The sequence below is a fragment of the Calonectris borealis genome, chromosome 18, assembly GCF_964195595.1.
Source record: "Calonectris borealis chromosome 18, bCalBor7.hap1.2, whole genome shotgun sequence".
Lineage (NCBI taxonomy): Eukaryota > Metazoa > Chordata > Aves > Procellariiformes > Procellariidae > Calonectris > Calonectris borealis.
In genome coordinates, this window is record NC_134329.1 from 3,294,001 (window position 1) to 3,364,547 (window position 70,547).

Here is a 70,547-nt window from a genome sequence, read left to right on the forward strand (position 1 = left end):
TCTATATATCTCTGCACTCGTGCGTTTATGTTGCACGTTCAGTCTGAAGATATAAAATTTACTTAAACACTTGAGCAGGGAGAAGGCATCGTGTGTATGCGCGTTTGCAAACTGTGTGTGTGTCCAGACTCATATAGGCATGCACACCTATACTTACATATATATATACATCTGCGTACATACGTGTGCTAGCTTTCCTGCCGCTGCTCTTTCCCCCGTGCCGGGGTGTCTGGGGCCCCGCAGCAGCAGGACCCCGGCCGTTCTGGGCTGGGCTCGGGGGCAGAGCGAGCGGGGCCGGGGGAAGCGGTTCCCCGTCCCCCGGCTGGAGCCGCCTCGGGGGGACCTAAGGGGACACTGGGGGGGGGGGGGGGTCGGGTGCGGGGAGAGACTTTTATTTCTGATTTGGGGTAAGCCTTCAGCAGGAAGGGGCAGGCAGGGCCAGCCTGGCTCCCCGCAGGAGAAGGCGTTGCAAAGTGCACGATCATCCTCCCTGGAGTTTCCCCCCCCCATCCCGGTTATTTGGGGGGACCCTGAGCTGAGGAGCGCGGCTGGATCCAGCGGTGCACTGGGGCTAATCGGGGCAAGGTGCGGGGGGGGGCTTTTCCCCCCCATCCTTGCTGGTGTTTTTTGCTAAGGGCCTGGCTTCCCCTGGGCGCCTGCAGAGCTTGGCGGCGGTGGGGAGAGCTCAGCCTGGGGAAAGCGGGTAAATCCAGGCGGGATTTTGCCGGCCGGGAGGGGAATGCTGCCTTCAGCCCCCTTGGCCGGAGCGGGGCTGGGGTCCCTGCCTGGGAACACTCACCCTCTGCAGTGTCCAGCTTCTGCAGGAACTTCTCGCTCTTGCTTAGGTGTTGCTCTTTATTTTCTCTCTCCCTATTTCTCCTCCTCCTCCTCCTCTTCCTCCTCCTCTCTTTTTCTGTTGGAGGAAACAACGTTTTAGCATCGTTGTTTTGCGAAATCTGTCTGCGGCGGCCGCGGGTGCATCCCCAAATCCCTCCAGGTTCAGGGAGCGCTGGGAGAGAGGGGGGAAAGGCGCTGGGACGCGGGGAAGCGCCGGCGGCTCCTCCGCAGCCACTGCCTGCGCTTGGAGGGATTTGGGGAGTTTTGGGTGTGGGTTTTTTTTTCCCCTCGTCAACCTCATTTGGCAAATAATCGCCTCGATTTACTACTTTTTTTTTTTTTTTTTTTTTTTAATCAGAGCAAATAATTGGTTCCCGAAGCACACTTGAATCTGTGCAAATAACCAGGTTATCATTTACTATATATAGGCCGGTGTGCTCGCTTCCAGAGGCGCCGGAGCATTCATTTGACAAGTTTCCTGCTCACTCTAATAACATTGTTTAAAAAAAAAAAATAATAAGCTGAATAATGCCAATACCGTTGGATTAACTGGGCTGCTTCTGCTGAAGCGGGAGCTTTGCTACTGGTTTCGCCCTTTTAATTTCCAAGGAAGAGTGGGTTTTCCTGGAGTTTCCAGCGACTCCATGTCTGCTTGGGTGATGTACACTCATATATGATATATACCATCTCACACCCGCATATATACATGTGCGTTGTGTGTCTCGGCGTGTGAATATATATGTTTATGTGTATATACACACACGCCTCTATACACAGAGGTTGCACACACACAGCCTCGCTGTATTTTGCATTGCACCGAATGGATTTCTTTGGGAGAAAAAAAGCAGGAATCTCACTGATAGGGCTTTAAAAAGAGGAGAATAATACAAATTAACCTTCCATTACTGCTGCAGTCAACCATGACAGAATAGGCCAGTTGCGTGGTTGGTGACGTCTCCGTGTCCTATAGGAGCAAAGCTCGTGAGATAGCAGCTATCGCCTTGAACTCTCTTTATTTTATTGGAGTATGGCTGGTAATAAACAGTAATATTTAATTTGTCTGAGACCACAAATCGGCTTCTAGCTGGAAGGCTCCTTCGCCTTGACATTGCAGTCCTAGGGAGCCGGCACTCGCCGTCCTTTTCCCAGCTGGTTTTTTTTTTTTTCTCCCCTCCTTCTTCACCCCCCCCAACCTGCAGACGGAAATAAATTCGATTTATTTGCATCGTTTTCAACTTGTCTTCAAGGTGTTTGAGAGCTAGTTTGGCATTGGAGAGGTGAGTGCTTTCCCAGGCAGCGGCCGCGCTCGGGTTCGCTCTTCCAAACTTCAGAAATTTTCACTTTTGCCTTTCTTTCCGGCGAGGGGAGGGAAGCTGGTGTTCTCTCTCGCTAGCAGCTGCGAGAAACCTTTCTCCTCGCTGCTTTCATTTGGGTTTTTTTAAGAGAAAACCTCTTCTTTCGGGCGACCCGAAAGCCTTGGGGGATGCTCCCCGGCGCACGGGCGGTGCAGGGCGGCTGCAGCCCCGGCGGCCGCTCTCGGCGGTCCTTCCCCGGCTTTCCCGCAGCGCCCAGCCCGGTGACCGCCTGCGGTATTTCTCCCCCCCCGGCCCGATTTGCACCTTCCAGGGAAGGGCTCTGCAGGAGCCGCCCGCTGCCCGCTCGCCCCAAGGCCGGAGCCGGGGCTGCCGCCGCCGCCTTCCCGCGGGGGAAGAACCGCCGGTTTGCTCGCTCGTTTGTTTGTGTTTGGAAGGGCTCCACGGCTCCTTTCCCCTCTAAAAATAATGAAATATGGGACAAGCTTTGTTCTGTTTGTTTAAGTAGCGTTCTCTGGCTTATTCTCTGCGGCTACAAGTGCAGTTATTTTATTATTCTTATTTGCAACCGTTTACTGTTGGCTGTTTCTTCTCAAGTAGCTGTTTGAACTGGCGTGCACATGGAGAGGGTTTGGGAGATGCCAAACTACACCCACACAGGCACCCCCCTCCCCAATAGCCGCTCACCCCCAGGCTTTTCGCTTCCTCACCTCAAACTTTCAGAGGGCTCCGGTGTTATCACGCCCTGCGAGAGCTGGGAGCACGGGTGGATTTGCTGAAAACTTCCGCGAAATGCAAAAGAAACGAACGAGAGGGAGAAAAGAGCGAAGCATTTGGGGGGGGGGGAGCGGGACACGGACGAGAAGAGGGTGGGGGCAGGAGGAGGAGGAGGGTGGGCAGAGCAGATCTAAACCATGCCATTTATTCCGAGTCTTATCAAAAATCCGCCTCGCCAATCTGGTTCTCTTCAGCCTGCAGAATGCGACAGGGAGGCTGTTTACCCTGCGCTGACCTATTCAACTTTACCCTCCAAATAATACATTAAAAAAAGGGAGCGAGAGGGAGCGAAGGAAGATGCAGATAAACCCACATCCCCGCTCCTCGCTGACGGTTTGATTATTTGAGCTCGGCAAAGAGCTCCGGGGGGCTGCGGCCCTCGGCCGTGGCGGCGGGGCCACGGGGCAGCCGAGCCGCCGGCCGGGCAGCGCTGCGAGGGGTGAGGAAGAGGATGGGGAAGGGCAGGGGAAGGATCCTGGGTGCCTCCAGAAGCGGGGACAAGGGCCACAACCCCACGCGCACACCCCGGGGTCCACCTTCCCTGGGTTTCAGTCCCACTCCGCCGCATTTCATCCCTTTTTTTTCCAGGTTATACCCATTCGGCGAGTCCATTGGGGGGGGATTCCCCCCCACCCCCCCAATAAAAGGCCTCTGTGAGCACTAGCAAATGTAGAGCTGGGTTTAAATCCACACCTCTAGGCTGCCTTTGAGGGCGGGGGGGGCCCGGGGGTGGTGCGAGGTTAGCGGAGCCAGCGATTTATTTAAAGGGGTGAGGGAGGGGAGGGGTGGTGGGGGGATATTCCCAGGCGCTGAATTTTCTCTTTGGTTGGGAGAGATGGATGGAGGAGGGAGGGAGGGAGCGGGGAAGGAGGTGAGGGAGAGGGGGAGGGTTGCTGGGGAGTTTGATGATTGTCTTTGTGCCTTGTTCTTGTTTGCCGGCCAGAAAAATAGGCTGGAAAAGGAGGTTTGGGGGGGAGGGGGCGGGGGGGAGGGCTGTATGAGACTGAGTCTCTCCGGAGCAGGATCCCAGCTGGTTGGGCAGTGGGTCCCGGCACTTGGCGAACGGAGCTGGACGAGCCCACGTCACCTCCGCGCTCCGCTCCGCCGCTCTCCGCGCCCGGCTCCGCGCAGCCACGGCGGCAGCGTCGCAAACCTGCCCGGAGGAGCGTGGATTGCCAGCCCGCCCGAAACTTTTTTTTTCCCCTTCTTTTTTTTTCAAGGGGGTGCTGTTTTCTTTTTCCTCTCTTTCGCCCTCTCCCTCTTTTTTATTACTATTATTGTTATTTTTTTATTTTTAGGTGGGGAGTAGAAAGAGTGGGGTGGGGAAAACTGTATCTTCCAGATCAGGCTGAGAAAGGGGTGGGGGTGGGGGCTTTATCTTGGTCTCAGGATCCTTTCGAGTGCGTCTGACAACCTGGAAGTGTTTGGAGAGAGCAGGAGAGAGAGAGAGAGAGAGAGAAGCAGGCAAGCAGGCTTGCATTGGATAGATTTTTTTCTTCCAGGCTGGGTTTTCACATGCTGATCCGCAAATAAATAAATAAAAGGAAATATGCACACGAGAAGCCTGATCCCATTGTAATTTCCATTGCAAAGGGGGAAAATATACACATACATTATATATATGGAGATGCATTGATTGCATGGAATTCAACAAGCAAGGTAACAGCTCTTCCATTGCCATGTATGTCCGTCGGTGTCTGTAATCTGTGTGTGCGGGTGTGTGACCGAGGGAGAGCGAAAGTGGCTGGCTGGGGGCATTGTTAGACACAAATTGTCTTTGCCGAGGAGCTGCGAGGCCTCGGGAGACGTGGGGTGCAGGGGAAGGGGGGGGCTGCTCTCCCCAGGGCTCCCGCGGCGGTGTGTGGGGCTGGGGGGGCCGGGGCGAAGCTGGAACAAAAGCAGAGAGCGTGGGGGGGGTGGGGGGGTGGCTTTTTTTCCTTTCCCTTTTTTTTTTCCCCTCCCGCAAACCCACTTGGTGCTACTTTAGCAAGGCAAGATGCATTTTTCATACAGCCACCGCGGCCTGGTTCTGTCAAGCTCCATTTCTTCTCAGAAGCTCTTTAAAGGGGAAACAAAAAAATTAGAAGCCACGGATCGCCAATTGCTCTTAGTTGTTGTGTTATTTTTTGCCGTCATCCCCCCCCCCTTTTAAATTATCATTATTATTATTATTATTATTACATCTGCTTAATTATGTCTCGATGCGGAGAGCATCGGGGAGGCTGGAGCCGGGCTGCCCTGCGCTACCATGGCTGGGTCCCTCTTTGTTTTAATAAACATGCTTTATTTTTTTTATTCCCCCCCCTCGCCTTCCCCCTTAACTTTGCCAGCTCAGGGGGAATAATAGCTCCAAGCTGGAGGGAAATCGATCAAAAAATGGGTAACGGGCACTTCCCAAGCTGCAGCAAGGAAAAAAAAACCCCAACAGTCCAGGGGGAAAAAAAAAAAAAAAAAAGAGGAGGAGGGGAAGAGAAAAGCCTTAAATGGTCCCTGGAGCCGCGGCTCTGCCCCGCGGGCTGTGCCCGGGCCCGGGGCAGCGGCCCCCGCAGCGCCCCTCGGCCCCGCTCCCCTCCGCGCACTTTCCGCGCACTTTCCGCGCTCGTAGCGGTTTTGCTTCGCCCTTCAGCCTCCTCCTGCCCGGCGCCCGGCTGGTGTGCGGTGGGAAAGGAGCCTTTGGGGAGGGAGAGGGAGGGAGGGGGGCACGGGCCGTTTCTGTACATGATCTTCAGCTCCAGAGGTACGGACCTGGAGTCCCTTCGCTTTTTGTCCTTTTAAATTATATATACGTATATGTATGTATTACCCACCACTAGCAGGGAAGATCATTTTCTCCCCCCCCTCCTTTCCACTCCCAATTTTCCTCCGCATTTAAAGGAGAATTGCCTTTTTTTTCCTTTTTTTTTTTTTTAAACGGCTTTTAAATATTGTTGCAGGGAGAAGGAGAACTTATTTCAAAACATTTTCATGTACTTAAAAACAATATTGCCTCCATATGGTTGGCCTTTCAAAAATGAATACCCTTCTTTGAAACATGCAAGAGATTTTTTTTTTAAAGCTACTAAAACTCTAAACTCCTTCAGAACAAAAAACTAACAGATAATTCAATTGCTTTTATCTTTTTTTTTTGTGCCGCTTTGAAACTTTTACCATTCCTGATTGAGCCGTTAAAGCTACGTCAAAATACTGCTTTTAAAACTCACTGTGGTTACTCGCATCAGATGTAAACCGTGTATTTTTTAAGCTCGTTTTCTCTGCTGGTGCAGTTTTACTCTAAATGTTACGGCTTAGTTCACTTCAGCCCCAATTCCACCCCCCGTTCACCAGCCCGAGTGCGCGTTACCTTGCACAGTGTCTGGACTGATTGATTTATTTGCACTTTTATATTTTAATTATCTTGTCCATCCTTTGCTTTACTTGCAACTGTCCGGGGTGGGGGGAGAAAAGGCTTTTCTATATTTTTTCCTTAGGGGTGCGAGAAGTTGAATTTTCTTTGAAAATGGGGCTACATAAGGGGCCTCGCATGTCGGTGGCGTTTGCCTGGTCGAAACTGGAGTGGGGTTGAAAGCTCCCGCTTCCCTGGGAGGAAAGTGGGAGCTTTCAGCCCCCTCGGCCACAGAGAGCCTGGGGGAATCGGAGGTGTTCAAGGCTCGGGGGAGGCTCTCCCCCCCCCACCTCGGACCCCCAACCTCCAGAGTCACTTGTGTGATGAGTTGGCCGGTCCACGGCCCCCCAGTGCCTTGCTCCCCGTGTCCTGCCAGACAGACCTAAAATATGCTGTTTACCTTTTCCAAAAGATGCGTTTAATAATACCGCCTCCCCCTTCCCCTCCCTCCCTCCCCCCCCCCCCCAAATCCTATCATCCCTTGCGGGCTGCGATAATAAATAAAAGTCTTTATTTCTCCCTCTCCCAAAGTTAAAGGGCCTTGTTCCCTCCCCGGGCAGCTGGAAGTGAGTTGCGGGCAGCGCGGGTTTGTCGGGCAGCCCTGCCTAGCGCTCCGGCTCGCTCCCCATTGCATGGGTGTGTATATATATATATCTATTTTATTAAACGTCAGCATTGACTTATGCGTCTCTTATCTCTGCTCTCTCCCCGATGTGTGCCTGCAGTGGGGGATTCAGCGAAGGAAGCTCGTAACATGGCGGATAGCGAGGAAGGCTTTGGGCTCCCGACCACGCCGGCTGACTCAGAGGCCAAAGAGCTCCAGGCTGAAGCCAAGCAGGACACTCAGCTGGGGGCCACCAGCAAGTCCCCCACCTCGCCCCAGGCAGCCTTCACCCAGCAGGTAAGGACCCACACTCCCCTTTCTCTCCCTCTCTTTATTTTCCCTTTTCTCTGCGTTTCCCCCCCCAAATACCAGCTCAGCTGGGAGGCTGCTGCAGCTCTGGGCGCTGATGAGTCATTTTAGGCCCCACGGGAGTGAAAAGTCTCACCTGACGGTGGGCCTCATCTTGCTTTAGCGTTATTTGGGGTCGTGTTCAAGCGCTAAACCTGTGGGGAAGTGCATGCGTGAATATTGGGGTGCGTGGAGGGGCGCGCATGGAAAAGCACCCAAAATACCGGAGAGAGGCACCCGCTCATGCCGCGGCAGACGCACATCCACAGGCATGAGTGTACAAATGCACAAGCGAACACACACACAGGCAGCTGCGTCCATATCTATTTGCTATGCCCGTGCGCGTTTGTATAATATATAAACATATATATGTATGTGCGCACCCCTTGTACACCCGGGCGTATGCATGCACGCAGAGACTCAGCCGCATTCGTGCATACCCAGCTCTGCCCGCACCTACGCAACAGGCCCTGAGGGCAGGATGGGGGTGTCACGCGTGGGCACCCCCGTAGCGACCCGGGGCCCAGGCATACCCTGGGGTACCCCTCATACCCTCCATCAGCCCTCGCCCCCCGGGTGCCGCTTGTGGCCGGGACACGCGTGGGGTCCCACGCGGGATCCACCGGCCGCAGCTCCCGGCGGACCTCCGCGCTGCCGAGGAGAGCAGGCCGAGGCGGCAGCGGGCCAGGCCACCCCTGGGCTTCTCCTTCCCCGCCGCCGGGGCCTTCCCCGCCCGGGCCGGGCAGTGCTGGGAGCCGTCCCCCGGCGCTCGGCCCCAGCCGGCTCGGGGCAGCCCGGGGAGGGGGGGGGAGGCGGGGAGAGGGGCTTTTCCACTGAGATCGCCTCGCCTTCAGCGGCTGCGGAGCCCCTCCGGAGAGCCCCGCTTGTCCCCTGGCAGGTAAACCCACGGGGGGAAACCTCTGCCCGCTGCGGCTGCCGCCCACGGGGGTGCGGGTGGGGGGCACGGAGGGGCCGGCGCGGTACCGGTACCGGGCTTGTCCTGGGGCTCGGGGCCACCGTGTGCATTCGGAAACCGCCTCCCGGTGCGTTTGGCGGGGTGCTCCGGCACCATTTGCAGTGGGGGGGAATATATGCGTGGCTTGGGGTGGGGGTCCACTATGCCTCCCACCCCACGGTGGGGGGATGTATTGTCCCCGCGGTGGCATCTGCGGTGCCAAGCGTGGGGCTCGCAGGGCCCCGCTGCGAGCAGCCCTTGTGGGGTGCGGGCTGGGGGTGAATGAAATGAGCGGGTGGGGGGAGCAGGGATGACACCCCGCGCCGCCCCAGCCTGCAGAAGCGATGTAAATCCCTCGTCGGAGCGGTGTAAATCTCCTCCGGCTGGCTCTTGGAGAGCAGCCGGGCCGCAGCGCTGGGGTGTTGCTCCCAGCGGCGGCTGGGCCCGGAGGATGCGGGCTGGAGCCGGCTCCGGGGCCTCCCTGCCCTCCCCTCCCCTCCGCCGAGGCCCGCAGGATCCGGCCCCAGGCCCCCCCTGCCCAGCATCCCCGGGCTCCGGCCTGAAATCCCATTCTCCCCGGCTTTGCAAACACACAAGCGGCCGGATTTTCCCGGGAATGCCCCGAGCTCCGGCCCCCATCGCCCGGCCTTTTCCCTGCGAGTTTCCCGCCGGGGCCGTGCGGGGCCCCGCCGCCCCCTCCCTGGCTCCCCCCGCACCGCTCGGGGCTGACGCTTTGTGCCTTCCTCCCTCGCAGGGCATGGAGGGGATCAAAGTGTTTTTGCACGAACGGGAGCTGTGGCTGAAATTTCACGAAGTGGGGACGGAGATGATCATAACAAAGGCCGGGAGGTAAGAGGGGGGGGCCCGCGTCCCCCCGCGTGTCTGCGTGGCTGAATCTGCCTCGTTTTTGCTGTTTGCGGGGGGGAATTGCTTAGGGGAGGGGGGGCACGCGTGTTCGCACAGCCGCGTGGGTGGGGGTGCGTGTCGGCGGCCGCGGCCCCGCTCTCCCTGACATCGGTAGGGTCACGTCTCTCGTGTGCGAGATCCCCCCCCCTCCGCGTGTGTGTGCCATGGCCCCGGGAGCGGCCGCAGAGCCCTGCCCGGCGATGCCCCGGCGGGACGGGCGTGGGGAGAGCCCTCCCTGCGAGGATATATTCAGAAGAAATTGTTTCTTCTGGCTTCTTTCTTAACCAGAACAGTTGGATCGTTAATCCCAATTTCAGGCCTCTGGAAACTTTCCAGGCGAACGCGAGTTGCAACCACTTGGCCAAAAGCTAACCTTGTTTAGAGCAGCTCGCTGGGCGATTTCGTTATTATTATTATTTTTAATTAAAGGAGCAGCTCGGCCCTTCTGCGATTTTGCAATGCCTTACGCCGTTTACAGAAGTTTCTTATTTATTTTGCGCACACTGAGGCGAATATATCCCGAACACCCACGCCACCCCATTTAAAAGTATATGTGGTCTTGAGCTACTGTTTATATACTGATCGCAAAGCTGTTTAGATGCATAGATAGATGTGTCCGCAAATAAATAGCATGCGGATCTAACTGCGTCCAGATACACGCTTCTATATGTGTGTGTTTGTCTGCGTGGGTGTGTAGAAAAATATACAGCCTTGCAAATCCGACTTTATTGGGACTGCGCGTAATCGATTCCATGACCGGCGCAGTAAGCCGGATCCATAGATAGTTATATGCGTGCGCGTGTATATTTGAGGGCGTTTGAGGCGATTTAACATTATCTTTAATATTAATATGTCGGAGGACTGTTAAATTGAGGAGTGCCTCAGCCAGCGAGACCCAGTTAAATAGTCTCTCCAGTCCCATCAGCAAACTGGGGGCAGCCCGAGAGAGGCTGTTTTCGTTGTGATTTTAAATTAAAATCCTCGGAGGAAGGACGGGAAACGCGTAGAAATACTAGCTTTAGATTGCAAGGGCACGATAAACAACGCGAGTCAAACTTTCATTTTGCTCTGTCGTCTGGCATTTGTTGTGGTCTTCCAAAATTTGCCTGAAGAGGGAGGAAAAAAAAAATACCGAGCTGGTTGTCTAAAGTTTTAGCGAATAGATCTGTCTCACGGCTCGCCTTCCCCTTGGACCTCGCTGCTGCTGGAAAAATCGCTTTTAAAGAAGGGTCTTGTGCCCAAGGGGAGTGGGGGGATGCACGGGGGAAGCTGCTGGGGGTCGGGGTCCTGCCGACCCCCGCAGCCCGGTGCCGGGTGCTCGGGGCTGGGGGAGCGGAGGGACCTCCCGAAAAACCCGAGTTCACGGGAAAAAAAGCCGTGCACGGAGGGAGACATAAACCACCTTGCAGAAATTTCAAACAAATATCGCAGTGGACAGAAATCTCGTCTGGAGAGCAATAAAACAGACATTTACAGAGCAGGGGCTTTAGGGGAGATGCGGGACAGGTTTCCTTATTTATATAATTCCCCGTGTTTATTGTTGGAGAAGTCCGCGTTCTTGCTGGTCAGGTGTTTTCGATGGAGTTACAGATCATCCTTCAGGTGGAACTGGGTTTCTTCTCCCTTAAAACCTTAAAGCTAAGCCCCCGCTTTCTTCCTTGGTAGCTTTTCCCCCCGCCTCCAGCTTTTTACAACTGAATTAAAGCCCAGCCCAGATGCCCTATCGCAGAGATAAGAGCCCGCGCCTCGGAGGGGAGCGCCGTGGTTTTGGAGGTGTGGGGTTCTTGTGTGTGCGTGTTTTAAGTCCGGGGATACATTTTCATCTGCTTTATTTTTAAATATTTGGAAAGCTCAAACTAAAATAACATCAGTGTTTTAAGTCGCTGCCTTGCAGTCATGGAAAATATTTCGAAAAGCCCCTGTCTTCAGTGTGTACCCGAGCGTTTCCAAGCATTTGTCAGGTGTGTTTCCTGATGGCTCCGAACGCGCGTGGGTCTGCACGCAGATCTGGTCTCACACCTGAGCGCGTGTAGGGTCCTTTTTATATCTGCACACAGAGCCGTTAATACACGTGGGGGTGGTTGAAATATATGTATTTTAAATATACATATTTATAGAAATATATATATTTTTACTTTTTTTTTTTTCCCTGGCACATCTCCCCTCCTGTTCCAGCGGTTTATGTATAGGGGGAAGTAACTTGCTTCCAGAAGTTCTCACGATCAGGTTTGTTCAAAGAAGGCAGAGTCGAACTCTTGGCGAAACAGATAATTAAGAAAAATATGAATAGACAAGCAGGCGCACGAGTAGGGGAATAAATAAACCCGCCAGCCTCGTTATTACGGTTCTGCCTTGATAAATCGCCTGTTTCGCCTCAGCTGGGACCCAGGGCGGTACCCAGCGGCACCCAAACATCTCCCACACCCCGGGGGAAGAATGCACCCATCCTCTGCCCGAGCCTTGCGGGAAGGTCCATCCGAGAGTGTGACGTGACCTTTTGTTAAATGACCCCCCACCGTGGCCTCCTCGCAAACACGCACGCGAAACTACCTTGGAAAACTTTCCTTTCTCCGCTTTTACATTTATTTTTATTTATTTTTATTTTTTTATTAGGCGTATGTTCCCCAGTTACAAAGTGAAGGTCACTGGACTCAATCCAAAAACTAAATACATACTGCTGATGGATATCGTACCAGCGGATGACCACAGATACAAATTCGCAGATAATAAATGGTATGCACGCGTGGGGGAACGAGGCGGGAGGGGAGCTCTGCGTCGGGCTTTCTGGGCCGGCCAAACCTGGGCAGCACAGGTCGGGGCTCAGCGGCTCATCCTTCTTTTTCCCCTGCAAAGGAGAGATGTTGGGCTGCAGGGGCTTCACCTGAGCCCCTCGGGATGCTCCCACGGTCCTCGGGAGAGAAATGCATCAAAAAAGGAGAAAAGTCTGTCGCAATTAGCTAACGATAACTGTAGTCCTGTTTGACGATGAGATTATTGGCTATCGTGGAGCCGACAGTTTAATTATGTTAAGGAAGAGAATATCTCCGGACAGGAAAATCTTTAAGGATTGGTGCACGGTCCGTCCTCTGCTCCCGGCTTGGGTGCAGGGAATTAGGGAGGGGGGGAAGGATGGGGTTAAACGGGGAAGCAGCGAGAGCCGTCGCCGACGGGAAAGGTGCCACCGAGTTCAATTAATTCCCCGAGCAGTATTTGTATATGCCTTTTCTCCCCAAGCGCGGCGTGACCGGCTGGCACCGCGCTGCCTCCGCGCACGGGGATACCTGAGCGGGAGGGACCCCACCGCGGGGGATGGATGGGGAGCAGGAGTCTAAGGGAGAGACCCCACGGGGGGGGATGATGGAGAGCAGGACCCCACGGGAGAGGCCCCACGGGGGGGGATGGATGGGGAGCAGGAGCCCAGGGGAGAGGCCCCACGGGGGGGGATGGATGGGGAGCAGGAGCCCACGGAAGGGACACCACCGGAGGGGATGGAAGGGGTGCAGGAGCCCACGGGAGCCCCCGCCGCGCCCGGAGCTCAATGCCTGTGTCCCCACGCAGGTCGGTGACGGGGAAGGCAGAGCCGGCCATGCCAGGGCGGCTGTACGTGCACCCCGACTCCCCGGCCACGGGCGCCCACTGGATGAGGCAGCTGGTTTCCTTCCAGAAGCTCAAACTCACCAACAACCACCTCGACCCCTTCGGACATGTAAGTACCGGGGGCGGGAGAAGGGCACAGCGCCCGCGGAGGGCTCCCGGGGCCCCCATGCGTGCTCCCGGCCCTCTCCCACGGCGTGTCCCTCACCCACGCGTGGCCTCCCCCACCGCTGCCAGCGCCACCGAGGTCATGGCAATGTCACCCATCCCCAAATCTGTTGTGTGGGTGGGGTGTTATTTTCTTCCCTGAGAGGGTGGGATGAACCCCAGTGAAGGACCCCCCCCAAATGGAAGCATAAACCTTACAAATGGGCTATTTCGCAGCACTGCGTGGGAATTGATTACAGACCCCCAGGGCCTGGAGTCCGCGAGTGGGCGAAACGCGCCTGGCTTAATTGAGTATTTAGCTACCTGGTTTTAACCTCATGGAGAGTCTTGGAGTGTTAAAATCTGCTCGTTGCCTCCGTGAATTTGGCTAACAGGTAAAATCAATCAGGCATAATTATTCGAGGAAATAGGACCTAAACCCGTGTGGATCCCGTGATCCAAAAAAAAAAAAGCAACAATAATTAAAGACAATAAAAAAAAAATTGAAATCCCGCTGGAGCTTCTTGGGCATAAAAAGGTCTTTGCTAGACTCGTGGGGCCGTGAAAGCTTGTGTGAATTCTGCAGCCAGAAACAGCCCTCCTTCGAAGGTCTCCAAAGATGTGTGTTCCTCTGAGCAAATATATATGTGCATGTATGAATAATATATATATCTATAAAAATATATATATATAATTACTTAAGCGGGTATGCGAATCCAGATCCCGCTATCCCTTTCCAAGAGCGTATTTTTCTCCAGTCTCATTTCAACACTTCAGTTTCATTTTTTTTCCAAGTTCTTTTTTTTTTTCCTCTTCGCTTTTTAATGATAAATCTTGTGCTATTAAATCCCTTCCCACATGGTCGCTAAGGAGCCGGGGGGGGCTGCAGGGCAGAGCGGCCAGACAAGCCCCCAGCCCACCCCAATGCTGAGCATCTTTTTACGAGCGCTCCTTTTCCGCTCCAGTTGGGGGGTTTTATAATTTTTATTTTATTTTAATTTTGCCTTGAGCTGGGGGCAAAGTGGTTTGCAAGCGCTGCTTTCCAGGGATCAGGACCTTCCCCACTCCCTCGGGAAGCGGGAGGGGAGAGCGGGGACTCGCAACAGCGCAGCTGGGGGGACCTCTCCCACCCCCCGGGCTGGTTTTGGGGAGCAGTCCCGGGGCGGGGGGATCCGGGCCGGGGCCGGGCATCCCCCGCTGCGAACAGGCGGCTCTGGGGAAAAGTCCCTCTAAACAAACCGAAGGCGCTGAGGGGACAATAAGGGACTTCAGAGGAGGAGCTGCACCAGGAGTCTCTCAATTAGAGTCGCTGTAATGAAATTAAAAACCATTAGATCGTTCACCGTTGATGTCTACGACTTTCCTGGATGTCAAAGCAATTTGCTTAAACCCCCGGGACGGGGGAGGCGGCGGCGGGGCGCGCTGCGTCTCGCTGTCGCCAGGATCCGGCAATCATTATCGTGACCGAGCGGCCCCCCGCCGCCCCCCCCCGCCACCTTCCCCCAGATTAACCCGGTACCGAGCAGGGACCGCTTTTTATCTTGAACACAGCGTGTCCCCCCCCACCCCTGCCACCCTCGTCTCCCATCCTTTGCGGGGGGGGGGAACTAAATCCCTCCAGTCCTCTGCTTCCATCCTCTCTTCTTGCCTCTTTGCCCTCCTGGGGGGGCTTGAGATGCCCGGACCATGGTGGTGGTGAGCTGAGAGGTTCTGGGAGCTGTGAAGGGCCTGGGAAGGCGGGGAGCCCCCACCAGCAGCAGGTTCAGAATGCCAACACGTGTTGGGGGAGCAGCTCCGGCCGCCCCGGGCCGTGGGGGGCACAGCCCGGGGCTGGCGGGAGGGGGCAGCGAGTAAGGAGCCACCTTTCACAGCATCACCCGGCCTTTGGTTGGGGAGGTGAGGGATTTTCCTGAGAGATATGTCCCCCCACCCCAGCACCTAAATCAGCCCTTCTGGGGGAGCCCTGAAGAGGGCGAAGATTTTGGGGAAGGGGATGCGAGGACCTGCGGGCCCCTCTCCTCCTCCTCCTCCTCTTCCTCCTCTCCCCATGCCCGGGCAGCGGGGCGTGCGCCGCGCTGTGCCCCCTCCATTCCCACGGGGTGTCCTCTCCTTCTCCCCTTGCCCAGATCATCCTGAACTCCATGCACAAGTACCAGCCCCGGCTCCACATCGTGAAAGCGGACGAGAACAACGGCTTCGGCTCCAAGAACACCGCCTTCTGCACCCACGTCTTCCCGGAGACCGCCTTCATCGCCGTCACCTCCTACCAAAACCACAAGGTGAGGGGCTGGGCCGGCCCCCGCACCGGCAGACCGCGTCCCCTCTCCTGCCCTCCTCCCGCTGCTCCTCCCGAGGGCCTCGGCTCCCCTCTCCCCTTCTCCCCCCCCTTCTTCTTTTCTCCCCCCCTTCTTCTTTTCTCCCCCCCTTCTTCTTTTCTCCCCCCCTTCTTCTTTTCTCCCCCCCTTCTTCTTTTCTCCCCCCCTTCTTCTTTTCTCCCCCCCTTCTTCTTTTCTCCCCCCCTTCTTCTTTTCTCCCCCCTTCTTCTTTTCTCCCCCCTTCTTCTTTTCTCCCCCCTTCTTCTTTTCTCCCCCCTTCTTCTTTTCTCCCCCCTTCTTCTTTTCTCCCCCCTTCTTCTTTTCTCCCCCCTTCTTCTTTTCTCCCCCCTTCTTCTTTTCTCCCCCCTTCTTCTTTTCTCCCCCCTTCTTCTTTTCTTTCCCCCTTTCTTCTTTTCTTTCCCCCTTCTTCCCCCCTTTTCTCCCCTTCTTTCCCCCTTCCTTTCCCCCCCTTCTTTTTTCCCCTTCTTTCCCCCCTTCTTTTTTTCCTCCTTTCTCTCTCCTTCTTTCTTTTCCCCTTCTTTCTTTTCCCCTTCCTCTTTTCCTCTTCCTCCCCTTTCCTCTCACTACACACCCGTCCCATTCCCTCTGTTATTCCTGGTGACACAGACAAAGCGTCTAAAGTCGGGGTTTAGGGTGAGCCAAGGAGGGATTAGCTCAACAGGATGGTTTGCTCGTAGAGGAGACGACCAACCAAGGAAGTTGGCTTTATCTTCTTTCCCCCGCATCGGTCAAAGCCTTGTAATCTGGAGAAGGGAGCCCGACGCTCCCCTCGGCGGCCTGGGCGCCGATAACCCGGCCTGGCCGCGCTCCGGCCCTTTGTTTGGGGAAGGGCTCCTTCCCCGGCCGCTGCTCGGCGGCCCTGCAGGGAGGTGGGGTGGGGGCTGCGGGGTTGGAGGCCCTGGAAGGAAAGGGAGGCTCTGTGCCTGAAATCAGCTCCCCGCCTGCCCAAGCAAAACAAAGAAAAAAAAAAAAAAAAAGGTTTTCTTGGGGTGCCGCCGGGCGGACACGGGTGGGTTCCCGCTGCCGCCCCCCTCCGCCTGCCCGGCCGGGGGGACCCCCCCGTGGGGCTGCTGCCCCCTCTCCTTCCCCTGCTTGGCTTTCGGCTTCCCCACCCAGTGAGGAAGGAGGAGGAGGAAGGCTCAGGGCTGGGGAGGAAGGTTCAGGGCTGGCGTAGTTCTCAGTAGATGTATTTAGCGATGCCTTTCACTGACTGCCCCTCACCACTGCCCACAGACCCCGATAGCCCCTCTCTAGAGCAGAGTCCCATGAAAAGCCACTTTTCCTTTGGAAAAAAAGCAAATTCCTTCCCAAATTGCATAGGAAGCGATTACTGGTACTTACGGGCAGGTAGGATGGCTCCTCTGCGCCTGACAGAGTGAAATCATGCGCTTGTTTTTTCAAATGGAGAAAGGTCATTTAACACCCCGGATAGATCCCGGATGGTTTCCTGGAGATGTAAGTAGGAAGCTCCTAAACCTGCACGAAATGGTTGCGTTTCCTCCGTCCATCAGTTGGCAAGGGTGACGCGGAGAGCAGAGGTAGGCTGGAGAAGAAAGAGTGTTTCACTGTAACTAGGGAGAAAAGAAAATACTTCCCTGCCCTTTAAAATAGGAGCTGTTGGCACAACCAGGACAAGCAAACTGAATCCAAATTGAGTCCTCGCCAAATTGTGCCTTAAATTATAACTCCGCTGTGGATGCTATAAAATCAAGTTTAACTTCTGCTTGATGGATTCGGAGAAAGAATATAATATTAATAGAACTGGGAGTTAATAAAACAGGACATACTGCTCGCTTTAAAGGCATTTCCCTATGAGAAAACAGACCTGAATTTAACTGCTTTCCTTTGAAGAAAAATAGGACTGTTTTATAAAAAAAAAATTATCATGCAAATAAAACAAAAGCAAAGCAGAAACATGTAAGTACAGTAGTTTGGGAAAACTGCCATATTAGGAGGAGCAGGAATATTTGATTGTAAATCAACAACATCTGGTTGATAAGAAATGACATCTGCATATCCGTCTCCGTCAAAACATACGCACTGACAAACGCATGAATCCCTACAGACACACACGTGCTCGCATCCCAGCAGACACACGCACACGCACACAGACACCACTACATATTTTACACACCCCCCTACACATTTTACATACATTTACATCCCTCCCCCCAGCGCACGTATTCTACTTCTTGCTGCACTGAATCATTGGGGGAACAAAGAAAGCTGTAGCCCCAAGATAAAGACCCAATTGAGAAAGATAGAGCCATAAAAATAAACCAGGGAATGATCTACCCTAAATGGCATCTCCCTCCAGGGAAGGGAATAAAATTTGTAGCTTGCCCCAGTGCAGATGGAGAATAATACTGGGGCTGAGGCGGCGCGCAGCTGATGCTGTTGCAGATGCTGGCTGTGCGGAAGGGGTGACATCCTTCAGCGAAGCTGAGTGGCAAGTGGGGTCTTTGCCACAAGCAGAAACCCGTGTTCAGCTTTCACAGCTGAGATGTTGCTTGGCAAAACATATTTTCATGTTGCAATGCAGACTGCATTTCCCGTTGCCATAAACGATTGCAGTCCCACTGGTCTGCGCCTGTCTGCATCGAGCTCCCCAAGCGGGGTCTGCCTGTCCATCCCCACGTCTCTTTGTCAGTGCACTACCTATTTTTTCCCATTTGCAGCCATCTCTCTCTCACTTCCACCCATCACCTGTAGCGCATCCTTCACGCAAACTTTCCTCTCTGCACAATCACACACCGTTTGTATACACCGACGTATTTTACACACAGTTTTTATACACTCATGTATTTTACACAGACACACATATAAATATACACAAACAAATGTATATGTGCATGTGGTTTAGGCTTCAAGAGCTATGTTATAGCTGAATACTGTTACAGTATTAATTGTATGACTTGCCCATAAATGCATTTGAGTCTATGCTTACACAGCTTCTAGAAATACCTGCCTGATTTCAGATCCGTCAATTTATTTCAATAACACAGCTGCAATCCCGGTGTAGGGCTTGTGCTTATTTCCCCTGATATTTCAGACAGCTTAAAGATATTTAAGCACACTGGGATCTCCCCCTCCCCAGCCCTACTCCCCAAAAGGAAGCTTAAGCTACGAAGAAAGTCTTGGTAAAGTTTTCAGTGCGGTTGTCAGCAGCTTGGTCGACCACCTCCCCCCTCTCTGCAACCCTGAAAAAATACCCCAGAAATATTGAGGTGTTAAAATAGGTCACATGCACATTTCATTTCCTTGCCATTTACACAATGGGTGCTTGCAATCAGGTTGATTCCCAAATATTAACTTCCCCTGCAGTTAAGTACCATTTTGCTGTAGCTTAAATCATTGTGCTACTAGCTCATATTTATTAGGTACTAGCTCTCTGCTTAGGACCAGGAAATGAACCCTAATAGACAGAAATAATTAAGGTTCTGCCCTCATGAGGGTTCTTTCAAAAGCAAGAATTCACAACAATTATTCTCATTAATTTTTACAACCTACTTTCCCCGTTAGCTGGACTTGGGCTTTATATTGGCTTTCCCCCCTCAGGATATCCGGTTTTATGCTGATTCCCCCCCCCCCAAAGTTATTTAACATTCTTGGTAGCCCAAATTCTTTTAAGGTAACATTAGCCCCAGCTGGGATCTGTAGGCACCCAGAAATGCTATGTGCACCATAGCGATGAGGAGAACCAGGGAAGGGCCTGCCTGAAGACTAATCTGATGCGCTCCCAGATAGCCAGTGGGCGTGGAGAAACGTGCTGGTGGGCTTTCTGAATATATAGCCTGATTCCACCCCCAGAAAGACCCCTGTACTGAAATAGCGCTGTTAAGTTGGCCAAGCCAACTGGTGCTCCATCCTGCCCAATTTTGGAGAGCTGCCTGTGCGGCTCTCCTCTGAGCGCGCGGCCTTTTGCCACTCTGTCGAGGCATCTCGCAGGGCTCTGTAGGCGTAGCTGCTGCCAGAGGCGGGCAGGTCCTTGGGCTCGGGGTGTTTTGCCCTGAGAGCTCAGTTCTCCTTGTCTTTGATTGCAGGTAGCCACCTCCATCACTTCAGCAGAGGCCACCAATGCGGTGGCCTGGCTGGCATCCCATGGAGTGCCTCCGTGCAGAGACTGGACCTGGTCCAGTCCCCCAAAGCAGCCCTGTCCCCCAAACTCTCCCTGCCCAGCCTGGGGCTGTTGGCCCCGAGTCTTCCCACCTCCATAGCAAGAAGGGGCAGCCTCTCTCCTTACTCAGGGCAGGCTCCTCCCCGAAGGGGGGTCCCCCAAGCGCTGAGAGAGGCAGGGCTCCCTGGGGTTAAGCGAGGTGAGACCATGTATCTCCTCTTCATCGCCAGGACGGGTGGCTTCTGTGCAGCCCTCGGTCACTCGGGGACCGCAGTGAGCTCTTCTCTCCCTGACTCTCTCCAGGGCTCCTCACATCTCTACTCTCAAATGCTTAGTCCTGTTCCAGGCTTCGATGGGAGAGTGCTTCCTTCAAGAGGTCTTGTGCCCTTCACAACCTTGTCTGAACCAGTCCTGTCTCTCTCTGCCCCTTTGTCCTCAGTCTTGTCCCTGCCTCCCTGCCAGCCCCGGGTGCTCAGCCAGCCCCGAGCCCCCGGCCCCTTTCAGTCCTCAATCCAGACCCTCTCCCCAAGCTCTGCAAAGACACTCTATCTCTCTTCAGCCTTGCTCCCGCCCCACCTCCTTCCCCTCCACCCAACACTGTGCAAGGTCTGTCTCTTCTCATCCTCCCTTCTTGTCTCCCAGTTCAGCCAACAGCCTCCTCAATGAGCCCCTCTGTCTTGCACCACTACCTCCGACCAGCCACTGGCTCTCAGTCCCTCCCATTTCCTTCACTGGCTTCTGGGTTCGGCATCTTCTCCCCCCTGCCAGCAGCCCTCCCTTCCCCTGGCCTTTACCTTGGGCTCCGAGTCCCAGCTCCCCATCCAGCTCCTCTGTTTGGCCCAGCCAGATGTACGTAGTCTCAGCAGGCACCTTGTCTTCATCTATTTCTTTCCTTCCCTCCTCTGGTTTGGCTTCCTCCTCCACGCTGACTTGGTTTCCACCTGGGGTACGTGAGAGTGCAAAAGAAAAAGGCTCTGTGCTTTCAAGCCTGAAGCCCAGCCTCCCAGTTCCTCCCAGCACAGCCGGCTGCAGTGGTGGCAGGGATGGTCCTGGCCCCTCTCTGCCACGCTGAGCAGGACCATGGTCACCTGCAGGGCAGGGACAGCACGTATCCCCACAGCGTGGGGAGGTCCATGCATGTTCAGCTCAAGGGTAATCACCCCGATCTCTTCATCACTAAATGGGGTGACCTGAATGGTGATTTTTTTCTCACTCAGGCTTTTAAATTGTCAAGTGGGGCAGATTTTCACAAGAAGAGAGCTCAGAAACTAAGGATCCCCCCTTGCAGAATGTTAAGTCCCTTTTCCAAAACACCCAGCCTTTAGGACAGATTCAGAAAAGCCCAAGAGGGTCAGGGTGGTGTGTTTTCCCTTAGCTGAAGTGCTCAAAAAAAATGGGACTGATTGATAGTAAAATAAGTAAAAAAGGAACATTCTGTGGTGTGGAACATTTCAGCCCTAACAAAGTTTTGTGAAGTTAGAAGCAATTGAGAAAAATCTTATTATGGCAAGTGCTTGACAAAAAGTAATCCTAGTTTTGACCCTGGCCATAACAACATTCATGAGCCTGTAGACACACATACCCATATAAATACATGGCCGTGCAAAAAAAAAAGAAGAAAAGTAAAGCGTCTTTCCTCGACCTAACTAGATGCAAAGCTAAATTTTATCATACTGGAGCTAAAGATGCCGTCGGACATGTCTCAGCAGAAGTGCTTTGTGGTCAGTTAGCCCAGAGAGCGGAGTGCAGAGGAGCGGCGCTGAGATTTCATCGGGAATTGTCGCTTCCCGTTAAAGTGAAGATGAATCCATAGGTCAGACAAGCCCTGAAAAGTGTAAATCTGGGAGGCTTCAGCCTGGAAAGCTCTCGTCTCGGAAGGGTCTGCAGCAGCTTTAGAAATCAGAGGTCAGAAGCAAACTTTGCCATCAGTTTCTTTCAGTAACAAATACATAAACAAAGCCCTACAGTTTTATTGAATCTGTGCTATATAATTTAGCCCTGGGCACTCTGTCTTAATGACCTTGCAGGACGTTGTATTTTTTTTATTTTTCATGATGTAATTGTCATTTGACTTTCTGACAGCTTTTTCTTTTCCCCCCCAATGAGTTACAGTCAATTAAACAGAGTTTCGCTGTGGCAAAGTTGATCCAGAAGAAGGTTATTTCCACCCATTCGTTTGCTTTTCCACCTCTGAAATAGTTTGTAAGTCAGACAAAAACTGGCCAAACAAAATATCTTCCACAGGCTGTTTTCTAAAGCAGGGATTCACCAACTTTTTCTCTATTTTCTATTTTGTTGTGTACGGTTTTGTTAAATCTGGCTTGGACTCTCCTGGCTTAGTGCTAGGGCTGATACCGTGAGTTATCATCTAGGGAAACTTTGTTCTGAAAGCTCCTGCTGGAATCCATGTGAGGTACACCAAAGAGCTGAGACCTAATTTAAAACCTGCTGTAGGCCCTGGTTTCTAGATGCCTTCAATCGAGCAGATCTCTAATTTTAAGGAGGCTGAAGTGAGTTAGCTGTGCTTCACTTGGGGCTTTCTGCCACCAACACATACGTTAATACCTTTGCTTGTAAGAGTCTTCCCGATGAGGGTTAGGGGACTTCGCTACTCATACAGCAACGTATTGGCAAGATTGAGGTCCCACGCGATATTTTGTCCGACATTTTGTGGGTGATTAAAGGCTTGATTCATCAAACAGGGCATTCATCTGAGGTCCTTAAATTAGGGGCTAGCGTGTTGACGGCTCCTTCTCCAGTGAATGGAGAGCGTTGGGGACCTGTGAAGGCAATGCTACCCACCTCAGAGCCCCAATGCCCTCTGGCAGTCCCCATCTCCCTCCATTGATTCCAGCAGGAACGCCGGGAGACGAGGTTCCCAGTGCAGGCGCCTTGGTTAAAATGCCTTCGGTTAGGTTGGGATGAATCCGGCCCTTTGTACATTTGTGTGCTGGTGCCAATACTGTAAATCCTCGCTCAGTGAAGGACTTCACTTATGCAAGCAAATATTGCCATTGGGTTCGGCAAGTGAGGACAACTCGTACATTTAGCGTGCTTCAGAATGCAAATTGCATAGAAACATTCAAAAAGTTGAATAATGCCTATTATTCATTATAGAAGTGCCACCACCTCTCCGGTGGAAACCGATAGGCAGTTTCTTTGTAAAATACACAGCTGGTTGTCTAATTATTCAGGGCTTTTAATTATAAAATGCACCCCTGTTTTACTGCTAGAGAACGGCTCAAATTGGACCACATAGATTGTTTGTTCACCCTTCTCTTTGAAATCTGAAATGCGTGACAAAAAAGCGCAATGACCCGTTTATGTACTAAATTAGGTCCTGGTTTAACGGACCTAATGGGGTGATGGGGTCTTTGTGTGAGATTTGGAGCTGAATTAGGCAAAAATGGCGAATAAACAAATGGCCTTTGGAAAAAAATATGCTATAAGATGAGAAAATAGCAAAATAATCTGGTCATGCAGACACCTGGCGGGGTTTGCTATTGACACTAGCCGAGCCAGATTTTTCTCTTTGAATTTTGGCAAAGAGGTGGGTCCAGTTGTGTGTGCTTGACTTGGTGAACATGAACCTCTCTCTGTTCTCCCGCCCTTAATCTGGAGCTCTTTCCTTCCTGTTGGCCAACTTGCAATAGGAAGGAAGGACAGCGTTTCCATAAAATGCGGTGAGCACATGAAGTTCCTCCAATGGCAAACACAGGGTTGTCTCTCCTCCTGAGCAAGTGCAAGTGGCTCTCCCGACTCCTGGCTGAGGGCTCGGAATGCCAGGCAGCGATGGAGAGGAGAGAAGAAGGGGAACTGTTGCTTCTTCTGCCTGAATATTATGGCCTTGCAGCTAGATCACACCTGATGCAGACTCAGTCCTGCTCTGCAAAGACACCAAAACATTTGCATCAAATTTGGTGCGGCAGAGTTTGTGCAAGACCAGCGGGGCATTTGAGGGTGTTGCTGGTCCACAGTTAATATTTGCTTAAATGACAACCCCTGGCTTGAGAAAAACTATTCACCTACGCCCTCAGGAGAGGTTTGTGAAGGAGAGGATTGCACCTCTTCGAGCAGCACGGTTGCTTTGGATAAGGGTACGTTCTGTAGAGCAGCTGCTCTAAGTGTTTAATTTAGATGTTGTAAGAGGACCAAAGTTAGGAGTCTGAGGAGGATTCATCCCAGCAAACCTTAGATGCTGAAGGTAACCAACTAAGTGAGCAAACTAGTCTCTCTTAATTCCTTCTAAAATCAATGGGGAGACAAATATTCCTCCAGGGCACGACGGTCAGTGGTGGAGTTGCCCTCCAAGTACCTTAGGCAGTTAGTCCACGCAGTGCTTACAGGTGTGGGGCTGGTTGGGGAATCATGTCAGATGCAGAGCACCTGGAGTACATTTAGCTGGTCTGAAATACAGAAAGGGTGAGCCTTACCAGTCTGAGTGAGAGGAGCCAGGGTCTGAGAGGTAAGGTTTTGGTCATGGCTGCGCATTGATGAGAAAATACTTGTTGGTGTCAGTGGGATTTGTTCAGGCAATATGACTTTCATCCCTGGTCCTCTGGTCGGTGCAGCCCCTTCTGTCTCAACAGCAAAAAGAAAGTAAGTAACTCTAAGAAAGCAGATTTGCTCCAGTGAGAAATTTGTGTGTGTGCATTAGTTATGGGACAAGCCTGAGAGAAGCGAGAGGTTGTTGACAGGAGATATTTTTCCAGTGGAGAGATCTAGAGGAAGGCCCATCCGGAGTGGTCAATGCCTGAGCTGAGGGATGTCTTGAGTTCCTGAAAGCTGTGTTTTCCCCCACATCCCTATAGGCTTGAGTTTAATAAACAATATCCCCTCTCTCCCAGGCCATGCCTTGGACTTGTGATGAACCCGTTGCATTTCCTCCCTTTCAGATCACCCAGTTAAAGATTGAGAACAACCCTTTTGCAAAAGGCTTCCGCGGCAGCGACGACATGGAGCTCCACAGGATGTCCAGGATGCAGAGGTAACGCGTGCCTCCGTCGTGGGGACCCGCTCAGGACCTGAGAGCTGCCTGGCCTTTGCTTTGCATGTGACTTGTGGCTTGAGCTAAGCCAGGACTTAGTGGCAGTCCCTTCTCTGGCATCCGCATGTGCGTTTTACGTCAGCTGTTGAAATATCATCAGGTCGTGGGGCCAAAATCCAAGACTTCCCACTCCGAGGTGAATGCCTCAACTGCTGGGTTACAGAGGCAGGATCTCACTTGTGGGTTGTCTTCTTGGCCGCAGGGACCTTGTATTTCTTTCTGACATGTCCCCATCCAGAACAACCTCTAGCTTTGTGCTAAACAGATGTCTCTGCGGCTGCATGTGGGCTTAAACCTGTTTGAAGCCACAAGAGACTTGGACTAGCTCTGAGAAGCTCTGGTCACCAGGCTATTGCGGAATGGCTGTTGGGTATTTCTTTCCCCAGGTGGCAGTGCTTTAAAGACAAAGCTCACAGCCTTGTTCTGGGAGCAGGTTGGTTAAGGATGCTCCAGAAGCCTCTGGAGATCTCGGTGTAGAGACCTGTGCTGGTTTCTGGCTTTCAGAGGATCTTTGGCAGGAGGGGAGTGTTTGCCTGGTTGGTTCTGGATGTGCAGAGCAGGAGCGTAGGCATGGTGGTTTCAGGTAGAAGAAGGAAGGTATTAGAAAATGTTGGGATCTCCAGGGCCAGGTGGCTGAAGAGGTCTTTTTGAATCTCAGTTTTGGATGTAAGTACTTAAGCTGAAAATCAAGCCTAAATCCTGTTTAAAAATCCTGTTTAAAATCCTTTTCTAAATGTCAGTCCTGCCGGTAATTAACTTCATGCCTTTCACTTCACTTGGAACTTCGTCTATGTGTCAAGTTGCTTCCTGGTGCAAATGTTTTGCAGGAACCCTGCCATACCCATGATTACACCTAAGACAGATGTAGATGCTCAGTATAGCATTTTCCATCCAGGAGGGCAGGAGTGAGTCAGATCCTTTATTCTCCGGGACCAGCAGAGCTGGCTCGCAGAGGAGGGCTGTAGGGACCTGCGTTGTGACCTTCTGCTGGGAGGGCTCTCTCCACCGCCCGCCCGGGAGCCGGCTGTAGGTGGTCACTGCAGGCTGGAGTGAAGATGCCGGTGCAGATGCAGGAGCCTCTTCTGGTTGCCCTAGTCGGTGACCTGAGCATGGCTCTCCGTAGCCGTGCAAATCGCACTGGCGGGCAACAAATAATGCCTGTAATCCTGCAAATGCTTACACCGTAACCCTACTCAAATGGGCAATGTACTCCTGTGTACAAACATTTTCAGGCTCAGACCCAGAAAAGCCTATATATATATATATATATATAAAAGTATGTATAACACTTACTCAATCTAAATCATTTCTGTGGTCTTCTGAATGTGCCCTGTGTGTGTGTTCCCTGCCTGCCCTTTCCAACGACAGCACAGATCCTGGCATAATACGTCAATATTTATTTATTTATGGGTGCACTACCACTTGAAATAGCTTTTCCCCCCCTCCCTCCCGTGCCAGCCTCCCAAGCTCTACTGGAACTTGAGTAACGATGGCCCCCGCACATTTTTGCTGCTAAACTACCCTTTCATTACGGTCAATGGAAAGATTTGAAGGTTTGCATTCATCGTGGGGTTTTTTGGAGCGGGAGGGAGGAGGTAAAACAGTGAGGACTATTAGAAGGGCTTCATGCCATATGAAGAGCATGGCATCTAGCCATGCTGAGCTTGTGCTAAAAATTGCTTGGCATTTTTATGCAGGCCTGCGGTCACAGTCGATGATACAGTGAACAGAAACACTTGGAATATATAAATACGCCCGCTCAGACCTGGCAGAGTTGAAAGGGTTAAAATCCACAGCGCTGACTTTACAGGATAATTTCTGATGTTCACTTCCTTAATAACTTATCCTCTGTACCGATAGCATAGAAATGACTGTGTACCTTTACAAAGATGTCATTTTTTTTTAAGGGAGAGCAGGATAAGATTATTATAGTAAAATAAAGACCCATTCAAGGTTGAAAATATTAGACAAATATGTGCCCACCTTTGTGGTTTTTTATATATATCTGAATATATACAAAATATATATATAAATATGTGAAAACATATATAAAATAAATTATATATATAAAAAATAAATTGCATATATTAGATAAAGAACCATTCAGGGTTGCGCATGTTGGAGAGGTATGACCTACCTTTGTGGGTTTATATAGGTTTAACATATAAATATATATTAAAATATAATTAAATATATATAAAATATATTTTAATATATAAATGTGTGTGTGCGTATGTAGTGAAGTTGTTTCCCAGTGATGGACCCACTCCCCAGCTGGCAGGTATAAGTAAGTCTTTCGGGGAGTGATGTCTGTCTATGCCCTTGGAGAATATGGTGGGATGTATTTTTAATGCTATTCCTTCATTATAGAAAAAAAAGTAGGGGGAAAAACCCCATTTTTTTAAAACAGTGCACAGCCTTTTGTAGTGGAAACTGGTGACCTGCCATTCATCAGGTCACTGATCATCTCATTAAAGGGTATAGCCATGGAGGGAATGAATTCTTCATGCTGAGGAAAGCCTCGGCACCTCTGTTTTCTTTATTTGAATCTCAAATGCTTCTTAATTCCCTGCATGGGGCTGTTGCAGAGGGGCGTCTCCTAGCTGAAAGCAGCCCTGGGAGAAGCACGCCCCAGCAGACAAGGCTGAGAGGCAGCGCTGACCCAGCCGGCTGCTTGTGGCATCCCCTTTTTGGGGAGGGCTGGCCCCAGCTATGGCCAAAGCGTGTCCCTCTGCTCAGCCCCCTGCGCTCGCACGCCTCGGGGCAGCCTCGGAGGCCTGAGCCCTGGTGAAGATGTGCTTCCAGCACTAAACCTTCAGGTCCCAATGCGTTGCATGGGGCTTGGATCAGATGGGAGTAGGTGCGTGGTGGTTGAAGATGCCGTCTAGAAGCAGCGTCCCCAGGCTGGGCTGGTGTCTAGGCTCCCTCTGCACAAAGCAGAGCGTGATGGGCACTTCCAGAGAGCAGAGCTGCTTTGCTTTGAGAGCTCACCCCGTGGATGGCAGGGTGGGTGAGGAGCCCTCCCTCTGCCTGTCTCACCTGCAGAGTCTGAATGATTTGCTTAGAGTAGATGCCTGCCTTTTAAGTAGCTAAAATTACATGAGATAAAGTCCATCGTAATAGAAAGAATTGCTATCTGGCCAGCTCTGGTGGTCTCCTTGCACCTTTGGCTGTCAGAGGCTGGGAGGGAGACCAGTTTGCTGGGTCCAAAACGATTTCACTCACCTCAGAGCAGGTCTTGCAGTGGGGTGAAGTAGAAGTAGGTCTAGGTGCCGGTGGAGGCTTGGCCTGATGATTCATCCATTGAACACCTACCCTTGGCAAACGGTAGGGACTGAGAGGAAGGGAGACGAAGCAGGGAAGAAAGACAACTTCCAGTGCCAAGAGTGAGCTCAGAGCGAGGTCTCGGGTGCCTCGTTGAGGACTATCCCTCCATTTCTGCTTGCCTCTGCGCACTCTGGCCAAGCAAGAGCAACGCGTTGGCCCGAGTGGCCTCTGGGCACGGGAGCTTTGCAGGGTGGATGGGGATGTCTTTGCGAGTCCATCCCTCTCCGTATCTTTCTCCTTTGCAAGGCCTCCGTGTTGTTTTTTCCTCCTCCTATTTCCCAGAAGAAAAGTTAATAAGTCTGTTCAGGTAGAAAACTTCATTCAGTAGTGATATTAAGCCTTTCAGCAGCAGATGACTTCATTCAAAAAGAATAGCCACGAGCTCTAGAGAGATCCAAATTCCAGTGAACACAGACTTCTGATACATGTTCATTTTGCTCCCACCGCCTTTCTTTCCTGAGACACACGGGACCACTTTAACAGTTTTTTTGGCAGGATGAGTGCTCTGGGAGAACAGGTTTTTTTAAAGTTTTCAAGTTTCTGAGGATGACATCAAGTTTTTTATTTCCTTGATTTAAAAAAAAAAAAAACAACTAAAAAAAAAAAAAGGAAAAAGGAAAACACACTACACTAGAGGAAAATATGTAGAGGGATGTGAGTTATACTGCATCTGTATCCTGTGGTCATGCTGCAATTGGAAAACATAAATCAGGTAAAAATTATGTAGTCGTGATGCTGGGAATCTCACGCAAAGCATTCCTTTTGGATCTCTTGCTCCTCTGTACTGTAAAAGTTCCTTTTGTCTCTGCTTAGAACTTCTGCCTGTGCCAAGGGGAATTTGGTGTGGAGAGCAAGAGCAAAACACCCAGCAGAAATCCACAGAGGGTGAAGCTTATGCAGAGAGACGATGGGATCTGCATCGCAGATGCCACTGTAGGACTTTGCCCTTAAAATTCCCCATGCATGAGAGTCAATGGAGCTGTACTAATAAACCATAGCTATTGGGTGATTTGGGGGGTTGCATGCAAGTCGTAGCTTTTATTTTTTTTTTTTAATTTGTGACTGCCAAAAGACAGCAGGGGAGAAGTGTTTGTGGGTCTGGGGCTAAAGCAATATAAACCAGCAATTCTGTTAAACCCTTTAACCAATTTTTGCTGATCATCTGCAACTCCCATTGTCTTCAGCGGTTATTATGGGTGCTGAAGAGCTTCTGGAAGTCTCAGGCCCTAGTTACTGTTCATTCAAATTAATGCAATTTAGTCCTTGAAGCTTCTTATTGGGAAAGCTTTTGAGAGGAAAGATGATTACGTGAAAGGGTGGCTCTTAGCTCCCTTGATGGGTATCCTGGGCCCTTTCAAAGTGAGACAAAGGTCCAGAATGATCCACTTGACAAAGAAGAGTGGCAGTGTAGTTCGATGTTATGTAAATATTTTTTCCGTCAAAGATCATGAGCCATAGTTTGCTGCCTTTGGCATTAGTCCACAGTAATCTTCCTGACTCCAAAGGAATTATTCCAAAGATTTCCTGGTGTAACCGAGAACAGAAACTGGGCCAGACACAAAGGATATAAAATCAGTACCATGATTCAGAGCTGGCATAACAGAGAAGATGATGCCTTAGAATGAATGGAATAAATCTAGGCTCCAAAAGGGTTGTCTGTCCTGGCATGCTAACATCACGTTGGACTGATAGGCACCCGTCTGACTAATGCAAGTAGATCTCGGTCCACTGCAGACAACCTCACTCTCCTTGCATCTTCTCATTGCATCTTTACATCCACTTTCATTTCCCATGTTCTGTCACTGAAATCTCCCAAGAGCCACATGCTGTCTGAAACATTTTCAATGTGAGGCTTAGAGTTATAACATCTGTTGGAGACATGATGCTTTCCTCCAGCAAACATCCCTGAGGAAAGTTTCCTGGTCAAAGCCTCAGTGGAAACCTCTTTTAAAGCGAGAAAGTCAGCTCAAGAAACACAGGATAGCTGCAATTTTCTCCATTGCCCCTTCTTCAGGGGATTTGTCCAGCAGGGCCTGACCTGCAGAAGCTCAGCCCAGCATGGGTGGATGCTGATGCTGTCTCTCCTGGCCAACATCCACTCTCCATCTCCGCTTGTGTTCCTCTCTTACTCCAACACAAATGGCTGTATTTCTCTGTGGGAATCTACCTTTTTATTTGCCTGACAATGATAGCTCTAGATCTCTAGGTGGTTCTTTTCACTGCTGGTTCCTGGGTTTGTTGCAGTGACCTCTTTGGGCTGCACTGCTCAGATGAGTGATGGAAGCGTTGGATGTAAACGTACCGTGCACCCAAACCAGGGTTATTGGACCGCTTCCCATTGTGGCAAGAAGGTCAGGACATTGGATATGTTGGTGGAGCATGCTGCAGTGAAGAGCCTCCCGTATTGCTCAGTGGACGTTTTGACTTGTATTACTAGACATCCAGTCTAGGGTATTATTTTCTGTGGGGCTGGTCTGCGGTGCCCATGCAGAGAGAGCTCATATTTGATCTGAGGTAAGACAGAAGGAAGTACTCAGTAGTTCCTCTCCCACCAAGCCCTTTCCTGCTGCAGTTTATCCACTTCAGACTCTCCAGCCAGTCTATTGAGAGTGGTTCAATTTTATTTCAACATGCTGGAAATAAGCTGAAATGAATGCACATTAACAATTGTTTTCTGGTTTATTTTTTTCCTGGGAGATGGTATATTTATTCCAGTCACTTTTTTTCTCTTCCTCTTTCTATATCTGTTATGGCTGACTTCCATTTCTTTCCCACTCTCGAGTCTCAGCAGGAAGGACAACAATTGGAGGCCTGGGAAATATGAACCCAAATGCCTTTGAGTTATGTTTGCACTCTGGAATTGCGGTCTGATTCTGCACCGCCGTACCCACGGGTGCTGGGCGAGTGGACTGGACAGGACCGATAGGATAGCAAACATTTTTCCTTTTGTAGTGACTGACCAAGGAGGAGTAAAAATCTCCTGGCAATTTGGAAAGAGTGGAGGGGAATCACTGTGTTTGGCCACTGATATACCTTTGGTCAGATTTTAACTAGGAATTGCCATCGTGAACAAGATCTAGACAGTGCCCAGCTCAGGGGCTTCAACGGTTCCTGTAATGGCAGCAGCTAATCGCAGGGAAATCCTCTTCTGTATCATGCCTCATCTTGACCTCGAAACAGGTATCAGTATGATCCTCGGGGCCTGACATTCAATAGGTCTTTTGAAATCTTGTTACCAGGAGCTACTGCAGCTCTGGAGAGCCTCGGTGTGCAATGCTTTGTTGCAGAAATATCAGAAGTGTCTTCTAAAATAATTTGCTTAGGGCCAGCAGGGGTTGGATGCTTCAGTGCAGAGGCTTCCTGGTTATGAACCGTGGATCTTAAAAGAGATTTTTAACAAAGTTTTTGTTTGGCAGCTGCATTTACTATGCATTGGCTGGTACATTAGGAAACTTCAAGTCTGCACATGAAAATACATTGAAAATTATTACTCTCTTACAACGTAGTGATAAGCAAGAAAGTGGACTGCTCTATGAAGGTCTATATTTATAATTTTTCCACAGTTTTTATTAGTTTCTGGAGGCCAACAAGATTTCCAGCTCTGAATTTGCTCCTTTGAATCCTTTGCTAGACATGAATTTGTGGCATAAGTGATCTTACGGAGCTCCTAAGTCTGTCATGGTGAGGGCATCGTTTGGCCAGGGAAGGGGGAGATGTGAAAATGGGACTGAGTTTGCTAATTCCACCTGGCAGAGGTCTGATTTTGATGGAAGCACTCGGCAAATGCAGGAAGGATTCACCTGTAAGGCCTGATCTGTAGGGTCCGGGTTGTACGATGAACTCTAAAGAGGAATGCGTGTGCTATAGGAAACAGCGATGCAGAGCCGGTGCCCGATCCTACAGGTCTGGGAAACATCTAGCCAGGTGGGAGTTAAGAACTGAGTCCAGACTTCAGGACCGAGTGCCTTCGCTATAGACTTGGACCTCATCCCTGATTTCTTCCCCCAAGCTCTAATGAAAATCAAAGTAATATTGTCTCCCGGTGGCCCTTCAGCTGGAAGCCCGATGGTGCGGAGACTGTACAGCACCTTGCGCAATGCGGCTCCCCGTTCCTCCCAGTCCCCCTCTGCTATTGTAATATACCAACTACCGTAACTGAATATTCATCATTAGCCTCCAACAGACTTTAAATAGACCAATGACAGCTTCCTTCCTTATAAATTCTTTCCCCAACCAACTTTTTTTTTCTTCTAATTTCACAGTTTTTAATGCAAAAAAAATGTAGTCCATTAACACTCCCGTGTAAAACTGTAACTCACATTCTGGCCCAGGAACAACAGTCTCTTCCTTGCCGTGTGGACGATTTCCTATATTGCCAGTGTAAGTCAGACTTTAACGCTTTTTTTCCCTCCCTGCTTCACTGCAATTTTTTTGGACAGCAAAATTTCTGGACACAACAGTCACTTTGTGCCAGCAGTGAACAAAACCTTTCATTCCATTAAACTGTGGCCCAGGATTACAACCAGCTATTCTGGGAAGAGTCACTTTTAGGCCCTGAAAAAAAAAGAATCTGATGCATTTTTAAACACCAAAGGACAAACTAAAATGGTAGCTGTGCACACTGCATATTGAGTGGGCTCAGGAAACAGTATAAATGTTTCAAGATGACTGTTGCTTTGCAAGGTACCAGAGGTATCTCTTTATTAGACCTCAGCTCCTGTAAGGAAGAAAAAGGAGGAAATACAGAGATAACTGCCTTTGTGTATAGGAAAATGGCAAAATGAAAGAAAGAGAATATTTTGGATATTTAGTTAGAAAATACTTTCCTTCCTCTCCCTCCTCAAATAGTGGATTTTTTGGCAAAAATAGCACCCAACATGTTTTGACAGAAATGGAAATATTTCAGTCAGGAGAGAAGTCATTGCGATACCTCCTGGGAACTGCTGTTTGGAAACTTGGTGTCTCCAACCTGTTCCCTCTCCAGCGTGACTCCCCGTTCCCACTGTGGCTCCCGCAGAGCACCACAGTCCTCTCCTGTGGCCGTGGAGGCTGCCATGTCCCCTGGGAAATGCAGTCTGAAAGGAATTTGGTCCCCAGTGCACAACAGGAGTGTGGGATCCAGACATCACCCATGCTGGCACTTCAGGGTAAAAATATTGCTGTTTCAGGCATACAGCTCCTTTATGGAGAGGGAGTATTTTTTAACAAGAAAAACCAATCATATGGTTAAATTTTCCCTTTCTCAGCTCTCCACTGAGACAGAGAACACGTAGATTTAAGTGAGAAGCATCTGGGACGGGGATGGCTTCTTAGTGTTTGTGTGGTGCCTCTCACAGTGATGTTGATGGGGCCCCTGTGAGCTACCCTGAGAATTTACTGTAAGAAACCCCCATGCAGATCTAATCCCATGTGTGAATGGGGAGGGGATGACAATCCCAAAGAGACATCCAATTCTTCCCTCACCGAAGCAGGGAGAAACTGTGACTGCAGTCATCTCTACATCCTCCAAAAGAGCCACAGAGAACATGATGTGGCATCGTGCCATGGTATGTGCCGCCCCCTCCTTCTCCTCCTCCTCCTCCTCCTCCTCCATCATAGCTCACAGGTACTGGGGGGGGAGAAAAAAAAAAAAGGCTCTGTCATTTCTTAGGGGGGGACGGAGGGTGGAGTTGTTGGAGCTGAGGAAGAAGGAACCAGCAGCAGCCACTCATTAGGGAGGAGAGCTAAGGGCAAGGTCCATGTGTCACCTCCCTATGGCTTGTGTCCTTGGAAGGGAAACATGGTGGGGATGCAGCTTTGGGGTGTCATGCTGGTACTGTTTCCATAAGGGTCCCTGTGTGGAGGTGGAGCACGACAGGAGCAGGCAGCTCAAAACCGGGCCTGGTGGGGCTGGGAGACCCCTCGAACCTAGAAGGTTTGAAGGCCATAACTCTTGATGTTCCTGAAAAGCCACCAAAGCTGCCCCCCAGCAAGTGCTCCTGGGGTGGACATGCTAGCACTGGGTGTCCACAGGCAGAGAGGTCCTCTGAAGCCCACCACACACCCTGGCATCTATTGCTGTCTTGTGTATCTGAGGGATAAGTCTCTGCTTCCTCCCAGTCCATCTCTCTCTTGTTCCTCGTGCACATCCTGGACTTCAGTTCTGGGAAAAAGCTGCCTGGTCAGCCAGCAGAAGTGGGTGGAAAGCCATGCTCCTGCAGGGAGGAGCTGCTGGGCTTCCAGGGGAAGAAACCCCACCTTTGGAATAGGCTCTGCTTGGCAAGCCACCAGTGCCCGGGGTTTGGAAAGCTTTTGTGGCACAATGAGAGACACATTTATTTGGTTTTGAGCTCCTGGGTGAGTTTCCCCTCCATTACAGCTCGGTTGCTGATGTTTCTGGCAGCCACCACAGCAGTGGTTTGGATGAAAGCTCCCTGCTGTGAGTAGGTTTATATAATTGGTATTGTTAAATTTTGTAAATAAGTTCTGAGTTGCTACGGTGATAGGTCCTCTCTAAGGGGTGTAATTGGAGATGTAGTGCTCCTCCTCCATGTGTAAGTGGCCAGGTGAGCTTGTTCATGGGATTTAAGGATCTGTCCTTGCTCCAGCATAATGATTTTGGGCAGGTGAGTAGGATACCTCAAAGCCAGCTTGGTCCAATGGTTAGAGCCTCAAAGAAGAAAGCTTGTTTTGGGATCTGGGCTCTGGTTCGTGGCTGCTCTGAGCCTGGTGGCAGTTTCTGAGGTGCTGCTGTGCTACTTGATCTTTACACATTTTACCAAGTCTTTGGGTTCAGGGAGCACCCAGCTGTCTTGGAGACAGTCCCAGGAGGAGGCTTGCTCCTTGCCTGAAGTCTCTGAGACCCCCTACTCAGCTTCAGTTCTCCGCCCTGCAGAGCAGGAATAATCTTGTCCAGCCGCGTTGCTGATGTGCTTGGAGAAATGTCTCCAAAACACACTGTAGGGTCTTGTAGGAGAGGGATTTCCAGCCAGGGTTGGCAAATCATCCCAGATTTCAGAGCAAGGGAACAAACCAGACTTTCCATCAGTGCTCACCCTCCCAGCCTGGCTCTGCTGAGGCATGTGGCTCTGGGCGTGCATCAGGTCTTGGTGATTTATTTATTTCTCTTTTCTGAGCACTCTGGAGTGGAGCTTGTTCTCTGGTCCAGGGATCTCTCATCCAGGACAACCAGGCTGGCAGACCCTGGGGAAAAGGAATGGGGACAACTACCATAAGGAGAAAAAGTAGACCTAAATATTTAATCCATCTCCAAGTCAGCTTGGCAGAAATGAGGTTTTTATTTACACGCATATGCACATCCAAATATACGGTATAAATAGTATATACTTTATGAATGCTATCATAATATGTAGATATAAATCTTGAGTATTTTGTTATAACTGCATATATCTATTTGATCTATGGGTGTAAAATAGCAGTTGTGGTGGAAAAGGCACGACTCTAAAGGGAAAGATACTAAAAGGAAAGTGAACTAGAAGAGAGTGCTGCACCGATAAAGTGTGACGGGGCTGCAGCCTCCTGGGAGGGATGTCTCTGTTTCCCTGCAAGTCTAAACAAACACCATGACACTAATGTGCTGCCTTCATTTATTAATTCACCGATCTATTTATTAATTGATTGCTTTTCTGCCTTGTTTTTTTTTATGTCTTTTCTTTTAGTAAAGAGTACCCGGTTGTTCCCAGGAGCACAGTGAGACAAAAAGTGTCCTCGAATCACAGCCCCTTCAGTGGCGAGACCAGGGTCCTTTCTGCCTCCTCCAACCTGGGCTCCCAGTACCAGTGCGAGAATGGGGTGTTGAGCACCTCCCAGGACCTGCTACCGCCTGCCAACCCCTACCCGATCTCCCAGGAGCACAGCCAGATCTACCACTGCACCAAGAGAAAAGGTCAGGCCTTGGCTGCTCCCCGCTCAACGCTTGCTGGGTGGCTTTCCCCTTCCTGACACTACTGCCAGCCTTGTTTTCTGATGTTTCCCCTTCCCCACAGGCTGGACAGCCCCAGCCTGCTTTTCAGTGACACTTGAGGATGAGCAAGGGATGAGGGCTGTGTGCTGGAGGTGGGCAGGTCCCCCGGGCTGGGCTGGGAAACTTCTCTCACCGGTGTCAGCCTAAAACCCCATCTCTGCTGCTGGACTGGGAGCGAGCTGTTTGGAGGGGTGGCAGTACCTTTCACCCAGGTTGAATCCACATTCAGTAAGATAGCTGGTGCCAGAGATAAAGATGACGTATCTGTCTCCATAGCCCCTCAGACAGGGTTAATCTCCAAGTGGAGATACCTTGGCAGCTTGGGTTTTGCATGGTTTTCGACTAAGAGCCTCACAGTTGGGACACAGTTGTGTATGCAGAAAGCAATTCCACTTAAATGCTCGGTCTAATGAACGGGGTGTGGGATTGAAAATCATGATATCCATGTTCGTTCCCTTCTGGTGCGATTGACGTGCTTTGACAGAGCTTGAGGGATCAAACTGTGAGGGCTTTACACTGACTGCTCAGCTCGTCCTGGCGTGAAGAGCCCCATGATATCGATGGGATAATTGTTCTCAGGCAGGTTTGCAGTCTCTCCCTTCCTCTCCCAAAGCAATGGGAATGACGAAGTGCAGCAACACTTGCAGGTCTCACATCACAAAAGCCTCAAATCCGTTCCACCCCAGACACTCAGAAGGAAACAGGGGATTTCCAGGGCTGAATGCAACCCTATGGGGTGGGCAGGAGGTGGTTACTGCCAACCCTATTCCCTTTTCTCAGGATTTAGTCTACATTGCATGAGAAAACCTAATAGGAGTCAGCGTGCAGCATGGCATTTGAATGCACCAAGAATTTCTGCAGCCCAGTAGCCTCTTCCCGCAGCAGATCCCTTCCTGCTTCCCTGCACGGTCCTATCAGTCAGCCATATGTCATTATTTTTAGTAACGTAACCCCTGGCGCTCTGGGATGTGCAGTATAGACACACAGTCTAAGGTAGCGGATGCTGGGAAGCGCTGGCAGATGAGGCAGGCGGGCAGTGGAAATCTCTCTCACATCCTTGGTGAATCCCCTCAATGTTGTAACGTCACGTGCTGTGTACAAGTATATATGCAAAACAAAATGTTGATAAATCTTAATATTTTCCTGATGTGAGATTGAGCCAAACAGTGGAAAACAGAGGCATCATTTTCTGACCCCTCCAGCTGACCAGGCAACCCTCGTGCTCGTATAGAGTGTATCAAAGCTGTGATTGGAAATGGTGATGCTAGACTTGAGCTACCTGTAAGGTAGGGAATAAGGAGTTGCAGTGGCCTCCCAGAGTGTCCCCTGAGGTCAGAGGTGGGGTGTGTGGCCCTTGCTACCCCCGTGTGGGTGCGAGGCTTTGGGACACGGCTGGGTTGCTGCAAAGCCACGCTGTTGGTGAGGGAAAGGCAGGTCCTGTTCCTCAGCCTGCGATCCGTCCTCGGTGCTCTTTTGCCCTGGAAGCTGAGCTTTCACCGCTCCTCTTCCCCTTTGCAAAAAGTAACCAAAACAAGCTGGCCCAAACGGCAACAAACCCTTTGGACAATCTCCGACTGCTGCGTGTCCCCTCACTGCAGGGCAATTCATCATTCGCCTCCACATTGTAACGTGATAAGGAATCAACAGAGGTTTCCTTCCAGTTTTGGGATTCCCGCTAAGTGGTGTCTCCATGGGTGGTTTCCCTCAATCCCCCAATTATCTCACTTCCTCTTATTGTCACAAAAGAGACGACTATCTGCCCTGTAATAAGCTCCCCGGCCCCTTTTGGCCTGCGTGGCCCTTGCGAAAGCGCAGGAGACTGGCAAAGGGAGTCCTTGTCTGCACGGCTGATGGCCCCTCATTATCTCTACGATGGCTTGAGTGGCACAAGCAGTTAAGGGCCTTTTATCAAAGCCGCCAAATGCTTTAATCAAAGAGAAGCGGTGTCCTGTCCGATACCACCGGCTTCTTCCGTGAAGCTGTACGTCTCAGGAGCCTGAGCCTCTGCTTTCCTCCCTGTGCCTTTTTCCCCCTCCCCATGCATCTAGTAAATCGAAAACAGCCACCAGGGCTTAAAGAAAAGAAACACAAAGTTAATGGGAAACAGAGAGCCAACATAAGCTGCCAAGCAGCTCTTTGCAAAGTGAAATTAATTAAAAAAAAAAAAAAGTCACTAGAGATGAGCAATTCTGTTCAGATAAATCAGAACGTGATCCAAGGTTTCGTCTCAAACTCAGACTGAGCGTGGCACTTTCTTCTAGCACTGAGCGAGGATCTTTATTGAACTTGGGAAAACAACCTTACCTATAACATTCCTCTTTTTCTTCCTTTTCCAGCCTCTCCTTTCTAAGTGAAATATTAAGCTTTCCTTCACAGCCTCTCCTGCTTTCCTACTTTTCTGCATAACTTTTAACAAGCCTCACCATCTAAGAAAACGTGAAAGCAAGAGCATGTTCACTCCTAATGCACCTCTGTCCCTTTTCTGGACTGGAAATATTATTGATTTTGTTGGATCATCAGCTCCTCAAACATTGACTCTTCCTCAGTCAGTTTAGGATTTCTCTCAAGCGGATTATTTCTTTTTCTCAAGCCTGCCGTTATGGATAAGTGCTCGCAGGGGCAGAAGGCAATGTGACCGGGTTTGAGACCAGCTGGTGTCTGTATCTTCTGTAGCAAATACCACCACTGTTTTCCAAGATAGTCTCTCAGATACGGCTCCTTCCAGCTTTGACATCTTGTGATGTTTCTCTGCATCCTTTTTAATCAGGAGGTCAACTCTTGGTTTAGGCTCGGTTAACAATAGGTCTGTATTTGAGCAACCCAAAGGTACCTTATTCAACTTCTACTTCCTTGGTGACCTAAGACAAAGATTTAGTTCTGTGGTTGATGGTGTTGTCCTTAGCTGTCAAGTCAAGATGGATTCACTCTGGAGATCTGATATGGAGTTACATTAGGGCAGAGCAGCAGGACTGTAAGGGAATGTTATCTCTGAAGGCTCCGCTGTTTCAGGGAGCTGATGCTCTTTTGGGTGAGGAAGGAAGGGAGGACACATCCCAGAGCCCCAAATCTGGCAATTCCAATTCCTGGTGCCCGGGTGGGAGTGCAGGGTCACAGCATTGGGAATGACCCCAGCGTGGTGCAGTGGGGCCGCTGCTCCAGGCACCTTCTGAACATGCAAAAGGCTGGGGAATGGCAGTCCTCAAGGCGAGAGTCATCCTGCGTTGCATCCCAGCTCCACACCGATATTGCTTGTGGCATCTCACAAAAAGACTGGTCTTGAGAGGATGGATTAACTCCAATCCTGTATCTTACCAAGGAGTGGCCTCAGTTCTTGATGTGGATTTTTAGGCTGCAACAAAGACCAGTTAGAGCTTTGCCTTTTTTCAAGTTGTTCTCCACCTCTCCCTTTCTCACTGTTGTGCTTGGAGAAGGCCAAAAGGACTTACCAGCAGGCAGCTTGCTTTCTGTCTTTCATTTTAGCCCCATGTCCCAGTTAGGGCATCGGGGCTTGTTTTCCCTTGTGTTATCCTCCTCCCTCAGACTTCCTGTGAACTGAAAAGCCATCCCTTTAAACCTCTGCTCCCTCCCAGCCTTACACAATCTCAACCACTTGGCAGATTTCTGGGATGCTTGTGATGCTGAACAGGAGGCGACTGGAACAGCCTCTCCCTGGGGAGGTTATAAAAGTTGTCATGTTGGCACTCTGAGGGAGAAGAGGGATGTGGCAGAATCCACCGGCTCCAACCAGCGAGGATCGTATCCTTCAGCCACCTACCTTGGACATGACCCTGCCCGTGGGGAAGAATATATCTTTCATCTCCTCCCTGCTCTGCTGAGGTCGGTGGAGATACAGCAATGCCTTTCCCCCTTCTGCACAAGAACAGGCACTGTTAGGGTGGATAGACCTCTTCATTGGTTGAACTGATTTCTCCCTCATCCCACCCAGCTTTTATTTCACTCAGAGAATCTGTAGGACAAAAGTCAGGTAGGGGATGTCTTCTTGGAGGACATGCTGCTCCTCCTGCTGATGTTAGGAAGTGTAATGAGTTGGCCAAGGCTTGAGCTGTCCTGCAGCCGGAGGTGTTTGCCGCTTGGGTAGATGCAGTGGAGCCCAGAGCAAGATGGCTGCTGGGGCAATGAGGGTGAAGAAGAGCCTGCCTGCATGGTGGGGAGATGCTCAGGGGGCTGGTGTGCACCCAGCTTTTGCTGTGCGGCCACATTGCTTGTGGTGCTGTAGTTTCAGCAGCTTCGTATAAGCAGCCTGCTCTCCCATCAGGAGGTGCCTCCTGTGCCTCTGCAGGCAGTGCTGGCACCTCCCTGCCTCTGGAAGAGGTGCCAGCTTTTGCCTTGGGTTGTCTCTGCCCCAAACCCCTTTCTGTCATGTTCTCCTGCAATGCAACACAGCCACATTGCAAACCGTGCGATTGCTGAAACAACCAGCACGTCTTAGGTTTCATGTCCTAGGATGTACGTCTGCTTTGCCCTTTAGGGATGCTCATTTTGATCGCATCTGCCTTGTTCTTTTCTTCTTTGACAACCCTTGTCAGTTTTGCACACTGCGATTGGCTATTCAGGCTCATGTAGATTCATACTAAAACCAGACTGGATAAAACAACAGTGTTAGAGATAATCACCCATTGTGTCTTCCTCACAAAGTCGGGATGAACCTACTGTAATGCCCTGGAAGTGTGGGTGAGCTTTAAAAACTAAACAGTTGGGTCCCATTCTTCATTGTCTTGTGTCCCGGGGGGCTGACTGTCATGAATTGGAAAGGAGCGCTCCTGATTTACACCAGGGGAAGAGGTGGGCCCATTGCACCCTGAAGTCCGGACATTTTACATGTTTGCATTTCATTCTGGATGGCCCTAATCTTGGAATTGGGAAAATTCCATTTAAAAAGCCATTTGTGTGGTATTTACAGCCCAGCTGGAAGTAGTAAATACCGGAAATCTTGGAACTGCTTATGCTCTCACTCAAGCTCCTTCATTAGATAGATCATCAAATTCCTTGTGAGGGAGCCAGTTTCCACCCCATTCTGCAGGCTCCGTTTTCCTTGGATCCACTTCGGAGCAGCTTCTCCCAAGCGCTGGCAGCTTCCCCTGCTTGGCAGAACCTTTTGCTTTTTGAGGTTTGCACAGTATCGAGGGGCTGGTCACAAGAGCTGATCACCACTCTTGGCTTCCAAGAATAGCAACAAATGTGGAGGATGGTCAGCATCTCCTAGAGGTGCCCAGCACCTCCTAGGGCTCAGTGACGACAGGAAAAGGACAATAAAGTGCTATCAGGGAACCAACATCAAGAATCAAACCCAGAGTAGACCAGTCAGTTATCTCCTATGTCCAGCTTACGCTGATGCTGAGGAGGTGAGAGGACCTTCAGGAAGAGGATTATGGCCTTGGGACACACTGTCCAGGCTCCAGAGCAGGAGGGGATGACTTCAAACTGCAGCCTTCAGCGTTGCGTGAGAGCCCTGTTTGACTTGACCTCCTTTTGCTATTCTCTTGCTTGAAGATGTCCCCTCCCCACCCCCAGATCTGCTCTGCACACCATGGGGATGCACTTCACCTGCTCTGTGCTGGCTGTGGTCTCCCCTCCAAGGAGTGGTGAGACAATGCCAGATGAGACTAGAGAGCCTGGACCAGTGTAAATTCATCAGCTGGCACCAACTGAAGATCTCTGGACTGCGTCATCCCATCTGATGATGAAGATGGACTATTCTCTTCCCTCTCCAGCACTTTCAGGTTACATAGATGGGAAAATCATGAGGAGGAGGGGCCAGAGGGCAGGCAGAAGCTGTTAGGTAGGCTGTAATCCTTTGTTAGCGACTGTGTCCTCTTTGGAGATGGGTACGGTGTCCTTGCACGTCTTAAAACCTGGAGTGATGGTGCCTGTTCCACGTACGGCATCAGTGAGCCTGGCTCTAGAGAGGCCGGCAGAGCCATCGCGAGAGCTTACAGAAGAAGAGGCGGGACCTATAGGGTTTCCACTGAAATGCTGGTTGTTTTTGTTTTTCCCTCTTCACCTGCAATGAATTCTGGAAGTGGATCCGTAACTGCGGCTCTGCCTGATGGGCTGTGGCAGGCAGCGAAACGTCTGGGCTAAATGGAAAAATCAGCAACCTCAGGTTGTAAGTCAGGCGCGTTTTTACACAACGGAAAAACAGAGTTTGACTGTTTTGTGTTGTATATTGAAAAAAATAAAAATAAAGTAAACAGTCAAACCCCAAGCCAATGATTTCTAATGCCAGCAGAGTAATGCGGTTTAATGCTGAAAACTTTATTAGCAGAACAATGCTTCATTTTACAAGACATTGTTTTTCCACCCTAGTGTTCTGATTACTCAGTGGTGGGTTAGGGATCCAAAACTTTTAGGCTGTCTGTAAAAGCTAGAGCTCAGGCAGTTCTTCCAGACGTACCTCCTGTGATAGCTCGGGAGGGAGCTTAGACCTCCGCTTCCAGTTTTTGTCGTTCAGGGGACCACATCCTCCCCACTGCTCCTATATAAAATGAACCGGGTCAGGATTAAGGAGAGTGAAACACTTTTGCATCTATCTGCTTTCCATTTCAGCTGTTTTAAAGATGTGATTGCATTGCTCGCTTATCCCATCCTACTTTCTGTCCCCGTTTAAGAGAAGGCAGAGGAGGACGATAACTTGATTATCAGGGCTCTGCATTGCTGGGACTAAGGAGCCAGGTTTTGCTCTTGTCAGGAAGAAAGCATGAAACGGGACTGTGCCTCTCCAGCTGAATTTACGGGCGGCTGCCGCAACAAGGTCGAAGGGCACCGGGGGGAAGGTCCCCATGGTGTGTGCCTCAGTACCTGATGTTTTCTGGGGTTGTCAGGCCCAGAAGACTAACAGCAGCAGTTGTTCCAGCTGGGTTTGCTGGACTTGGTAGACACCTGAGTGGGAGTAATGGGTTATTTTACAATTAGGGTGGGTGCAGCTTCCAGGAGAAAGCACACGGCTGTTTATAGCAATAAGGGTACGCGCACGTGCATGTTTACAAGAAACACAAGGTGCCCGCCCTGCCCATCCGCACCTCGTGAAGGTGAGCCCTGGGCACTCGCGTTGGAGCTGCTCAGCGGCAACACCTGTGTTTTTGCAAGTGCTTCTTGGGGGGCAGATGCTTTTAGTCCTCTTTTTTGTGGAAGTGTTTTTTTTCCTTTGTATTTTCCTTTGGGGGTGAAAAAAATTACAGCTCAAAACATGTTGGTTCAGAAAATTTGCAAAGGGCCATTTCTAGCAGTATTCTTTCAAATTTTACCCCCCTTGAAAGGGTGCAACCAAGAGGACTTTAAGCAAAGTGGGATGTTTTTCTGGCTGCACCAGGAATCTTGTTCTTGAAGCTGCAGCAAAGTTAATCTGGGTCAGAACAAGCTCCCCTTCCCTTGCCTCGCTGTCCTTAAAATCTCTTGGTGAAGCGCTCATCCCTGGGAACTTTGCCATCCCTTCCAGCAGAGCTGGATTTCATTTGATGACCCTGCGAATGAATAAATAAGTGCATATTCATTTATTCATTTTGCTTCACCCTAGAGATTTCACCTAAATTGTTTATCTCCTTCCCTCTGTTGGCCCGGGATGCTGCAGGAAACAAAGGGCTCTGCAAGCTCTGCCTTGTTGTTTCTAGCTGTGAAATTTACTTTTCTTTTTTGTTACGCTTGGCCCCGGCGCACAGCCCTGCGTGGATTTATGTGCCCAGCTCCCTTGGCACAGCTAAAGACCGGGGCTGTAAAACTCCAAATCTGATTGTCTCAACTCTGCCATTGCTGATGCTCTCCCGGGGGGATTTTTATTGTGATCTCCATTTTTGTCTCATTTATCGTGAAAGTATATCGCTGTAAAGGCTTTTAGTTCACAGCATCAGCTCTGCGCCTCTCAGCTGGGAGTGGGGACCTGTGTTAGGTGCGCTGTATCCGCAGGCAGATGTTGCTCTGGTCAAAGCGCTGGTGGCAGAAAGGAGACAAGGAGCTTGGTGGCGTGGGGGCGTGCATGGGGGTCACCAAGCAAGCTAAGCCTCGGAGTCCCGCCAGCATCTTACAGCCCTGATTTTCCTCCCAGAGCTCCTAGCTAATCCCTTCCCCAGCCCAGCAGAGAGGGCCAAGTGCAAGACTTGGTTTCAGCAGCATCGATTCAGGGCGATTCCAAGGAAGGGATCCGGATTTACACTGACATAACTGAGAGAAGTGTCTGGATCAGCTCTGTGCCGACTGTGTCCTGGGTAAAACGAGGACTGTGGAGAGGGAGGTTCAGCCGAGGGCATGGTATTGTTGTTCGCTACCGCGAGTTTTCTCTCCCAACAGATGAGGAATGTTCCACCACTGAGCATCCCTACAAGAAGCCCTACATGGAAACTTCTCCAGCAGAAGAGGATCCTTTCTACAGGTCCAGTTACCCCCAGCAGCAGGGACTGAACACTTCATACAGGACTGAATCAGCCCAGCGCCAAGCATGTATGTATGCCAGCTCCGCTCCCCCCACGGACCCCGTGCCCAGCCTAGAAGACATCAGCTGTAACACGTGGCCGAGCGTGCCATCCTACAGCAGTTGCACAGTGTCTGCCATGCAGCCGATGGACAGGTTACCCTACCAGCATTTCTCTGCCCACTTCACCTCGGGGCCGCTGATGCCCCGGCTCAGCAGCGTGGCCAACCATACCTCTCCCCAAATCGGAGATACCCATAGCATGTTTCAGCACCAAACCTCCGTTTCTCACCAACCCATCGTCCGGCAGTGTGGACCTCAAACCGGCATCCAGTCCCCCCCCAGCAGCTTACAGCCCGCAGAGTTCCTGTATTCCCACGGCGTGCCTCGAACCCTTTCGCCCCACCAGTACCACTCGGTCCACGGCGTGGGCATGGTGCCAGAGTGGAGCGAGAACAGCTAACAAGGCGGTCAGGAAAGTGCAAGAGCATTAGCCATGAAAAAAAAAAAAAGGGAAAAGGAAAAGGAAAAAATACCCTGTCGATAATAAGGAGAATATTTTGCAAGACTCCTTTAACTGAATGTTCACCGATAGCACTCGAGAGGGATGGACACTGATTGAAACCACAGACGAAATAGTCGTCGGCCTCGGTGTGACTTGCCCCCCCCTTTTTCTTTTGTTTCAAAAGAAAAATCGACAGATCGGCACACTTCTCCCCCACCACGGTCCCCACCCGGTTTGTGTTGCTGCCACCGCCAGCCCGCGCCCTCGTCCCCCCCGCCCTCCTGCTCTTTTTGTTCTCCCGGGGACACGAAACTCCTGCTGCCTTTCTCGACACAGTCAGAGTGCTTGAACGAAAACAACTAGGATGTTACTTTTTTTTGTGGTGTTGATGTTGACGATGTTATATAATAAATAATAATATATATATATTTTCTTTCAATTTTCTCAAAAAAAGAAAAAAAAAAGACACCAGCCCTTTTTACCAAGGGTGGATTTTGGAGTGGTGTTTCTTTTTTTTTTTAATTAGTATTATTGTTGTTACTTTTCAACAGAAAGAGGTATTACGAACCCACAAATAAGAAAAGCAGGTACCTACCTCGCCCAGAGTGAAACCGCTCCCTGCGGGGTGCCGTGTTTCCTTGCAAACGCCCCAAAACACGCCTCTGCAGGAACCCGCCCCGTGAACTCCTCTCCTTTCCCACTTGTGTGTAATTCTCTCGCTCTTCTTTCCTTCCCATCTCCCGGTCTTGCCCGGTCCATCAGCTGTCTCTGACGGAAGCGGGGGGTACCTTTCAAACTTGAAAACATCGACAGCTTGTCTCCTGCCGAATTTTTACCAGCATGCAGAAAGCGAGGCTCTGAGCCAGCTGCGAGGGGAGGAAAGGGGGGAGAGAGGATGCAGACAGTGAAAGGGAAAACTTTGCTCATAAAAATGGTGCTGACGCTTGTTTGCGATCCCGGACTTTCATTTTATCGTGCGTTCTTTTTCTTCCTCTCAAAAAAAAAAAAAAGAAAACGGGATACTGGTCTGGGTATGTTAAGTGAGATTTTAAGTAAATGTCTTTAAAAGGAGCAGAAAATGATCACGGGAGGCTGGGAGTGGGGGAGGCAAGAAGAGAAGAAAAAGCAAATGTGTGTAAGTAAAAATGTCTACTGCAGAATTTTTCAGGTGTAAAATTTCCTGGTACTATTTATTTATACATGGGAGTTCAAATAACTCATGGTATGTCACAAAGCCAGCAAAGCAGCTGATTCAAAGGGGTTAAAATTTTTATTGAAACGGAAGTTTGCTTTCTTTTCTTCTTTTTTTTTTTCTCTCCAAGCTGTGCACACTCTATATAATTTACATATATTTTTAATTAAAAGTAATTCTAATTAACAAAAGAGGTATACCTGTGTGTCAGCAACTGAGAACGTGGGTGTGAATGCGTGGGAATGCCGGTATGTGTGTGGGAGGGTTTATAGACAGGTATCCAAAGCCGTGTAGCTAAGAAGAAAAAAATAATCCCTACCTAGCTACGCTTTCCTGTTCTTGTGTGCCAATTTATGTCTAATAAATACCACATGCTCTCAACGGCAAGGGGCCTGCCCACCTTTTTTTAATTTTTTTTTTGTTTTGGGTGGGTTTTTTGGTTCTTTCTGCTCGATGTCCGTAAGTTTGATTTTTCGTTATTTCTGGTGTACCACAGGAGGTACAGCATCCAGCGGGGAAGGCTCTTAGGCAGTGGTGGGCTGAGCCTGAGACTGCTGTGCCTGGGGCTGCGTGTTTCTCCGCCACAAAACTGTCTGGGTCCCCCAGATCCTTCCCACCCAACCCGTCCCGAAGGGAGATGCTCTCTTGGGGTCACTTTCCCATCGAAGCAGATGTAGAAGTGACCTTGGGAATCCAGGTGGGTGCTGGGGTGGCACCGGGAAGCCCTCGTGGAGGTGGAGCTGCCGCCCGTTCCCACGCAGATGGGGTTGGCGGGGGGATGTCTGGCCCGGGGGAGGTGTGGGGCTGTGTCCCACCCTCAGCGAAGGAGGGGAGGATGCTGGATGCTTCGCGGATTGGAAGCAAGATGGGAAAATCAGCTCCAGAGAAATAAAGAGATTGCATGCGAGAAGCCCAGCAGAAAGGTGTCTGTGTGGCTGGTAAGCCATGGCCACCCCAGGGAGCAGCGTGGCCAGCTCCTGGGCACGAACCGAGGTCTCCCCAGACCGCCCCACCAGCAGCAGCTCATCTGGCTGCAGCAGCGGCACCGCCAATGCGTGGCTGGCAGCCTCGGTGGCCTCCTGTGCCCCAGAGATCTAGGGACACCTTGCAAAGGGGCAGAAAGTGAGTAGGATTAGTAGACCCCCTTCACAGGTGCTGCTCCCACCTCGCTGTCCCATGGCAGGTGGGACCTGAGGGATGGTGCCTGCTGGGGCTGTCCTGCCTTTGGCTGTCTCTGCTTTTACTGTTTTCTGCTTGCAAGAACCGAGTTTCGTAAATGTTGGGTGAGACGCAGTCAAAACGCGATGCTGTGCTACCCTGGGAGCTCGCTCTGGGTATCAGCCATTTGCAGGCAGAGGAGACGTAGGCATCACGTAACCCTTCTGTGGGCATGGCTGGGACCTCAAGTTATACACAAAGCTGCTTGTCTTCGTGGGGCCACCCCCAGGGAGTTACTCAAACGTTGCATTGCTCAGGAAATCACATGCTGTTCCTCCAGAATATGCAGTTGTCCAAGATTAATGACACAGTAAATTGCATTTTGAGTTAAGGAATAAAAAATTACACTGTATTTAGCTGTCAATTACATTGTACTTTCCAGGCTTCGTTATCCCACTGCTAATCATGTAATCATCTTATCACTATATGGTAATTTACATGTAATTAAATGGCCAGTGGTTACTCTGTAAGTAAAGAGGTCTTACCAGAAATGTGTGCCATGCATCTCAAAGAGTATTAAGGAAACTAAACCCACATGGTAAATTATTTTGGAAGGAAAGCCTCAAGCTTCCATAGAATCATAGATTCGTTTAGGTTGGAAAAGACCTTTAAGTTCATCAAGTCCAACCGTTAACCTAGCACTGCCAAGTCCACCACTAAACCATGTCCCTAAGCACCGCATCTACACATCTTTTAAATACCCCCAGGGATGGTGACTCAACCACTTCCCTGGGCAGCCTGTTCCAAGGCTTGACAACCCTTTCAGTGAAGAAATTTTTCCTAATATCCAACCTAAACCTCCTCTCGCGCAACTTGAGGCCATTTCCTCTCGTCCTATCGCTTGTTACTTGGGAGAAGAGACCGACCCCCACCTCGCTACAACCTCCTTTCAGGTAGTTGTAGAGCGCGATGAGGTCTCCCCTCAGCCTCCTCTTCTCCAGACTAAACAACCCCAGTTCCCTCAGCTGCTCCTCATTGGACTTATTCTCGAGAGCCTTCACCAGCTTCGTTGCCCTCCTCTGGACACACTCCAGCACCTCCATGTCCTTCTTGTAGTGAGGGGCCCAAAACTGAACACAGGATTCGAGGTGCGGCCTCACCAGTGCCCAGTACAGGGGCACGATCACCTCCCTGCTCCTGCTGGCCACACCAGTTCTGATACAGGCCAGGATGCCACTGGCCACCTTGGCCACCTGGGCACACTGCCGGCCCATGTTCAGCCGGCTGTCGATCAGCACCCCCAGGTCCTTTTCCTCCGGGCAGCTTTCCAGCCACTCTTCCCCAAGCCTGTAGCGTTGCCTGGGGTTGTTGTGGCCGAAGTGCAGGACCCGGCACTTGGCCTTGTTGAACCTCATACATTGGCCTCAGCCCATCGATCCAGCCTGTCCAGGTCCCTCTGCAGAGCCCTCCTACCCTCGAGCAGATCAACACTCCCGCTCAACTTGGTGTCATCTGCAAGCTCATCAACGGTGCGCTTGATCCCCTTGTCCACATCATTGATAAAGGAATTAAACAGAACCGGCCCCAATACTGAGCCCCGGGGAACACCACTTGTGACCGGCTGCCAGCTGGATTTAACTCCATTCACCACAACTCTTTGGGCCCAGCCACCCAGCCAGTTTTTTACCCAGTGAAGAAGATGCCCGTCCAAGCCATGAGCTGCCAGTTTTTCCAGGAGAATGCTGTGGGAAACGGTGTCAAAGGCTTTACTAAAGTCTAGGTAGACAACATGCACAGCCTTTCCCTCATACACTAAGCGGGACACCTTGTCATAGAAGGAGATCAGGTTAGTCGAGCAGGACCTGCCTTTCATAAACCCGTGCTGACTGGGCCTGATCACCTGGTTGACCTGTACATGCCACGTGATGGCACTCAAGATGATCTGCTTCATAACTTCCCCTGCACAGAGGTCAGACTGACAGGTCTGTAGTTCCCCAGATCCTCCTTCTGGCCCTTCTTGCAGATGGATGTCACATTTGCTAATCTCCAGTCAACCGGGACCTCCCGGATAGGCAGGACTGCTGATAAATGATGGAAAGTGGCTCGGTGAGCACTCCTCCAAGCTCCCTCAGTACCCTTGGGTGGATGCCATCCGGCCCCATAGACTTGTGTGTGTCTAAGTGGGGTAGCAGGTCGCTAACCATTTGCCCTTGGATTACGGGGGCTTCACTCTGCTCCCATCCCTGTCTTCCAGCTCAGGGGGCTGGGTACCCAGACAACAACTGGTCTTACTACTAAAGACTGAGGCAAAGAAGGCGTTAAGTACTCAGCCTTTTCCTCATCCTTTGTCACTGTGTTTCCCCCCGCATTCAATAAAGGATGGAGATTCTCCTTAGCCCTCCTTTTGTTGCTAATGTATTTATAGAAATATTTTTTATTGTCTTTAGACTTTCAACTTGACTAATTTCCTCTGAGCTCCTCGCATCATTTTTTTGGCTCGTCAGAGAAACGCCGAGGCTCTTTGGTGGAGTCTGTGATACCGTGATAGGCCCTGATCATTGTGTTTTGGTGCTGAAAAGCGAGGTAACTCCCCAAGGATGCAGTCCTGTGGAGCCGTGTTGGCATGAGGAACAAGGAGGCCATCAGTGCACCTGGGGTGCTTCTGCCATGGGCCAGGGGACAGGGATGGTGGAAGAGTCCTGGAGAGCTGGACTTTTTCCTGGGAGGTGGCCTGGAGGGTGAACCATGTCCCCAGGCAAGGAGGGAGCTTGGGCACCGAGGGGAGCCCTGCAAAGCTGGTGGAGGAGGAGGGCTGGTGTGGCAGGTAGAGAAGGCAATGGTGGCCCACCACCCTCCTTGTGGGCAGGGAACCTTCCTCACCACAAACCTCTTCCTTTTGGTGACAGCCTTGGAGCAAGCTCAGTGCTCTGGCAGCGTGGAAAGTAGCTGTGAAACGTCACCAGGCAGAAGAAAAACAGGGCTTTATATATGAACCATAATAAATAAGTGCAGGCTGTGCAATTCCTTCAAGTGGAGAAGGAGAGAAAGAAACCCAACCTTTGCTAAAAACATCTTTTAAAGAGCGAACACGAATTCCCAGGCTGCGGTCACGATGCTGTTTTTTCAGCTGCCTTCCTGGGTTAAAATACTCCCTGCAGTCACCATGGCTCGTACCTGGGGAGGCTGCAGATGCCCTGAGCAGGCACACAGAGAGCTCTTTGTTTGCCCCTATCAGCTTGCCTCCACATTGCTGGTTTCAGCAGCCCGTGTTTCTGGGAGGTGGCTTTTCTCTGCCGTGGTACCTGCTGGGATCAGCAGCTCCCGAACCTGCATTGGTGGGGTTTTCCCTAGGGACAAGGATGCTTGAGGGGGGCAGAGTCACCCCTCTCCTGCTCCAGGCTGCGCTCCCAGGGCAGAGCCGTCCTCCCTCCCTGCTTCCCAGGGCCGAAAACTGCCTCAAGGGCTGAGGGAAAAAAATATCCCAAAGCCTCAGGATTCTTGCTCATAAATCCAGCCCACAATATCATAGGTTTTACGGTGCTGCCAACTCTGACAATTTTATGATGGGTCTCATGTGATTTGCAAAAGTGTTGTTTTTTTTTTTTCCCCTCTTAAAGTTTCCAGTTCCTGGAGTCCTGTGATTATATGAGACTCTCAAGGGATTCTGAGTCTTTCCCCCCACCCCGTTTTTTCTTCTTTGTTGGGTTTTAGGATATACAATAAAGTTGGAAATTTTACTGGCGAGGAAAGTGAGGCAGAGAAAAGAAATGACTTGTCTGGAGGTGGGACTAGAACTCATCACCAGGCAAAAAATATTTTGCCCTTTTTTTTTTTTTTTGAGTTCTCTCTGGAAAAGTGAATGCCTTCGCTGCATTTTTTTGAGTAATAAAAATTTCAAAGTTTTAAGTGAATGGAAAAAGTTCAGAGAGTGGCTTGAATAAATTCCGACCCCCAAAAAGGAAAAATATTTTGTTTACATTTAGAAGATTTTACTCTTTTGAAATTTCAAAGGAAATTTTTCAACCTGAAGTCATTTCAGAGTGAAATACTGATGTGTTTCACTTGGAACCACCACACCCGGTGGCTCCGTGTCTTCTGCTTCCTTTGTTTGGTTGAAACAAATCCTACAGCCTCAGCGGTTGGTTCTGACTCTGCTTTGCTGTGGGTTTTGCAGGCTTCACCCTGCACCTGGGAGGACTCAGCTGCAGTAAAATATAGCTAAAAGTCAGCAAGTGTCTGCTATGGTTCTCCTATGAGATAAATAAATGCATTTAGGAGCGACGGCTCCTACTGTCAATCAGAAGGGCTGGTGGTGGGGCAATGCTGCTTGTCTGAGCATCCTGCCCGGCTGTGCTGTGAGCATCGCCCCTCTCCTGGGAATACCTGGGCAATGCCCATCGCTGCCTATCAGCAGGAGGAGAGTCCTGTGGGGTCTGCAGCTGCCCTGAATTAGGCAGCAGCAGCTGGAGACACTCCCCAAGGCTTCCCACCAGCACCATTTCCACCTGGATGAGCCCTCCCACCGCAGGCATTAAAGGCAGAGACAAGACACGGGTTGGGCTTCACCATGGAGGTTTTGCATCGGCAGCTCCTAGCGATACAGTCAGCTCAGCAGCGCTGCTGCTGTTGGGAGCACATTTAAGCACAAGTAAGTAAAAAAATGGGGATGTGATGCAGAGATGGATACTGGTCCCTGTGAATGGGTTTCGATGCAACCTCTGCAGTGCTCTCACTCAGGGCTGTATAACGTGCTACAAGTCGGGCGGGCTTGGCCTCTTCTTAAGACCTAACAAATGACTTGTAATCTGCCTCAAGGCAAAAAAAGTTGCTTTAATTCTGAAAAGTACAGCCCTGAATTGGAGGGGGGGAAGGGGCAGAAACCTGCTGCAGCACACAGCGAGCTCTTTAACAGCAAGGGACTCAGGGCTCCGGTTGTACTTATATCCATAAATGCTGCTGTTGAGACCTTTTTGTTGCATAAGGCCAAACAAGTACATTATTATTTTTATTATCATGATGATAATAATATACTGCTGCTTTTCCTCTACTTTGTGTGATCTGGCATGGGGAGAAGGCGTTAGTAATGCGCGTCTGTATCGCTGCGGGCTTTGTGCTGTTGTGATAGCCTCATAAAGGATATCACAGGGATCCCAGAGTCATCAATATTTCACTTCAGCTTTTACTTGGACCTGGGCTGTGATAAATCAGAAATTTGGTTGTTGTCTCTGGGGCTTTCAGGGGAACATTCTCATCAAAAGGTAATGAGGTGGCCATGATGGTGTACTACTTCCTCTTCTGCTCTTGGTGTCTGGACTTCTAATATGTCCTTTATGATCACATCCCTGAACCTGCTGACTATGTTTCTGCTTATACAGCTTAGGGTGCAGCTGATCTTTGCTGCAAGGCTGCACGGTTGGCTCCTGTTCAACTTGTTGTTCACCAGGACCCCCAGGTCCTTTTCTGCAAAGCTGCTTTCTAGCCCCAGCCTGTCCTGTTGTATGGGGTTGACCAGAGGCAGGGCTTTGCTTTTGAACTTCACGAGGCTCCTGCCATCCCACTTCTCCAGCTTGTTGGGATCCCTCTGAGTAGCAGCTCTGCCTTCCAGTGCATTGGCTGCTCCCCCAGTTTGGTATCATCTGTGAACTTGGTGAGAGTGCTCTGTCCCATCATCCCGGTCGTTAATATATTAAGATATTAAAAAGCGTTGGTGCCAATACTGACCCTTGAGGGGTGCTGCTAGTAGCCAACCACCAGTTGGACTTTTTGCTGCTAATGATCGCCCTTTGCACCTGATGGTCCAGCCAACTTTCCACCAACCTTGTTGTCTACTTAGCCAGTCCATACCTCATCAATTTGGACTTGGAGAACGCTATGGGAGACTGTCAAAGGCAGTTGCAGGTTCTGATGTTCATCAGAAACTTAGGCTGGGGTGTCCCCCAGCATTTTCCATCTCAAGATCACTGTAAAGCTGAGGCTGTCTGCATACACCTTCTTCATCAGAGCCTTTAATTAGAAGTGCTGCAGCCCACTAAAACACAGGATGGTTTCTGTGGGCACATATCTGGGGAAAGCCAGCCTAGATGAAGCCTAGCTGAAAAGCTAGGTTAGCGTGATGTATTTGCTGCTGTTCAAGTAGTGTTGGCTACTCTGCCTGAGCTTGGCGTTTGGCGTGCCCAGGCAGGGAAGGAGAGGTAATTCCAGACTCAGAGAGCTTTTAATTTAAGGCAGAGGGTCAGTGAACCACGGATAGTCCACGATGCCGTAAGCAGTCTGGAGCTGGCCAGTGAGTTATGAGAGCGTGTGCCTGTACACAGATGCTTTAACAGCCTCACTGAGTGACAGGCACCAATATTACTTTTGGGTCGATGCCAGTCAAGGTGGTGATGACAAACCCAGCTTGGCAGTGGCTGCAGCACTTGCCTACGTGGGGAGCAAATCATAAAACTCTGTTTTGGTTCATTTCTAAGTGTCCTACACTGAGATTGTGTAGCAAGGGAAGAAGGCAGCACTGCATAGCCAGGGTCACGGGCCACAGATGAGGCAACCTTGCCCTGCTGGGTGACCTTCAAAGCCTCCAAAAACACTTTGCAAAGGAGATTAAATACCACTATTGGAGCAGTGTGGATAACTGCTTTTTTTGGGTGTATTTAACCGGCACCAAAACACTGCTTAGGCTTGAAAGACATCATTTGCTTAGCTTACAAAGAAATAATTGTACTTTTCCCTCCATTTTTAAACAAATCACCCGAAACAATAAAAGATGTTTCCAAGTAAAGCATCTCCTAGAACAGGAAACATCAAAGCTTCTTAAGCTTTGACATAAAACATTGCTGCTGGGATGGGAGGTAAGGGTAGTTTTTGTAGTGGTTGCTGACTCTCTTTGTAAGACAATTTGATCTAATCCGCTTTTTTTTTTCCTAATGGAAAAAAGCCAACTCTCATGTCATGCCACCCTCCATCCCAAAATGTTGCTCAGCTCTAATCAGTATTCAAAAGAAAAATGAAACATGACAAAGTCAGGACTAGGAACCAAAAGGGCCACCTCATTCCTACTGTGCTATAGCATGAAAAAACAACCGCAAAACTTCTGAAGTCTTAAATATTTTCCTACTGTCTCTCTTCCAGACATTGTGGTTCAGTTTATGCCAACATTTGGAGACTCTTGCCTGTAAGGAAGTGAGCTCTTGGTCTGAGCAGGATTATCACCATCACAGGGTATTGCTGACCCTTATATGGGACTGTTTTTAATGTTGGTTTGCTTGGATTTTACTCATATTGACACAGCTGTTAATAAAGTACAGGAAAGCTGTGTATGATATCTCCTTTCTCATCTGATTGGGCAGCTTTTAGGACAACTTTAACAATTTGATCGGTTATTGATGGATGGGGCAAGAACCCCCTGGGTTCATTGGCTGGGCCCAGTCTGTAGCGCTGCCGGCTGGCAGGCGCTGCTCCTCTTTCCAGGAGGACGGACTTCCAAGAGCAGGAGAGGTGGCCCTATGTCTGAGCGGTGCAGCTAGCTGAGATGTAACGGTAGCTATATATAACCTAAATTAGGACTTAATCTGAAGCCAAATCTGGAGGCTCTGTGAGCCAGGAAAAGTTTAACAGGTACTATTTAAAGCGTGAACTAGCTTGAAAAACTCTTTAAGCTCAATGTCTCCTTGCTGAGGACCCTCGACAATATTCAACCTGAAATTTTTAATTCTGTCTTTTTGTTGAAGGTGGTTGAATTTGGCTTATGAAGGTGAAAAGCTCCCAGGAGACAGCTGCAGTGATTTGATTAGGCTAATTTCTTTAGGAAATTAAGCTACAACATACTCTCTGGACCATCTAGCCCTTAACCAAAAGGCTTTATCCATCAGTCTTGTCTGCAGCGGGACTGCTATTGGGATTCCAGTAGGAATATTCCTGTAGAAAGGTTACATATGTGCCTGTGCAGGGTTAGGCTGGAAAAAAGGTCTTGTGGTTTTTTTTTTTTTGAGCTTGAGCCATCCTGATAATAAAGTTCAGTGTAGTGGAACTGTATTAATTGAATCCTGTGCTGTTGGGAGCCTGTCCTCCTGCAGGACAGATGAATGGGATAACTGGGGGGATAAATTATTTGTACATTAATGATAATAGAAAGTGCAGCCATTGTCCAGACCTGGCTTGTGCAACTCATTAACTGCACTGCCTGGGATTCAATCAAGGACATATACTTGCCTAGAGAAGAGGGATTAAACGACAGGATAAAAAGAGAAAAGTGGCAAACCCAGGAAACTACCCCCTGCTCCAGACCTAGTAGAAGACAAGCAAACACTGCTCTATTCTCACCCTTTGGAGTGACCCCAGCAGCCGGCAGTGCCGGCGGGGAGACGCTCCCTTGTGTCTCAACCCTTCCAAAGTGCTTAGTGCTGCTGTTCGTGGCAAGCAAGCAGCTTCTTGGTGACACAGGCCTGAGCTGTCCTCTGCTCCCATTGTTCATACTAGTGCTGAAGGGCCTCTTTATTAGTGTCATTGATGACCATGACCTTTCTGTTCAGTCTCTGCTAGAGTTCGCAGTGCTCCCCCATGCTGGGGAGGAATCGAGCTGGGAGACCTCGCAGTGCTTCCTCCCCATCGCCTCCTGGCTTTAGGTGGGCTGGAAAAATCTTCAGGCTACCTGCCTCCATTTTTTGAAGCGAAGGAGATGAGGGGCAATGGAGGAAAACCCCTTACATCGCTGTAATTTTTGAGACATAAAAGCTTTTCTTTGAGAGCAAATCTTTTTTTTTTTTTATTCCTCGTGGCATTAGGGCTCAAGAAATTCCTTGGAAAATAATTTGTCAAGGCCCTGACTGATCAAAGACGTATATAAAAGGACCCTTTTTTTTAAAGGGGAAAAAATCCCCCTCCGAGCTCAGAATGAATTGGCAATTCATTTACCAACTGTCAGATAAAGTAGCTCAATCCCTATCACGTCTTTAGCTGGAGCTGTGGCCAGAAGGAAGCAATTCTCGGCCCACTGTGCGTACATGTTTGGGGTATGTTAGTGATTAGGGTATTCCTGCCTGGGGGATGCAGAAAGATATGACTCAGATTCGCAAAAGAGCCATAAATCTCCCTCCTTTTATTCAAAATGTGTGTTTTATAGCCATTTCCTGGCCAATTTCTGCCTCGAATAAATATGTAACATATCTGTGTGTGTATAGTTTTTTTAGGTCCAAGCGTTGGGCTCCCTCTCAAGAGTGAACTGTCTGCTCAGGAGAAGCTTGAACGTGGTTCTCTGCTGTTCTTTCATTTCCAGAAAAATCCCCCATTGAGCCTTCATTGGCTGAACGGTGTCCTGGTGGCACCTGCTCCTGCTCTAGTTCATCTGCGGTGGGGTGACCTGGAAACGGATTGGGTGGGGGAAATGATTCAAAGGACCCCAAAAGGTCATCTAGGTCCCAAGGCAGGATCAACTAGATTGAAGACTAGAATTTTTGGTCCAAAGGCTCAGGCAGGATTTTGGTAATCCCAGCCATGAGCCAGGCCTCACACAGCACTGGATTTGAATGTCAGCAGCAAGTGAAGCTCCAAAGCTCAGTAGGTGCTCTGCTAACATCCGTGACTGGGCCGACGGAGCTGGGCTTACTGGTGTGGGAGCCCACTTGTCTCTGCACCTGAAATCACGTCTAGTTCCCTGTTTGTAGGTGACAATATACCTCCAGCCCATGGTGTCTGTGGAACTGCCTTTCCCCATCTCAAGAACAGCATCATTCATGTGGCTTTCCCCTCCTCAGCCTCCCACCCCACATCCCTTCCACCCAGCTTGTTGTCTCCCAGTTTACTGCTCCCACAGCCTCTTTTCCACCGCTGTTCCCCGAGTGTCATCTCTGTCTGGGTGATATAGAAAGGACAATATAGATCTGAAGGAAAAGGCAGGAGGAGATGGACAGCAAGGCAGGAGGAAGTAAAGGCAGGGATATTGCTCTGTTCTTAGGCTGCACAAGTAGAAATGCCCAACGTCTTTTAATCGTGATATCTTTTGGCATTTCTTTTAATCATGTTACAATTTTGGCTGTAATTCTTCATTGAAATGAGCTGAAGTAGCTGAGAAATGCTCCCTGGAAAGAGGCTGGATCATTTGCTCTTCTCCATGGTTAGCCAGAGGATGAGTCCCAGGAAGAACAAGAGGAACAACTCTGCTCTTGGAAAGTAGTATCACTAAGTTTTCCATCAGTGTCCTGCTCTTCCAAGTCACGCAGAAGGCTGATTCCCTTCAGTAAAACAACAGGAAAACCCATCGTCTTTGCAAGGAAAGCAGTAAAAGTTTGGGGTCTGGCATTGCTGGTACTTTATTTTTAGCTCTTCCTTCTAATCCTTTAAGCCCGCAGTTCCTTTCTGTTTCCTTTTCCCTAAACCAGGAGCTGCAATCATTTGGCCCCGATTCAAAGTCTCAAAGCCAACGACAAACCTCCCAGATCTTATGCCAGAGAAGTCTAGTAGGAGCCTAAGGTTTATCTCGTAGAGGGCTTGATCTGAAAGCTGCTGAAGTTGGTGGGAATCTTACCACTAACCGTGAGGAGCTTTTTTTACCATGCCCTTAAACATACCCTGCCTATCTGGCCAGCAGCGTATCCTGAGTGTACTTGTTATTTAAAAATAACATGTGTGGTTGCAAGAAACAGTCTCTAAAAGTTTCCTAAACTTTGGTCCAAGATTAGAATTGCTCTCATATGCCAAAACAATGTGATACCTCGAACAAAGGGTACACCAAGAAAGACATAGCAGAGCAATGACGAGGGGACCACGGGAATTTCTTCTAAAGGTAGATGGCAGAGGGCAAAATCATTCACTGGAGTGAAATAGGTGTACGTGCGTGTGCTTTGGACGCTCTTCAGGGGAAAGGCACTGCCAGGCTGCCCTTTCTCTGCTGCTCTTTGCTGCTTCTCAGTAATCTCTTTGGGATGAACATGGGCTTCCCATTGCAGGTTTAGACCCTTCCATCAGCCATTCCCAACATGTGAATAGTCCTGTGACTCCCGGTGCCAGGAGACATTTATTCCCTTGAATTACTCGCCTCTTTACAATTGCTACAACCTCTGCATCAGGCACTGCTGTTACTGGTGTCATTTATTAGCAGAGGAAACTACTTCTGGGGATCTCCCAAGTGCTAAGGTTAACAATTCTGTACCTGGGGGGACAGTTTGATTTCAAATCAAGAAACAGCAGATCTGAAACCCTCCAGACAAATGTCTTTCAGCTCTGGCTGCAGCTTTTAGCTTAATTTCTTTTTTTTTTGCCCCCATGGTATCTCCATTTAAGGCCCACTCATGTAAACATTTATAAGCACATGATGGTTCTAACAATGATTCATCCTATTAAAGTCAAAGTGGCTACTCACAGGATAGTTTCCAGAACTAGGCAATAGATATAAAAAGGGCAGGGACCATGACTTTTCTGTGCTATCTCAAGTGGCTAACACTTTAGGCACAACAGGCTCAATTTCAGAGGACCTGATCTCCCTTGACTGTATATTAAAGCTGCTTAGAAATATGATTTTATTTTTTTTCCCCCTCTAGGAAATCCTTTGTGTCCAAACATGCCAAATAGGCTCAGACTATTGGAGCAACCCAAGGTTTTCAGGCAGCTCCAGTGATGGTTCAGAGCAGTGGTCTCATGTAAATGGTCCTGGGAGAAGAAGAGTGGGATGTGACGTTCTATGCACAGCAAGCTTTTATTATCAGCCAGAAAAAAAAAATCAAGTTGAGACATGCCAACTTTTCATTTTTTGACCCAAACAGAGGGCTTCAGGGCAGTAACACTTTGAAAAGCTTTTTTTCCCCTGCCTTAGCACTTGTGTTTTACCCAGCCCCAAAACGCGCCCGGTGGAAGGGCTGCGGAGGGACACGTCTGGTCCCCAGCTCGGCACAGGCGTTTGGGAAGCCGCTCGCGTGCGCGTCGGAAGCGGCGGCCGATGGTGGCGGCAGCTCCCAGCTCTGTGTGGGGACCACGTGATGCCCTGGAGAAGGCACTTAGCTCTCCGGGTTATGTTCAAGCACTTCAAATACCACTGTGAAGTGGCCTGTGTACCCGGGGCGGCTCTGTGCCCCCTGGTCTGGGAGCCCCCGTTCTGGCTGGGAGAGGCAGGTTAAACTAGCTCTGTGCTGCTGCAGACACGCCGACAGCGATGTCCCTACCTGGTGGTGTCACGCAGCATGTCCCACCACTGCAACGGCTCTCCAGGAGCCTGACGGGAGGTAGGGAAAAGCCAGGCAGGATGGAGAAGAGGCAGCCCTGGACTATTTCTTAGCTTAGTTTGTGAAAGACTATCAAGAATGTCAAGAATCGGGCTTTTTGATGCCTCCCTGTGCATTTAGGCAGGGAATTTCAGGGGACGTCTATGTGGTCTTTTGCAAGCAGACGTGACCTTCTCTGCCCATGCCCTCAGCTGGCTGGATGTCAGCCAGCTCTGCACTAGAAGGCATGTAGCTCTGTCAGCGTGGTGCTAAGCCTGAGCTATTACCAAAAATAGGAGTTAAAAATACGTTCATTGTTTTTTTAAATGATTTTTTAAAATGAAAACTAGTAGAGGTTTTATTAGCAAACAGTATGTTTTTCATGCAAGACTTACATGAAAGCCAAAAAAAAAAAATTGTCCAAAACTGAAGCTATGGCAAAATTCATCTTTTTCATTACAAGATGATTCAATGCAGAGAAATGTTTAACTTTTTAAATGATTTATCAACTGTTTTCAAATATATCAGGCAATTTAAGTTAAAAAGTATCATTCTGTTGAAAAATTACATTTTCTCTTGAAAAAATGTTTCAAGAGAAAAAGCTTTCTCTGGGTACCAGTGAAGGGGTCCTGGAGATATGTAGCTTCATGCTGTGGTAATAGGGAAAAGGAATAAAGTGGACTGACTTTTTCTATGTGTATATATATATAAAAAAGGTATTTGTAAGGTGTCTATAAAATATTTTTAACCTGTTGATTGGTGGGCAACCAAACACTGAGGTAGAGATGCCAACGTAATATCTTTGTGGGAGTTACAACCTCATCAGAGATTTGAAGATGGTGTCTATGGACCATTGAGACTTCTGCAAAAAGAAAAGTGGTAGCAGGATGTTACCAGGGAGAAAACACAAAAGCCAAAGACCCTGAGCATGGCCAGGCAGTTGCTTTAGGAAAAAAAAAAAAAAAAAATCAGAGTTGCCAGGAAAAGCCTCAAGATGATCGTGGTAAGGTTGAGTGAGGGAACACCTGGGGAAGATTGATTAAGAGACGACCAATGAGTGTGTGTGATTTATGAGGAGTGGTCCTGGCTTTAGTAGGAGTTCTTTGGAGATATTGCTGCTATGGTAGATGACAAAAAACTCCTGGATGCAGTGTAGTTACTGGGTTGTCAAACATCACTTGATAAGGTTCCACAAGTGAGATTATTAGCTTAGCAAGGGAGAAACAGAATATGAGGTCAAATAAGCTGTGGGGCAGAAACTTGCTTCAAGAAACAGTAATTCTCTCTCTGCATCCGACCCAATCTGTACGTATAGGTGTGTGTGTATATCTCTCCATCTGTCTGTCTGCCTGTCCATCTAGCTAGCTACTCAGCTAGCATCAGTCACTCCTGCTCCTCCTTCCTGGCAGCTGGGAGCAATTCAGCGTGGTGGAGGGATGACTGCTTCTCCCGGGAGGAGATCATTGCAGGGGCTCCAAGGACGCCCCTTTGGACTTGAGTGCTCTCATGCGCGGAGAGGGACTACTCTCCTGTGCGTAGGCTGATGGAGCTGAAATCACGGGGACGGTGTTTTGAGCTACAGCAACTGGTGAGTAGCCCTTTGGGCTCTGGGCAGTGGCACGTGGGCTGGGAATCACGCAGCCCAGTTGGGTACAACCTGGGGGCCTGTACCCCAGTGGGTGTGAGTTCAATGCCTCTCTCCTCTAGTCCACTGTGGCTTTGTAGGTCTCCCCCGGTACCCGTCCAGGCTGGCTCCTCTTGGAGTAAATGCAATGGCAGAAATTACATTGGAAATGAAAGAAAATACAGCTGGGCTGTACTCTCGTCCCATCTCTGCTCCTGTCCATCTCCTGAGGGGCTTCCACCCCCTTCTTTTTCTCTTCCACTACCATTATTTTGATCAGCTGTCTGTCCAGAGTCTCTGAGAAGCTTCCCAATGCAGGGGTGAGCATCAAACCCACTGGCACCAGCTCTTCCCTTTGAATGTAAGCCACAGAGCCCCCAGGGAACAATGGCCACCAGTGGAAAACTGTGGCTCTGATAAATCCATCCCTCCTCTTTTAAGTGCTTACACTCTCCCCAAGACACTGAAGCCTCCATTTTAAGATCTGATGAATAACTAGACCGTGTCTGAAAGATGGCTAAATGAATACACAGTGTTTTCCAGCTGGATAAAGACAGGAGAGCAGATAAGAGAAGTTGGATAACTTTGGCTTTTGGTGTGAGCAATGACCTCAAGCTAAGTCTTATTAATGTTGGCGAAATGAAGCAGTTTGAGCATGCCTGGAGCTTGCAATGCCCGAGGGTCTGGAATATGCAGCCCTATATATACTGTCTTTCAAATGCATCAGTAGAGTTTTCGGTAATGTAACCTTTGGGTTTATTTGTTTTTATGTCATTTTGAATTCTCTAGGGAATAACAATGCCTGGGCTGTGTTCCCTCTCCTTTGATAAGGTTGTAGCTTTTGGAATTTCATGTTTGGAGGTGAAGCTTTGAAAGATGTGTCCGAAAGGGAGTGAGGCAGACTTTGCTTCTGCTCTTACTCAAGACAAGGTAACAAGCTGCTTCTTTCTGTTCTGCTCTCCAGAGCCTAAATAACAAGATCTCTTTCATTCCTGGTCAATAATCACTCTTCTTGGCACAAAAATGTGCACTTCTGAAACCATACGATGAGACAACAGAATGCTTTCAAGGTCATATCAAGAAGCCAGACTACTAGAACAAAAGAGAAAGGAGGAAGGCTTAAAGCCTTCTCATAAATCACAGAAATCTTTTGATGCCTTCAGCTGTGAAGCTACAATGGGGTAAAAACCACAGCTAGAAAAAGGCTATGGGACACTGGGGTTCCCTGTAGCAAGGAATCAGCTGGGAACTTAAACGAGATACAGTTATGGCATCACCTTGGGAGAGTGACCACACTCAAAAGAGTGACTGCTTTCGCTTGTGTTTGTAAGGAAGGATGTTACTGTCCTATGGACTGGGCAATCAGGATGAGTCCCTGTACAAAGCACACTCTTCGGAGCGGGGACCTAAACCCCTAAACTGAGGTTTTCCAAATTAGGAAGGGACTGAGCAGGGTAAATGGCTCATACTGGTATTGGGGAGGAGATTCAAAGTCAGTGGGGTCACTGTCTGGCCATTAGTAAACAGGGAATTCCAGACAAAGCTCTTCCCTGACAGGGCAGTAAAATGATGGAGCAGTTGCCAAGAAGGCCACAAGGACCTTATGTGCTTTTAAGACCCAGCTAGACGTTTTTATAGAAAAAGAACTGTGCGTGGGGAGCTCGGAGGGAAAGGAGTGAAAGTAAGTGGGGAGGGGGACGGGATGCAGTGAGTGGGAACTGGGACGTGTTTTGGGGCTCACAGCCCTTTTTGAGAACTGTCTGTAGGACTGTGTCCTGTGATCTGTGTCCTTACCTCCCTAACGCTGACCTGAAAGGGGCTTTTCCAGCAAATTCCCACGCTGGCTTGTTGTGTATGAGGCTGCCTTGAACCAAGACCTGGGGAGAGCAGGTCCAAACGGAGCGGAGCCCATAAGCTCTTCTGGGGGAATGTGCCTGGGAGCTGCATCTTGTACTTGCGTCCAGCTGATGCATGTTCCTACAAGCACCATAATCATCAACCTGCTGAAAAAGATACTAAACCACCAAAATATCCTTGGGAGCCTTTACCTTGCATAGACTGTACCAGCACTTGCAGTACCCTGGCAAGTGCAGCATCTGTCTCTCTTCCAGGGCAGAATGGGATGGCTGGCTGCGTAACTCCATCCCCACATATGCTTTCCTTGAAAATTAACTCTATCCCAGCCAAAACAAGCACAGGGAGAAAATCCTATCCCCCAGAGAGATCAGCTGTTTTTGAAGTCAGGGCTGGGAGCCCTCGTCATCCAATTTTAGCAATTTAAAATTTATGCATCACATCTAAGCAACTCATCCAGGCTTTTCTTTAAGCAACATGCGTGTCCTTTGGCTCCTAGAGACGCTGCAGGTCAGTACCGCAGCAAAGGTACAGATAAAGCGCATGGCTGCAGGGATGCCCCAGCAGCGCGAGATGATGCACTGGCTCTGGGTGAGGACATGGCGTTGGCACAGAGTCAGATTTCTGTTCTGAGCCTCTCGTACGCCTAGACAGAAAGATAAACAGAAATGTGGAACAGTGGCTGGATCAACAGAAATGCAGCTTCTGTTCTGATATTTGCTCTTGGTGGTGGTTACATTCTTTTAAAGCAGAGACAAAGTCAACAACAACATTATAATAATCACAGCAACAGCAACAAAAATCCCCACTAGGCCTTTTTCCTAACTCATGCTTTGGCACGGCCTGTCTGCTGCTTGCTTCTGATGTTAGAGCGCTGCTTGGAAGTGATAAGAAGCACACAACCTCCTGTACTTAAAGTGCACTAGAAATAGAAAGAGAGATACAGCGCTACAAAAGGAAACCGACTGGCTTCAGGCTTTCCCCAGGGCTGACTTTGTGGTTCAACACCCCGGAGCCCGACGCAGCATTGCAAACCAAGAACAAATTTTCCGTTGTCTTTGACGGGCAGTAGGTCAATCTGCTAGTCAAAACTGAAACATCTCTGCTTTAACCAAATTTGCTGGGATCAAGGCATCAGTGAGGTTAATGGCACATATACCGTTGACACAACCACCATTTGGCTGAAGCCATTTGGTCCAGGACCTCCTTTTCTTTTTAGGTATAAGGTAGCTGTGGACTTAGAGTCTTAGAAAAACGATGGATTCTTTAGCAGAAAGTTCCACATATCACCCGAGTATGATGATAAAAAAACCTGACAATCTCCTCCTTCTTCTGTTTGGAAGGGAGGAGCTTTGGGTGACTTGTGGCTCATCAGATGTGGCCCTTCTTGGGCTCCTATAGTTCTTCACTGAGTCTGTTGCCTTTTCTTACTGTTCATCCACAGATGGTAAATCCCTTCCAAACCAACATCTACAGAGACTGGCAAGCATGCTAGGTGATGGAGTGAGGAAGTTTTCCAGCAGATGTGGGCTTGCTCTGGCAAGACCAATGGAGAGTGCCAAACTCTGGTTTCCCTGTACTTAGTGAGGTAGGCAGGAGAGGGAGATGGCCTCTGTAAAGCCAAGAACTTCGCCCAAAGACCAGCCTTAGGGAGCACTTGTATTTCACCAAGCCTTAGACCAGTAAAAAACCGTAATACTTAACGTCAAACTTTTGTTTAGATCCCTTGACCTCAAGGGACCATCCAGCCTTTGGCCACAAGATAAGTGAAGGTGAGATCATGGTGTTTGCTTGCACAAACTGGCAATTAAGTTCAAACCATCTCTGATGTTGGGCACGTGTTGAGCTCACACTACTGCATCTTTACCAGCACTGTTCTTGTGCTTGATCTACACGTGCTCACCGTGCATTTTCATTTTTCGGCAGTGAATTTAGTTATGCACCTGCTCAACTATTTTGCAGAGGTGGACCCAGGAGATCGATAGCTGCATGAGAATACCTAATCCCCATTTTCCACCCCACTGACACATATGTTCTACCCTCCAAAGCAAACATTTCAGCTTGCAAGAAGATGAGGACTGCTTTCCATGAGTAGTTTTGCTCTGTTCTTAAAGAAGAGACCTGGGAAAATCTGTGGAAACTTTCTCTCTGGCCCAAGTGAATTGAGAGAAAGAAAACATTGCTTCAGAGTCAAAAAGTGAAATGTTTTTGTTTTTTCTTGTGTTCAGAGATGAACGTGAAAGGCAATTCACGAGGGAAAGAGGAATGGCTGTCTGTAGAAACCGCAAAAAAAGCTTTCTAGGACCTGGCTCCAATCTTGCTGCGCTTGGATTAGTCACTGGTTTACAACCTGGATGTCAACAAGAGTGATGCATGATCAGCTCCTCTGCAAAACGGGCTACACACTGTGGGCAGGGGAGGGGGGTCTATCAGTGAAATTCACGGTTGGACAGGCAGATAGGCAACTGGTGTTTGATCCGAATTAGTTCAGTCTGGATCTGAGCTTGCTAATCTCTGCTGAAATCCTCGCCTCATCCTTCCTCTTTTGCCCCTCCCCAGCTCAAGGAGGGGGGAATAAAATAAAAGGAAGTGGATGAAAAAGTCTTTAAAGAGGAAATTCTTGTCTAATTCTAGGTCATGGCAGAGGCTGTGTGTTCTGCACGGGGAGATGATAGAATCTACCATGACTGGAAAAGACATTGGCCATTTTGAATCCAGCACTAAAGACTTCCTCCCATCTGGCCCCGAAAAGGAAGAAAAAAACCAAAGAAGTGTTTTTGTGCATGGAAAGGGTGGCTCGTTACACGGGAGGAATCATGTCCTGGCTGCTTGGGGAGGCAGGATGTCAAGCTCAGAAGGCCAAGCATTTATTTTGGAAAAGCAAGCTCCAAGTTTCTCATCTGCACATGGATGTGCTTCACCTCCCTCTCCTCCTCCAGCGCCCTCCTCTTCCGTGCCTTTCCAGCCAGTGTTCCTGGGAGAAAGAGCAGCCATGCTCCCAGCCCTCCTGGTGGCCCTGTCCCCTGCCCGGGGCACAGTGTCACTCTGTCACCTGTTGGCAGCAAAGCTCCTGGCAGAGGAGGGTGAAGCTAGAGGCTGGTTTCCTCTTCCCAAGCTCGTTGCGGTGCTGCCCTGCTGGGAAGCCTTGGCTTCTTCGGTTTCCCACACTTCAGCTCGCTCGCTCCTTCTGTGAGTTTCTGAAGTGCTTTGCGAGAAGCCAAAACACCTGCTCTGTGAACTCAGATCCTTGGGGGAAGTTGGCAGAGATGCTCCTCCTGGACTGGTATGATTTTTTTTAAAATCGCAGGTAGATATGATTCCTTCTTTCTCTCCTGAAGCATTTGGCACACTGCTTCATTAGTTCTCTCTTCCTTCCCCCTTGGCAACAGCATCTCTCCCTCCACCTCTTCCTTTGCTGCATTTTAACTGCAGGAGTGGCAGTAGATTACCTGTGTCGGACGTGCCAACTTGAGCCCTCTGTCCCGGCTCCATGAGCACGCCATCTCACAGCCAGCAGTCACTCTTGCCTGGAGGAGGTGCCTGCTGTCTACCAGCCAGTGTCACTTACAGAGCTCTGCTCTTCCCGCTGGAAGAATAACGGCATCGCTTGGCTGTGCCAGCTCTTATTTCTGCCTAATGCAACTGTCTGAAGTCAGTCCAGGAGTTCGATCTTGAATTAGAGAATGACAGCGAGGACTTAATCTCATGTACGATTAGTGGTCAAGACTCTGCTCTAGAGATACAAGCAAAGAGACGCAGCTTCTGCTATTTGCTTTTTCAGCAACAGTCCAATAATTCTCTAAATCCAAACTTTGGATCGCTCGGCTATTATTTTGGAAAGGGGAACAAAAATAACATAACTAAGCCCGTTGCAGCCCCTTGAAGTGGACTCAAATGGAAATAAAAGCCCTTTGCAGAGTGAGCTTTGGATTGATTTTTCATTTCATGTCCAAAAATTACTTGGAAAGACCATGTCGGCCAAAGGCCAGGGTCTAGTCTGTGTACCTGCACTGCTGTCCAGATGGAGAAGAAAAAGAACAGATGCATCGAGATGAAGAGAAGGATTTCAGAATGTGTTTTCAAAGCCTCCTGTTCACTGAAAGGGCTGGAAAGCGATTTAGAAAACATATCTAGGGTTTCCTTTGAACATAAGGAAAAAATTGACTTGGACGGTGCTAACATAGTGCCTTTCCAGGCTTACCACAGTGGGGAAATGTCATTTGCTTGCTAGGAACTCAACCCAAACTCTCCCTTGGGTCAGCTGCCTCTCTGTATTGAACAGGCTGGTGTGGGAGGAGACAAGCGCATGGGAAGTTGAATGAGACTTTTAAATATTTGGCCTTCCTATAATGGAGGTTAAAGTTGGCAAATGGTTTGGTATTTTTTTTCCTATGACTTTGCCCAAGTGTCCGAAGAGATCTGTGATCGTAGTGTTCTCACGGGTTCATTAGTTAGAAGTAAAAAGAAGGAAAATTCTTTGGCTGGCCCAGATTTGGCTACTTGTAGAGAGGGCTAGCTGAGGCTCCCGTCCAAACAGGGAGGCTGAGCAGTTACACCCGCCTTAGGTGGTGCACGTGCTCCGTTGGCTGGTACAAGTGGGCTCTTGCTTTCTAGTCCTTCAGTGAATCTGCACCATCTCTACCCAAGCCATCCTCTGCCAGTAACCTCAGCGTCTCTCTTTGGCCATGGGCAGATCTTCCACCTTCTACCACAGAGGATATGGTTCTGCCTAGCTCCCTTGTCTCTGGATTCATGCAAACATGGATGGATAAATGAAAATTGTGCACCCACTGTCCCATCTCGCACAAGGCAGGCAGGAGGTGCAGGGAACCAGCACCTTCCTGCCCCGGTTGCAGCATCAGTGTGGCTTCAGCTCCTGGAAACCAGCTACCTTGGACCCTGGACATGGAAATCAGACTCCCTCCCTGTTCTCAATCTTTTAGACATATTTGTTTTTCCACTACAAAGAGAGAAATTTTGAAAAACAGGGATTCACGTGTTTCTTTTTCCACTATGTTAACTGTAGGCACAGAAAAAGAAAAAACAGACATCTAGATTAGTATCAGCAATGATTTCCATGGAAACCATGTTTTTTTTAACAACTCTGGAGACTGATGGTGATGTATGTTCACTAAAGGTGAAGTTCTGGCAGCTGGAGCTAATGCTGAAACCAGTGGATCTAACATGGAAATCAACGTGGGACTAATGTTGAGCTTGATGCAAAAACATGGTGCTCACAGTGAAATGCTCGAAGGCCAGCCGTGCAAATCAGGTAAAGCCAATGTGGAAGAAAACATCAAACTTGACCAAGAATAACCAAATGAAGGGCTAATGTCCAATCTCAGATATATGGACACCAGACCCTGCTTTCCATTTATAATATTGCTTTACAACCTTCTGGCAGCATTCTTTAGCCAAAAAGTCGTATTGAATTCCCTTCACACTGAAGGCCTATGTATTCTACCACTGTGGACTAAGTTTTGGGATAACAGAGAACTAGTCTTAACGTGTCCAGAAACCACATACAATGAGAAAAGCAGAATTGACAAGTGTAAAAAGTCTATTTTTACAGAGTCCAATGATGTATTTGAGCTGCAGCAAGCTGTCAAACGCAATGCGGACTGAATTGATTTAGACTCTAGCCTTTGTTGTGGGAAATTATGGAAGTTCCTCACCTCCTTGGAAGAGGTACTGAGGTCTAAGACCCAGGTCTTGCATCATATTTAGTCTCTAAGTTTTGCTGCGATTCTTCTCTGAATGTGGATTTAGGGACTTCATCCTTCATTTTCAGCTTACCTAAGATGTGTAGATTAGTATATGCCTGAACCTGTTAAAAAAAAAAAATACACGCGTCCATCATCACTGATATCATCCAAGAGTTTCTAGGCTTGAATGTCTAATGAGGAAAGACCTATGCCTTGGTTGTAGAGCTGGAAGCGACAGTTTAACAGAAAATGGGACTGCTGCTGTGGAGAGAGCAGAGGGGAAGAGCAGGAGAGATCTTATTCTTGCCATTGGGGCTCCCCAGCAGAGGTACGGACGTGTGAATCGGGGCTTGGGACGGCCATCCCTGATCTCTGCCCCAGGGCTGGTTTTGGCTGCAGTGCCTCCTGAAGTGTCTTGGAGCATAGTCTTGGCAATGCAAGAAAGCTGCCTTCTGTGTGTTGATGTGACCCGATGGAGGAACCTGGAGGTAGAGTTCAAACCAGTCTTACCACCTTCTGGACTTCCCAGGCTAGCAGTGATCTTGGAGAACCGCACTTCTATCACCACTAATCTGGAGAGCCTGGCTTTGATGGGCTCACACTTCACTTACCATGACTATGCTAAAAAGGGGGGCTGGAATAAACCCTGAGTATGATGCATGTCTTTGCACAGAAGAGAGAGAAAATTCCTCAGCTACATGCGCAGCAGTGGTAGACTCATGCATGGAAGATCTGTGCCTGAAAAATTGTCTGTCTTCAGCTGTCGTCTAGCTTAATAAAGGCAGGATGGAGAGGGAATAGCTTTTCTTACCTCCTTAGACCATCGCAGCTACAACAGCACTACAGCAAAACTGGATCAATATGCAGAGAGGGAGAAAAAGTTGTCTCTTTAGAGAGACAAGCAGACAGACAAATAGACAGCTAGCCAGATTCTCCTCTGTTATATGCATGTAACTCCAAAACTATTAAAGGAACTATTTGTAATCAGGAACAGAATCAAACTGCTGGCGTAGTTCACTGTAAAAGATTTTCAGTTCAATCTTTGATGGCATTTTAATAGTAACAGCTACTCATCAGCAATGTCAGGGTTAAATACTCCCAGCATGTGTGCAATTGCAGAAATACCCCAAGAAGAACCAAGGAAATATTTCCATCTTAAACTCCGATAAGGAGTGAAAACGTGCAACTCGTTCCATATGGTGGCTGAAAGCCCTGAGCCAAGCGGAAAGCCGCGGAGTCTGCCAATGCGTAAGAACTTGCAAGCCTGATAAATGAGTGCACTGCTTTGGGAAAGCCAGAGACGAAGTCACACTAGAAAGAAGAAAACAGAAGAAAAGTGAAGAGGTTTTGTTTTTTTTTTTTTTTTTAAAAAAAGCCAAGTCCTACCCATTTTTCTTGTTGGATGGCAGCAAGAATTTCTGGAAATGTTTTACATGTCAAAGATTTAACCAAGCTGGGATGTTTGTGGACAAGCCATTATGCAATGAATAAATAAATCAGAAAAAAGAAAAAAGCAGGGAGAAGAGTCTATCTTCTCTCCTGCTTTACAAAAATGATCCTGGACCGAGACAGCTGCATTCTTCTGGGATAGTCTGCGCAAGCCAGGATGAAAGTGCTCACAAACTGGAGATGGACCGTTCTCGGATTTCTCCAGCATTGACATGGAAGACAATGCTGCGCTTGGTCATGCGGCAAGGAGGGAAAGGGCACCAGGGGAGAGCCGGAGGACAGCTATGGCCGGAGAAGCATCCGAGCACCGGGCATCCTCCAGCAGCAGGATGCAGGCTCCCAGCTGCTCTCCAGGACTGTGACCACCCCCAGCACCAGGCATGGGTGCGCGGCCAAACAGAAATGGGGCCGTGTCTGGCACCCGGGGTCAGGGAGCAGGGGAGAGCCGGGCTGTGCTGGAAGGGAGCAGAGGGTCAGAGCAGATTGTGCGTCTCCTGCTCGGTGCCTGAGATTTGACAGGTCTGCATTCTTGGCTGAAGGGATCTGGCTGTACAATCGGTTTCTGGAGAGGAGTGGGTAAATTCACAGCTTGGCTGCCTGGAGGAAAGGCTGTGCCTCCGAAAAACTCTTTTGATGCTTAAGCAAGTCACCTCCTACAACCTGAACATACTCCCGTGTTAAGTCAAATCAGAAATAGAGGAGGAAATCAACCATACCAACAACATCAACTCCCCTGTTCCTTCTCCAAACAAGGATTCTTCATGCAGGAGCTGCTTTGAAGCTGTGACTATAGAAGCGCT

The 70,547-nt window shown here is 49.5% G+C and overlaps 1 protein-coding gene across 1 annotated transcript; it reads left to right on the plus strand.

Annotated features, from left to right (window-relative positions):
- The first annotated feature begins 7,057 nt into the window (after window positions 1-7,057).
- Window positions 7,058-44,682, plus strand: TBX5 (T-box transcription factor 5). Its single transcript, XM_075167092.1, has 8 exons — window positions 7,058-7,210; window positions 8,971-9,065; window positions 11,736-11,855; window positions 12,681-12,828; window positions 14,990-15,142; window positions 24,212-24,303; window positions 35,349-35,575; window positions 43,955-44,682. Exons 1-8 carry the CDS (start codon window positions 7,064-7,066, stop codon window positions 44,536-44,538), a joined length of 1,566 nt encoding a protein of 521 aa, XP_075023193.1. The 5' UTR covers window positions 7,058-7,063; the 3' UTR covers window positions 44,539-44,682.
- The last annotated feature ends 25,865 nt before the right edge of the window (window positions 44,683-70,547 follow it).

Excerpts from the sequence above, each read along its gene's own strand:
- TBX5 (XM_075167092.1), top strand. The coding sequence starts at position 7,064 with ATGGCGGATAGCGAGGAAGGCTTTGGGCTCCCGACCACGCCGGCTGAC. Across the intron at positions 7,211-8,970 it reads AGGCAGCCTTCACCCAGCAG|GGCATGGAGGGGATCAAAGT; the intron begins GTAAGGACCCAC and ends CCTCCCTCGCAG. Across the intron at positions 15,143-24,211 it reads CCTCCTACCAAAACCACAAG|ATCACCCAGTTAAAGATTGA; the intron begins GTGAGGGGCTGG and ends CCTCCCTTTCAG.